This window comes from Protopterus annectens, chromosome 1.part0 (genome assembly GCF_019279795.1).
Source record: "Protopterus annectens isolate FY-2018-M chromosome 1.part0, PAN1.0, whole genome shotgun sequence".
Lineage (NCBI taxonomy): Eukaryota > Metazoa > Chordata > Ceratodontiformes > Protopteridae > Protopterus > Protopterus annectens.
In genome coordinates, this window is record NC_056725.1 from 570723800 (window position 1) to 570795888 (window position 72089).

Below are 72089 nucleotides of genomic sequence, written 5' to 3' on the forward strand. Positions count from 1 at the left end.
CTATTATACAATGGTGTTTGTTTTGTGTTATGTTATGTTTGTGTTCCTGTTATTTAGGTTTTTGTTTGCGTTAGTTTGTATTCTTGCACTTTGTCTAAGATAAAATAGTCCACACTTTTAGTTCATGTTTGTTTATTTTATTAAAGGTTTAGAGAGCAGTATCGAGAAGTGCAGTGCTTGCATTTTTGTGCATTTTTTTTCTGTTGTGGCATTTTTACAATTGTTAAATGTAGTTTAGTACATCGTATGTTATGCATACACTTTTGAAAGAAGAGGTTGACGGAGTGTGGATCTGGCTTTACCAAGTAGATTGGTGTGTATGAGCTGAGGGATGGAGGACTGTATCAAGAAGCAAGACAGTGCTGGGTGCTTGAAGTATGATATCGGAGACTTGATTATGGTTTTGCTGCTTTTTCTCCGTTTACATAGGGACTTCTGTAATGGTATGGTCTCCGTTTACATAGGGACTTCTGTAATGGTATGGTCTCCGTTTACATAGGGACTTCTGTAATGATATGTAAAGTGTATACTTTAAAGAAATAGAGTTACAAGTCACGAGTGAGGGTGGATCTGCTTTTTACGAAGTTAATTGCTGATTGAGCTGAGGGATTGAGTTGTGTATTAACAATAATGGGTTTTGGGTGATTTCAGCGGCAATTTATTACGGTTTTGGCTCTTGCTATTGTATACTTTATTGTGTTTTGTCTGTTTAATGTTTTGCCATCATCGCTGCATGGTACATTACCGGCCTGACTTTTTCGTTAATCCTTTTGATTTACCATGTGCATGCTGGTTGAATTAGCCAATCACCAAACATGTTTATCGGCTTTGCCGAGTTTGCATTGTATAATAGATTTTAACACATTGCTAAAGCCATAAGGGCCATATTAAAACCAAAGAAAAGGAGTGTGACACAATGTAAAATGCATCATATACAAGTAATAAAGCATGTGCTGTAGCCCAGAAATATTAAAGGCAACTATAGTGAATAAATATTGAAGGAAGTGGAATGGGAAAATTGTACACAAATAATAATGGTTTGCACTGCATAACTAATTCATATGGAGGAGGAAATGAATAAAGTTACTCATATACTGCAGGCAAATGTGCGGAAGTGTGAAAGAAACAGTTCGAACATAAATTCTGCAAAATTGGTGTAATAATAATTAATGTCAATGACAATACCAAAGTTATACACATAAATAGAAATGGACATGCTAACAAATAATGTGATAGGGCTGCAGTGTAATATACATGTTAATAAAATGCTGAGTTGAGCTAACAGTTATCATGGATAGAAGATAGCTTTATGGGATGAATGCACAGACTGCAGTTAATGTGTATGAGATGTAAAAACAGAATTTATGAATGCAAGCCAACACCACTGCCATATTCTCCACCTCAGTATGGATACACAAGAACAAATGAGCCCTACAGCTGTAATATCAGATACATCAGAAAAGTCTGTGTTTTTACAAAGAAATGTCAGTGGCACCCACAGTAAAGGGGTTTATCACCTATGAACATGTAATAGACAAGCAAGTGTTGTACTGTCACATAAATGCTAAACGGTAATAACACACAGAATATGTAAGTAACAAAAGACAAAACAGTTCAGATGACCTGTCACGATTTCAAGTTTTCCACTGCTGATTTGCAAATATCTCAGACATAGGTATTCTGGGCATGCTCACATGGAATTACATGGAAGAGTAACACAGCAACGATTTAACAGCGCCAACACACAAGAAAGTGTTGCAACAGAGGACCAATCATTGATTCTGTTGGACCTGGCAGCATGCCATTCAGTAAGAAATGTTTATAAAAGCCTTCATCTGCCATTACACTATATAGTGTGATGAAAACAATTGCAGCAATAAAGAAATGTCCAGATGAAGACATGCAATACAGAGCATAATTGTTTTGGGAATAGGTAATGTCTGCGAGTAATGAATGACATAATAAACATTCACATCATATCATTTTCAAACACATGCCAGGACAGATATCAGAGAGGTGCATACCAATCATGAACTCTACAGAAGTACACTTAGCGGTGATGTCATGAAGAACCCTTGAAGGGCTTGTAGTACTTTCCTATCATAAGGGATATGGATGCCCTACCTTGTAGGACAAGGCCTGAAAAAGGTGGCCAACTAAGTGTGCCATAACTATTGCTTATGTGTAAGCCACTGTTGTCTGACAAGAGCTGTCTGACAGAAAGAGGTTACCAGAGGTCTGGTGAGACCCTATTATACTACGCTCTTACCAGACCTCTGAATTGACTCAATGTGCCATGTCAGATAGCAATGGAGGTTGTTACAAATAAATGATGTCAATGTGTCCATAATGAAAGGAGTTATGAATATAATATGAACAATCAAATTGAGTCAGAATGTTGGAAAGGAGCTACACATATTACTGTTCATACTACAGTGAGCAGTACAATAGCAGTGCTTATTTGACAAGGATTCGGTTTTCATCATGTAGGACAAACACCGTCCCAAAACTGAACCACATTCTATCTGCATAGGCATACTATACAAGCCAGTACTCAATTCACATGCCACAGGAGCACAGACAGCATCATACGCACAGAGTAACCATTAAACTGCCATGCAATCACAGCCTGTGATACTGTATTATTGTCCAGCATAAAAATGAATAACTAAATACAATGGTGCTTATGTAACAACAATGCATTCATATAATGTTGCCCTTTCAGGAAATGAACATCTAGCTATGTGACTCTATCAACTAATGAAGTGGATGAACAACAAACATCACAGCAGACATCTTAGTACAACGCTTCATCTATGCTAACTTATTACATCAAATGTATGTGTTGTAAACAATCTTCTTGTGATAAAAAGGATGGTGGATGCCTCCCCCACTGTAAATGAACACATTATAACTGTGGTGGATGTCATTCATGCATTACAGTATAAAGCTCAACAATGCTAACAGTCACTGGACGTGGATGTTGAATACATGAGCATTTGATAATAGTAAACACATGATATTGTAGAGGATGAATGTGCCATGACAAAAGTGTCAGTATAATAGTGAGTTATGTTGGTATGTCAAGACATTGCATCATGTCATTGCTGCAAGGGATATGTGTGCCTGTAACTGCAATGCTAAGGCAACAGGACACAGAACATCATATTATTCCCTCGTACCAGATAATAAACCTTCCTACAAATGTTATGTAAGGAAAATGTAATCACATGGCATCATTACTCTCAATAAAAGCATTGCTATGTGAGAATAATTATAGCTTTTTGTAAGATGAATCAACATCTATACATGTGCACAGCAGATGTGTTAGACAAGATTGTTAGTGCCATGTACAGTCACATTAAGACTGACACAACATACCCTGAGCAGTAATGTCTGCATTTGAATTACATACCTAATATCACAAGCTGCAGCTTACTGCCTGAATTGCAAGTGGCACATGAATGTTGAGATGACATCACCACTGATTAGTAGGTGAATGTTTATGCTAAGAAGTGGTCAAAGGGCACAATAACACTGTACAGTTAAACATTGTATATATATATATATATATATATATATATATATATATATATATATAAGTATGATGGTGAAAGGCACACTCACAGCCGACATCAAACATCCTACCTATGTAGTTACGCAATGTACAAAACACAATATCAAAGTCACGCAATACAGGAGAAATTGCACTCCAACTGTGAGATACTGCAGTTAGGGTAGCATTATGTAATTACTGTGAGGCCAAAAAGTTATTTTCTCTGGGGATGCTAGGATTTACTAGTATAACACTGTGTTACTGTACACCCATCTCATAAACTTAGTGTGCATAAAGGTGGTTGTGAGGTGGGCAACAGTATATGACAGAAGCCACAGTCATACTTTCTAAACAGGGATGAACTCAAACAACCTACCTATCTAGTTACACCATCTGTGCATTACATTATCAGCAGCCAATGTCACAGGGAAATATTCAGTATAAATAAGGCATGCAGCATTTACAAAGGGATGACATCAGTAGTGTATTGTCAAGAAGATGTGTCTGGTAAAATGACTTTTACAGTCATATTGGATTATAAATGTTGCTACTGCAAATGTGTGCAAACTGATCCTAAATTCATTTACAGCCACACACACCTGTAGATGTTAAGCACTGCTGTATTCAAACCTCCTACATCTCTGTGTAGACATTCTAGAAAATTGTGAAAGAAATGCAAGTGCCACAGGAGAAATGTGACATTTAAAGTATGACAGCTCACTTTAGAAATAATGATATCATCATTGTGCTGCACCAGGGATGTTGCCAGAGAATATAATTTCATTATTGTTTGCTTTTATTACTACCTCCAACCCACTTCTCATCAGTTAGAGGACAACTAACTGTAATTACTCCCACTAACACACACACACACACACACACACACACACACACACACACACACACACACACACACACACACACACACACACACACACACACACACACACACACACACACACACACACATGCACATTCCCCATATTGAGCCTTGAAGCTCCTACCTATTTTGTTACACACTGTAGAAAGCACTGTACACGTCAGAAGTACCACAGGAGAAGTCTTAGATGTCAAGATGGCCTCATAAGTATGTTTCCCAGAGGATGTTTCTGTAAAAAGTAGCATAAGGGAACTGTGTGCAGAGGGAAATGAATTCTTCTTATGGGAAGTGAATAGAAAAGCAAGTGTAACACACCTACAAGTTTCCCATGTTGAGTATTGAACCTTCTACCTATCTAGTTGCACCATTTAGGAAGTACTATATTATCAGTAAGAGCCACAGGAGATGTTTGACTGTCAAGAGGAGAGAGTGCACTTTTGTTAGGATGACCTCATCAGTGTGTTATAGAGGGGATGTGTCAGTATAAAGTAGGATAGGGGAGCTGTGTGAAGAGTTAAATGTATTCTTTTCCAAAAGAAGTGGATATAGCACCAAGCATTACACACACTCACATACACACAAGTTTCCCATGCTGAAAATCGAACCTCCTACCTATCTAGTTACACAACTTAGAGAAGACTATAAGTCAGAAGCACCACAAGAGAAGACTGCCTTTAAAGATGTGAAATAGCATTTTGGTACCTTTGGAAAATCAACTATTTGTAACAGACATACTGTGCATCACAGGTTGTACAACAAAAGCACATGTGTGCACAGGACAATGTAACATCACTATGAGTGCTGCAAGTAACTACATGTCTCTAGTAACATTTAGGTACTATCCATCATATACATTGGGTTACTGTGAGAGTCATTGATGCTTTTCATATTGTGTGAAGCCATATAAATTCACCGTTGTAAACTAATGGATTATCAATCAGACTTTTCTGCAACTTCATGGCAGGCTGATTGCACCCTTGTATTGTCTAATTGAAGTGTCTCATACTTGCACTCTGTCCATTGACAAGTGAAAAATGCACGTCATACATAAGACAGTGCACAGCAGAATAACAGAGATGGATTATGTGAGAATAGGTTAAGCAAACATTTAACATAGTTGCAAGTGTAAATACTGCAAAGCAGACATACATTAAATGATTGAACTGAGTCAACATCATTCTGAAATCAAGATAACCTGTTGACAAAATTAATACAGACATACAAACATTGTGCAACCTAAAACAATAATTATTTGATTTTCCTTTTACTATTTGAGCACAGCTCTGCCAAGCTGAATTGTGCTGCTGACGGCAAAGTGTTGAATGTAGAATAGAAATTAGCAGTACTCTATATTACTCTGTGCAAACTTATGTGCAAAGATCAATACAAGACAGGCTTCACTCTAGGGAGCAGCACATTAATACAGCAGCAGGATAATGATGTGTTAAGGTAATGTGTATCCAACATTTACAGCCACAGGAGTCATACAAAACATTCAAAAACATTGTTTCATCCACCTGGATTCAAACTTTTAAAGGATTACAAGAAAAACATTAATATCTGAGTATTATCTAAGCACATGATGTAGGAAGTCAGTTCACTTTTGACAGCAGATTTCAGCAAATGTAAATGTATGTATTCATTTTCATTAGCTATTGACCACTGTCATCTGTACATCCCACTCTTCAGCTTGTTAAAAAGTACATTAAGCTGAATAAACATAGCTAAGCACATTTGTGCAAAGCACGATAGAGTAATTCGGCTGAAGGCAACAAAATCACAAGCTATTGCTATAAACTGTGTACTTCCATGCAGCCTTAGTTACATTTGTTGCCCAGCGCCAGGCATCACGCAAATGCAGAGGTGGAAGAATAATGATACAGAAGGGGAAGAGACATTGTCATGGTGAAATGGAGGCAGGGACAAAGTAGCTTATGACAGAACAAAGATACTGTTGGATCATAACAATACATAGCTGACAGGTATACATAAAACAGCATACCAAAAACAGTCAGTAACAGTTAATAGCTGAATTAGAACACTTGAAATTAGTCTAAAATCTATCCACATGAGCATTATTTCATCACACAACAAAGGAATTATTACTTCACAACATTCAAATAACACAACTGAAGCACAGTGACAACATAAGCAGAAGGGGTGAACAGAGATGAGACAGAAAGACAGATGCGGAGAGGAATAGCAAGAATATGTTGTATGGACATGTAGGAACATCTGTATGGTGTTTTAGTCTTACTTATTAAACCATTAATCTGACCTTCTCTGTACAATAAAGTGCTTTCTACAGGAAGAACTAAGAGGTAGGAGAGTACAACAGACATGAAGACATAAGCAGGATAAGGTTGGCTTAATTAATCTCCCTTTTAGGGCTCCAATGGTTTTGCAAACAATGTCTTGCTGCACTATTCTGGTGCTATGTTAATGAAATTCTGTATATGGAGAGAAATAGACATTTGCAGTTAAACGTATGATAGGAGTATGAAATGTCATGAATTAATAAATTAACCTACAGTTGTAATCGAACCCATGACACTATGCAAAAACACCTGTTTACAAACAAGATAATTATTTCAACATGCCACAGAGGACCTCATACTTTCTTTCATCCAGCAGCCTGAGAACTGTTAGATTAACAGTTTTACAATAGTGCTTTTATTCTGCTTTTACTCTGTATGTCCATAGCGCATTGCATTTAAGCACATGTGCATGAAAGTAACTTGTACACTGTGGATTAAAATGAGCTGGGGTATGTTACATACTTCATAAGATATAACTGTTCTAAACATATAGGATATGTGATGAGTCATGATGATTATAACGAAATATTGTTAAAATTATACAAATGCAATTGAATTTTAAATTAAATATCATCATTGCCATGTTTAAGAAATTGGACACAATTTGTATTGAGGTTATGTGTGAAGTATTAATGATATATGTTAAATAGAACAGTTTAAAAGCAGTACACACTGTGAGGTATCAGTAATCTATTCCCAGGAATGTTAAATGCAGAATCCTTTATTGTCCAGAAATACTTACTAAATGCTAAAAGCAATGGTGTTCTGATCCCAACCTTGGAACTTCATCAGATGCTGAACCAATCTTTCACTCTAATTTTGTAATCAAATGATAGTGACATCATAACCTTCAATTCAACAATTAAAGTGCTGACCATCAAATTTAAAAATACAGTCACTAAAAAATTCTAAAACAGCATTCTATTGTCCATACAGTTCCTATCAAAAATACATGCTGTAAAAATACGTGCTATAAAAATACTGTAAAAATGAACTAATAAAACCCTAGATGTAAAAACTGCGCCTTATATAAAAAATGCATCTATCTAATTTTTATCAGCCTGTTCCACTTATATCAAAAGCTGCTTAAATAGAAGGATAACAACACAATGTCCTTGTAAAAAATGCCTTAAAAACATAAATATCTATACAAGAACATATGCGTTTATATGCAAACCCATAAATATAAAAGGACTCATAAATATCAGTAAACATTATTAATAAATAGCATGCATAGTAACAATAAAAACAATAAAAAAATCATCCACGTAGTCCCTAAAAAAACATCCAGTGGGAAACTATCATGAAGCCAAATATATTATACTTTAACAGTATAAATCATCAGCAGTCTTTGCAATTTAGTATTCCAAGTGTATTTTCTATGCACACAGAGGGTTGGAATGCACCCAGGGATGAAATTAGAGTGGTTGATAGTTCAGAACCAAAGGAATAGCAGCATCCATGTAAAGGTAACTGTAATGCAAACTCTTGTAATGACCAGAGTTGTAAAACAAACTCATTTGACTTTAATAGAAACCATGGGGCTTGGCTTTCAGATAAATTTTCTTTTTCTTAGCTTGTATATTTGTTTAATGATGAGTCCTTTACACATATTTATGAAATTAATTTGAGCAAGCTACCTGGCTTAATGCTTAAGTATAAATCACTCAGTTTAGACAACAGCTATTTAAAGGAATGCATTTGTCGAGGCATTGTACCCAAAGGATGGAGGGTATATAAATACCCTAACAATGTGGTTGAGGGTTCGGAGTTTCATCAAGAACTAGTTAAGATTTTTGATAATTGTGGTTTTGATATCATGAAAGCCATTATCAAATGACATGGGCAATCTATTTAAACACATTGATGTGATTAATAATAAAATTGTTAATGACTTATTATTTACCATGGATGAGGAAAAGAAAAAGTATCAGAATTTAATGGTAAAGTAAGTGATAAATGTGCCTTATTGTTAAAGACAAAATGCAAGAAACTAGAAAGAGATAATATAGAATATGAAGAAAATAGAAGTTATCCTAAACCAAAACATTTTAAATAGAACAATATAGTTTATCAGAATTCACATGAAGATTTTCAGGGGGGAAGGGGTAGAAGTAGAGAAGAAGGATGTCAACAAAATAGACACAAGATGTTAGAAATTATAATTTTGATTTGAATGACCCTTTGGATTTCACACTCTAAGAAGGTCAGAAAGACTAAAAAACAAAAACAAAAAAAAGAAACATCGTATTACAAGTACTTGAGAAGGAGAAAGGCAGAAAGGAGATAGGTTTTCAGAAACACCCCACTGCTGGGCAAGAACAGACTAGAGATGGATACGTAATAAAATTTAATGGTTAGGAAGAATGTATTAGGCAAGAAGGACATATATATATATATATATATATATATATATATATATATATATATATATATATATATATATGTGTGTGTGTGTGTGTGTGTATGTACGTATATGAAAAACTTTAAGATTTTCAATTGCAGTGGATTGGAGGTTAACAAAACCTATTTTCAATTGTTTATGAAACATTTCAAATTTATCCCTAGCAAAAATGGTGATATTAGGACGGCGCAGTGGTGCAACGGTAGCATTGTTGCCTCACAGCAAGAGGTTTTCTGGTTCGATTCTCAGCTGGGGTGCCTTCTGTTTGGAGTCTGCATGTCCTCCCTGCATTCATGTGGGTTTCTTCCAGGTGTCCCGGTTTCCTCCCATGTTACAAAAACATGCATCTCGAGCATTTCTCCCTGGGCCTCTGCTAAAAATTGTCTTTGTTCCAAGTCAGACTTTCTCAGTTAACAAATGTTAAATAAATAAATAGTAAAGTATTCATTGCCTTAAATTATTTATTAGAAAGAAGAACCTTAAATTGTTTTTTCCAAATGGGGAGGAGGAGGAATAGAATAGGTTAACAAATTAAAGAAGAAACCTACATTTAATCCCACTCTACACCCACAACTTAAAAATTTTGAATCAGTAGATGAAAAAGAACTCAGAGAGGAAATTAAGTACAACAAACTACATGCCAACCTCCCTTATGAAGGAGGAGTATTACTAGAGGAATTAAGGAAGATCAAAACCATGCTATATATGAGCAAAATTATGAATCTTTTAAGTGATGAGGAAAAACATTCTCGGGTGTCCAGAAATGAAACCAATGTAGCATATTTGAAAATAAATTACTTGAATGATCTTCTTATGGAAGGAATTATTGTTTTGTTCACATATAATTTCCTATGTATTGAAAGGCCTATCATACCCTCCATCTTTGGCATGCCAAAAAGTCCATAAAAATGTGTTTGGCCCCCCCAAGACTAATAGTGCCTGCTAATGGGTCCAAAACACATTCATTAGCTAAGTTTATAGATCAAAAATGAAAAATGCTGTGAAATGAGAATGTTTACATATTGAGGGACACTTGAACAGCGTGGACTAAGTTTTAAGAAGTTCAGGTTGCTTTTAGAACTTATGGAAATGGTATTGTGAAATATTAATGTGCCCCCTTTTATGCAAACCTAATTCATCACATTTGGGAACAAAAATATATTTTTAATTCCCCCCCTATGTTAAGTACTGGATCTAATAAAAGTGATAACTTGATGCCATCTGTATCTTTTGGATAGGTACTGAGGAAATTCTTAAGGAATTCATTCAATACATTGGGACAACAACAGAATGTTTAAAAAATTACTTATAATATTACCTACAATTTTGTAAACTATTTGGATGTCACTATACACAAGCTAGATGACAATAAAACCTTTATATCATCTGTTTATCAAAAGGAAACATTTTCCAACTCATATTTGTATTACACCAGTGTACCCTCTTAAACAGGAAAAAAGAGTATTGTCAAAGGCCAGTTTATAAGAATTTCTAGAATGGTATTTGATGATACAAATTTTAATGATGAATGTGTTAAGGTGAAAAATATGTTTTACAAATAAAATATCCTATCCAATTAATAGATGACATCATTGGAGAAGTTAGGAAAGGGATTGAAAATATATATTCATGATTATAGGAAGAAATGGCATTATTATTATTATTATTATTATTATTATTATTATTATTATTATTAATCAAACTAACAGGTCACACAGGCTAGAGGATAACTTGTTGGAAGGAGTCAAAGAGGCAAATTATTCACCTTATCAAGAGGCCTTTGTAATGAATTATAACTGTGATGTGAACTAAATTAAAAACATTAAGTTTACCTATAAGAAAGGTTACAACATAAAAGATAAATTAGAAAATAACTTGAGCACTACTGTTTTTTTATAATAGAAGAAAATTGGGAACATACAAATGTGGGGCGTGTGCTTAATGTTCTTTTATAGCTAACACCAAGCACATATATAGTCTAAGTAGGGATAGCCCTATTAACTCTAGGAAATATCCAAATTGTAGCAGCAAAGGAGTAATATACCTAGCGCTGATTAAGTTATGTAACACCTTCTATGTGGGAAAGACAGAGGGAATGTTTAAAAAAAAGAATTTACAAACATCTTCATAATATAAAGAGAAAATATGAGACAACTGCTCTCTTTAAATACAATTTATTATGTAGGAATGCATTCTTCATATTTTTTGTTCTAGAAGAGGTTCCCCATGACCCTAAGGGTGGTCCTTGAGGAAACCAGAATAGAATTCAGGGAAGTCTAATGGCAGTTGGTGCTGGAAGCAAACAAACCTCCTGGATAGAATGAGAATATTTCTTTAGTTTCAGTGCTTAAGTTAAGAGCAGCAAGATTGTGACCTCCCTGCTTTATACTGTTAAATGATACTTGGCTTCTTGATGGTTTCCCACTGGGTGTTTTTTAGGGACTATATAGATGGTTTTTATTGTTTTATTGTTTCTAACTATGTTTGTATATTGTTTATTAATAATGTTTATTGATATTTATGTGTCCTTGTATATTTATGGGTTTGCATATACACTTATGTTTCTAAGGCAACTTTTTCAAGGACATTGTGTTGTTAGCCTTCTATTTAAGCAGCTTTTGATATAAGCCACAATTTTTACATCCACAGTTTCATTAGTTCATTTTTATTGTATTTTTATATCATGTATTTTTAGAGCACATATTTCGTTAGGAAGTTTATGGACAATAGAATGCTGTTTTAGAATTTTTTAGTGATTGTATTTTTAAATTAGATGGTCAGCATGCTAATTGCTTAATTGAAGGATATGATGTCACTATCATTTGGTTATAAAATTAGTGTGAAAGATTGGTTCAGCATCTGATGATTTTCTAAGTTTGGGATGAAAATGCTGTTGTTTTTGCAATTTATGAAGTATTTCTGGACAATAAAGGATTCTGTATTTAATATTCCTCGAAGTGGATTACTGGTACCTCACAGCATGTACTGCTTTTAGTTTGTGGATTCTGGTTGAAGTTTCATGCTGGTTTACCTCCATTATTTGCTTTTTTTTAAATACAACAGTTTACTTATGTAAGCATTACTGATACCTTGTTCGCAATAAATGTTTGACATTATCATTTCTCTTTATTTTTATAGTCCTAATCAAAATGTGAGAATGAGATTCTGACACCCTTTGAAAAGTACTTTTAGCTAGATTCAAACTCTACACCACTTGTGTTCTGTGTCTGAACTCACTAATCTTGCACCTTATGCCACCAACACAGGTATGTGACAGGTGAAATTTCAGTGCTCAGAAAGTCCAACTTTGCCAAGAGTGTTTGTGCTACTTAAGGTAGCCTAAATTAATTTTTTTCACTTTTTTCCTTAGGTACTGAATCATGTTTGTACACTGCCATAAGGAGAGCAAATGGAAGTTAAAATGAAATAAATAAATCACATATTGAGAATGACTGCAATGTGATCTCTAAACAGGATTCAAACAATGCAACATGTGCCTTATTTCTCTCAATTCAGTTCAGTTGTACCTTGCGCCACAGAAAAAGTTACTGGACAGGTGCTTTTTTCCACATTGATACCAGATCAGTGCTATCAGGCTTGTTTGATCTACATAAGGCAGCTAAACTAATTTTTTTATGTTTTTCCTTAGACATTAAACTGTGTTTGCAAGCTGCTGAGTGAGCTCAAATGAAAAAAGCATTAGAAAAAAATAAAGCTTACTTCAAGTATAGGGTATACCTTTCAATGGCCAGAGCAAGAAGTGCATTACAGTGATACATTTATCCTTCTCACATCTCTTTGACACATCAGAACATTAATATCTGGCACACACTATCAGGACTGTAGGTACTGCCTAATAGTGGGAAAGGGAGCAGACAACAGCTCACATGCTGGGAATAGTTGATTTTCAAACAGCAACACAATGATATCACAAAATGCAGGTAATTGTGAATTCAGATTCCCCTTTTTAAAATTATTACTTCACTGTATTAAAACCCTGCATCATCTGTATTGTTTCTCTAAGATCACTGTACTTGTACCTTGTGCCACATAGAAAGTTACATGACAGGTGCATTTTCTTCACCGAGTACTATCCAGACTGCTGATGGCCTCACATCTCTGCCAGGTTTGTTTGAGCTGTATAATTCAGCCTAAACTAAATTTATCACTTTTTTTCCTTAGGCAGAGATCTGTAGAGGAAACATTATGCAAAAGTAGTTAAAATCTACACTTTTGATATTTTCTCAATTTAGTTTTGCTTCTACATCAACATATGCTTCATAAGCAGCATTATGTTCACACAGACATAGCCATGTCTGGATTAGAACCCCACGACACAAAGATATTCCCATGACACAATTCAGATTGTTATCAATATGTGCCACACACATTATACTGTGAAGACACAAATGAGGTTACCTTTACTCAGTATGTGAGCTGCCATCAATTTACATTACAGGCGCGACAGACACAATTATGGTCCTATATCCTGTGATATTTGCAGTTAGATGTGTGAATGGCTGTAATACTGGCAGCAGGGCAGATAATCCTTTATCACAAAATATAAAATTAAGCATTTGAGCACTGCACCTCTTTGTTTCTCTTTATTTTGTAAACATCATTCAAAGATCTATTCTTCTCTAACAAGACTGCCATGAGCTTCACCTTGCAGTTGATATACATTTCAATAAATAATCTACTTCCTTAGAATTGGAGACACAAATATATGTTGAGAGGTAGAAACTGTTGTCATAAACAATTCATATCAGTGTTTGGAATATTCCTCTCATAAATCAGTCAAAAGTGGTCACAACATTTCTTGCCAGTCCCTTCTCCCTGACACACCCTGTTTGATGCTGCAGTCAGAGTAATCTTCCATACTTGCAAGCACTTAACAGGTGCTCACTTCTCAGTGCTTGTCCTTGCAGAGGTAGGGCATGTGCATGCAATCATGTTGGGACTTGCACCATGTTTACATTCCCTGCATTTACTGCAGGTTTTCTAATCATGAATGCTAAAGAGTCCATAACTCATTTGCATATTCACTACACTCACAGAGCTGGATCTGTACTATAGCAAAGTAATCATGTATGCAAAAAAATGTATATTATAGTAGAGTCAGTGTTTATCCAAAGAGCTAAATGCTGCTAATTGTTTGTAAAATATGTTTTGAGTGCCACAACTAACTTGTTGCAAAGGTAATTTGCTGTTGTTTACAAAATGCTGTTTTCAAACTTACTGATAAATTTTACTTCACAGTGTACCTACAGCTTAGTGTATGCATAGTTTGCTACTTTCTGGTGGCATAGGCATGTATATCCATTATTTGTTACTTTACTGAAGTTTGTGAAAAATGTAACCCATCTGTCAAGTTATTGCTGAAGAGTATTGCATCACTTTCTATCAAGGTCAGGGGGTTGACATTTGTTGCCCACAAATGCGTTAAGTCTGTGATATATAACTGACCATCCTTGACACAAATGGACATCCAAGAACACTTTACCCATTTGTACTGGAAAAGTGTACATTCTTTGGGTTACTGCTGCCATATATACTACTCAGTTACTCAGCTGTTTTTCTCCTTACATGACTTGTACATTTTCTTCTCATATCCTTTCAATTAATTTCCTTTTGTGGGGGGGTGTCTTTACTTTTTTGCTTATTTTATACATTGATGTTGGTTATGGCATGGAAGACAATACCAGTGTGGATAATGCAGAACTTTCAAGTAGGCAATACAATTCATTAACTTGCAATCATTTCATTGGTGTTAAGCTTGAACTCATGTACTCTCCCCCACCACCACCCTCTGTGCCTGTGATGGATAACTATGTCCTAGCCTTTGCACACTTTTAATGTAGTTATGGCTACATATATGTGCGGGAAAGTAAAATTCTTAATGGACATTAATGCGTAAAGTCCATAGGTGGATATTGCAGAGATCACAGTCAAAGAGTATTACTGAAGTTACTGTTCACAAGACATATGTCTCATCTTAGGGACATATAACTGCTTTAATATGAAACTAAGAAGTTGTGTTTTTTTTTCTCAAACAGGTGTCAGTCTTATCTTTGGCATCAGATGTGGGGGGATAGATTGCTTATTTACTATACCATTTCCATGTCTACTTGGTTTTGCTATATAATTTTTTTGTGTCATGCAGTCCATGGTAAGTCAAACAGGGTCTAAACACCCTTCGTCTTCTTCTTGCCCAAGGTTTGGCAGCAGCAGCACATTGAATTAAAACCTGTTGCACATACAGCATATCAATACTAGCAACAACCACTAACATGTTTGTTTTCCCTAAGTGTAATCATGCCTATATACCAAGAAACGTTTTGGTGTACAGGGTGAAAACCAACATTGCATGTACACGATTCCTTTAAAGCTTCCTGAATAGCTGCACCACATTGGATTGGTTTATTAGCATGTACTTCAGCCCTTTATGCTGTCATCAGAACATGCCACCATTTATCTGCTTGGCAGAGCTATACATCGAGTAGAGCAATTTAATGCGTACCTAATAGCACCCAAACATTTTGACAGTGTGCTGCACCATGAACACAATAACTGCACTTCATGCAGCTGTTAATGAACCTGGCCCTACAACAGGAAATATTACCGGTTTGCTAATTATTATGTTTTGTTCAGTTTTTGTTCTGCTATAAATGTTGTCAATCTTTTTGTTACTGTGGATGACATTTTTTATCACAAAATTAGTCTTTTTTTTGCACATCACTGTTACTTGATAAAGAAAACTGAAGTCTTTCACTAAAAGCTAGAGCTGGTATTTCTTTTTCTGTTCTGTGTTACAAAGTAGACTTTATGTAACTTTGATTATCTAGGTCCTGTTGCTTAATGTAAAATCTTCTAACCCTACTCAGTTGTTTTGCTACATTTAAATGTTTTCTTCCCAAAGGTAAGAGCATCTGTATATCAGCAGCTGACAAACAGATAATATTGCAATTTCAAAAAGGTCCACCTGCAAAACATAATTGTGCTACATTGAGATAATTTAAAAGAAATATTTTAATTGCTTATTAGATATGGAAATGTGTAAATGATGAATGTATGTTTGATGTTTCTGTATTTGTTTTCTTGCTACCATGCAAAATGAATTTGCTCATTGCTACAAGCTTGAAATGAATAAATGAAATGAAATATTAAAGACAATTGTTACATCATGGTAAATGTTATTTCATCCTCACACACATATTAAAAAACAGCTGTAATGGAATGGATCATAAAATTAAACCAAGACATGGCCAGCTGATCCCATATTTGTCCTTGTTTTTCAAAATTGTCCCCCAGCCCAGCTGTTTTGTGACATCTAACCAAGAAGATCATGGAGATGTTCCTGCTGTATTTTTTGAGGCAGACTGGAGATAAGACTGTATATTTTAACAGTATTTTGAATAAATAAATACTAAAATGTAATTAGCAAAGAGCTTCCCATTTTACATAAACAGGTTTACCTCTCCCAAAATAAAGCTACAATGGGATAACTGAATAGAACATTTAAACTGCATTTTTTATAATCACTTGCATTATTAAGAAAACAGAAACACTAAAGGTAAATTTTCCAAATTTAAATGAATGTCTACAAAGACAGAAGTCTAGGAAGCTATCAGACCAAAATCTGAGGTTATTTTTTTCCATAACATAGTGGAAATAAGATGCACGCCAGAAGAACACGCGCAACACAATTAATGTTCGAAGCTATGTAAAGTCAAATAAAGGACTTTATATTATCCATTAAAAATATGGGAACATTACAAATGGTCAAAAATTCATGATATCAAATATTTGTAAGGTTAACAGACATGATCAAATAGTGATATGACTGCATGGTGGCAATAAATCATCAGATGCCATAGTACAGCTAGGAGTGGGAATTTACCCTTTACCCTCTTACCCTCTATCATGCAGTCTCAGAGTTGGTATAAATAAGTAGCACAGGGTGTGGGGGCAAGCTCCACCATAAAAAAAAAAAATATTTTTTCAATATTTTGAATTTCATTCTATTCAGATCGATCAGTTGTGGTACCTGTTTTTCTGTCTTTCATATTTCGAAGTTTGATATACATATATATATATATATATATATATATATATATATATATATATATGAGATAGATATGTATGTATGTATTTATATAGTTTGATATCTATCTACATAGATATTGATAGATAGATATAGAATATGGGTCTACATTATTATGTTGGCATGCCATATCATCAAAACCCATTTTGTCATCTCCATAATATTGAAATCTGACTTAGTCAAACTCCCAGAACAGCAAAAATAGCTTCCAGGAATGTAACCACTTGGCCACAATGGAGAACTTTGCCCTTTTCCCCACATTAGTGGGATCTTGGAGTTGGTACATTTAGCTGAGGGTGTGTTGGGGGCATGTTCAACCAAATCAGGGGTGGGGGTGTGAAGCCCCCCACTTTGGTGGGTTTTGTGTACTTTGTTTTGTTGCTTTTCAATGGTGGTCAAGTGGTTACATTCCCGGAGACTGTTTTCACTGTTCCAGGAGTTCAACTAAGTCAGCTTTCGATATTATGGAGTCGACAAAATGGATTTTAATAATATGACACATTGACATAATGTTGTAAATCCATAGAATATAGATATACACAGGCACCATTTCTGAGATTGCACTACAGTGGGGAAAACAGCAATTTCCCCAATCCCTACTATGCCGTGATCTGACTACAAACAAGATTCATGCACTGCTCCAGATTTAGCATTTCAGAATGTCATATAGTCTCACTCATGTAATGTTTGACATTCTGAAACACTGACCAAACAAATGAAGCCCATATGGGTATATGCTTTATGTATATATGTATGGTACTATGACTTCTCATATTCCTGCCACTCATACTGCACCTGATTTAACCTCATTGCAGGAAATTCCCTCTTGTAGCTAAATATCACTACTTAAAAGGGAACACAGTCTCATGCAAATACCTACCACACATATATACAATCAAGGACCTTTGTAGTGAGCAAGGCCCTATGCCCTTAATACTACTCTTATTTTATTACTGTCATCCCATGATCACTACAAATCAAAGAAGTGGTAAACACTAAAACAAAACACTTTTTGCACTTTTTTGAGACATCACAGTCTATCTCAGAGTAAGCATCAAATGACAAAATGTAATATTAGATATATCACTTTGGCTTGCAGCAAACATAACTGCACGCATGACAGAGCACAGAACAACATCAATATCAAGTACCCAAAGAGAAATATGTAAACACACACACACACACACACACACACACACACACACACACACACACACACCCACATACACACACACACACACACACACACACACACACACACACACACACACACACACACACACACACACACACACACACACACACACACACACACACACATGCACCTAGGTGCACACTGGCATGTGCACACACACACACACACACACACACACACACACACACACACACACACACACACACATGCACACCTAGGTGCACACCGGCATGTTCACACACACACACACACACACACACACACACACACACACACACACACACACACACACACACACACACACACACAAGCATATATACACACAAAAAATGATGATACAGTTTCCTTGGTAAGTCATGCAAAAATATATCTGTGCCATAATAAACAAGATTGAGTGTCTTTAGCCTATAGGATTTATTTCTAATACAACAATCATTCTATGTTAGGAGTGATAGATTTTTTTTCCTACTAGCCCTGTTTCCTAGTCAACAACTAAAATGTATTCTGTTCTTTTAAAGATGATAGCAGCTTCTTTAGTTTAATCAATTTAGTATATGAAAATATGGTGTTATTAAGATAAACAAAATTAATTCAGATTGCTAGTAGACACTTCAGTAATTCAATATGTGTGATTTTGAACACATTCTCCCTGGGATTCAAAAATGGCTACCACCATCAGTAGGCCCTAACATAGCCATCTTCCACTGATGTTAGCTCTTTCTGATTAAGTGACAAGCTGCCCAGAGTCCATATTATGTCTGTGAAGGCCATCCTCTCAGCTGGGCTACATATTAGTGAGACATTCCGGGGGAATGACCTGTGCTAATTAGATATGTGCTCTCACCCAGAAATAATTGTAGGCATGCGACTCTGAGAATCTCTTGGCTATGTAAATCACCACTGCTGGCTGAGATAATTAACTCAATCAAAAGTCTGCATTCAACAATCACTTCAAATAGATGAGATCACATTAGAGGTAAGTGGTGGGGAGTTTAGCAGACATACAGTGGTGGGTATGTGCATGTGAGTGGCTTAATGTGTGAGTGCATGCAAAGGGATGGTGTCAAGTGCATGTGTGTGTGTGTTTTTGTTTGATTGACTGGTAGCCTGGGTGGTATGGGTAATTAGGTAAGTGATAGGAACTGTAGATGCATGTGTATGTGTATGGGTGAGTATCTGTGAGTGTGACTTAGTCAGAAGGGTGCTCTATGATGTGTGCCTCTGTGTGCATGTGTGTGGGAGTGTATGTATACATGTTTCCATTTACACACATATATATAGATAAATATATAGATATAAATATATATAGATATAGATATAGATAGTTATACACGAATGAGTGAATATGTGAATTTTCTTGTGTGTGGGGAGCTGCCATAACTCTAAATTCCCCTGGAAACATGAACAAATCCTGCAATACTAGTGAGCGGGAGGGGACACTAGATACTGGAAATTTTACTATTACTTTTAAGTCACATAAAAAGTTAATAAATTAGCAGGAGGTTTTGCAGCATTAAAGATGAATGGGGCACCAGACATCTGGGAATTTAAAATATTACTATTACTCACTTTAAAAAATAATAGAACAAGGTTTGACAGCATGGAATAGATATGGCAGTGGACACTAGATACCAGGGACAGTATTTACTATTACTGTTCCCATTTAAAAAGTTAATAGAAAAGCAGGCTTTGCAACACAAAAGATGTAAGATATATGGGTGGGGAACACTAGACTCCAGTGACAATGTTTAATATTACCACACACAGAAAGGAATCAAACCATAGGCATATGAAGCAACTCAGTAAGATGACAGGGCTTTGTTCCTCTGCACTAACTGAAAATTTAATAGACAAACTGGTCATGCATAAGAATGGTGGTCTTGCATAAGAATGTGCTTTGTGAAAAACAGAAACTTATGAAGCTTTCATGTCCGCTGTTATTGACTGACTAAAACAGTCAGTGAGTAACAAGGGACAGGGTAGAAATAAGAGCCAAAATCAGGGATATTCTGTAAAATCAGGGACAGTTAAGAGAGATGGGTGTTGTCTGTTGTGCTATCTATGTGTGTGTTGGGGTGGGGGGCTGCCATACCTCTAAATGGCTGTGCTCAAGACCTTCTCATAGCCAGGAGGAACCCAAGTCAACCCCTGAGGGCAAATTTTTAAATATTGCTCAGTCACTTAGAAAGTTAATAGAGAAATAGGTCTAACGCCACAATGTAGTTTCTGAACAGTAAGAAGAATGAACCCCTAATGTCTGGCATTATTGACTGACTGTAATAATCTGATTTACAAGGGGCGGGGAAAAAATAACAGGCTAAATCAGGAAAGTTCTGCAAACTATGAAAGAAGTAAGAGGTGTGGCTGTGTGTCCTTGTTTTTAATGTGAGGGAGGATAAATGAGGAAATAAATGGTCCAACATGGTTCATGGACCACCCGAGGTGATTAGGGTAGCGCCATATTATTCAGAGACATTCAAATTAGCCAATAATGAGGCCTTTCCTCAATGTATGGATCTCATTTCCCACAATCTCAAAAACTATTAATTTTGACCTTAGCAATTTCCAGAATTACAGAGTGATCATTTGTCATTGCATCAGAGTTATACATAGAAAATGCATGTTTAAATAAAGCACTCTTTAGTAAAAAATTTTTATGGAAAACAGAAATAGCAATGGGTTCAAAATGCACATAAAATGGGAACTCTTTTAGCATTCAGTTTTCTGAAAAAGTTTTTAGCTTTGACAAACTTTTTGTTAAATATCTGATATGAATAAACTGCCATAACAAATGGGAAAAAAAGCTCTAAAATATTTTATTTATTTATTTTTTTTAATCTCTTTTATATTTTTGAGGGAGAATGGTGCTGTATGTGCCAGACACAAACAAGAAAAAGGGCAGGCAAATTATTTATGGTACTGAAAGAAGCACATATTTAGCATTTTTGACATTTGGTGTACAGTAGCCTTCCGTCTGAAATTTTACCATAAAGTTATTGTAATTTAAATGCTTAGCTGTGAACTGGTTATCTGTTTCCAATACCTGTTTATTCTACTTCAGATGACAGAAGGTCAAATGCTATCCTGGCAAGGAAGTCAAAGAATCAGTCCTTAACAGGATATCCTTCCATATAAGTATTGCACGCATATGCACAAGCGTGCATGTGTACATACACACACACACACACACACACACACACATACACACACACACACACACACACACACACACACACACACACACACACACACACACACACACACACATACACACACACACACACACACACACACACACACACACACACTTTCTATTTCTCATCTACTCATCAAGATTTCTCATGAAGAGGGCCAGTGAGGTGTTCTGCTTGACATGTATGGGATGTCTATTCCAGAGTATGGGCAGTCTCTGGATTATGAACCTGTCCCTCTAGCATTTTCTGTTGATTGTGGTAATGATGTTGAAGTCTCTGGAGTGTGTGGTGCAGAGGGATTGGGATTTCTTTAGATGTAGCATTTCTAACAGAGGTGGGTCAGACATGGTTTTGTAAGTCAAGCAGAGATTGTCTCTTAGTAGACAATATGAGACAGAGAATAGCTGGAGTTCTTTGAGTCTGTCCATATAGGACGTGTTTAAGGCCTAGGATCCTCTTTGTAAGCTACTTTTGTGGCCTTTCCAGCGTTTGCATGTGTCTAATGAGGTACATGCCAAATGGGGCATTATACTTGATGACTGGCCTAATGAGGGAAGAGTAGAGGGAGACGATGACCTCTTTCTTCCTGGATGCAAAACCCTTAGTAATGAGATGTGCCACATAAAAGGACTTTCTGACCACAGTGGCAATGTGGTTGTCAAAGAAGAGGCTGCTGTCAACCTGTGTCCCCAGATCTCTTATAGCACCTTTGGTGTTCAGTGGGCTCCCATCGATGTGATAATTAGTGGGAAATTAGTTTTTCCCAAAGGGGATGGCAATGCATTTTTTGGCATTAAGCTTAAGGCCATGGTTTCAACACCAGTCATTGGTCTCAGTGAAGCCTCTCTGTAGGATGTCTGCATCACTTTGGGAGTTAATGGCTCCCAGCTTGCAGTCGTCTACGAACTCGGTCAGCAAGAGTCCCTCCCTGTTGACCTGGACTTCTGAGAAGTAGCTGCCAAACAGGAGAGGATCCAGGACTGATCCCTGTGGGATTCCACTCATGACTAGTCGGCAGTCTGACTTGGAGTCCCCTATTTTCACACTGTGGGTTCTATCTGTGAGCCAGTTTGCAACCCATCTAGTGACATAGGGCTTGATGCCTAGTTTGGTGAGTTTATCAATAATTCCTGAATTGGGAATGGTATCAAAGGTCTTGACTAGATCGAGGTAGGCCGTATGAACTGCCTTGCCCTCATCCTCAGCTCTGGTGACTGACTCAAAGAAATCAACCAGGTTGAGTAGGCATGATCTACCTTTCACAAAATCAAATTGTGTGGGATATAGAGTTTGGAGATTCCCTATAGCTTGTTAATTAGGTCCATGATGATGCGCTCCATAGCCTTACATATCAGACTCATCAGGCTAATGGGGCGATAATGCCCATGGTCTGTAGTTGCACCCCCTTTATGGAGAGGGATGAGTGTAGCAGTGTGCCATTCGGTAGGGGCAAAGCCTGAGGTGAGGCTGTGATTGAACAGGGCACACAGATGTGGTGCCATTTCACTTTGTAGTTCATGTAGAACACATCCAGAGAGATTGTCAGGTCCCATGGAAGCTGCATTCTTGGCTTTGAACAATGCAGATTTAACCTGTGTTGCAGTAATTCTGGGTGCCTGGCATTCCTCCAGTATTGTGACTGGTCCTTTAGGGGGGAGAGAGGGGTAAAGTTGACATTGAATCTGTTGGCCAGTATGTTGGCAATATCCTTTGTTTCAGTATAGGAGGTACCATTGTGCAGTAACTCAGATCAAACCTGGGTATTGCCATAGGGATTCTTGATATAACTATAGAAGGCTTTGTGGTTGTTTTTAGTGTCTGCCACAATTCTGCCTTCATAGCTGGCTTTAGAGGTTTTGATTAGGGATCTCAACTTTTTGTTGAAGCTAATAAGGGATTTTTTCCAGTCTTGGGACTTCACCTTTTTCTGAAACAATTTCTTCCTTCTGTTTTAGAGTTTATTAATGGCAGGGGACCACCAGATTGGTTTCCTTTTTTTGGAGGGCAGCATCTTGGTTATGTTGGGTATGGCTAGTTCCATGCATTTATGTACATGTTCGTACAGTGCATTGGTGTATGATTTGGCAGTCATGGATCTATTTTCCGTTGACATGGGTGCCATGAAGTTAGCCACCTCTGTTTTTAGGAGTCCAAAGTCAGCTTTGGAGAAGTTTTCATGGTGGTTACCTTTGCGGGGGGTGTGGGTGAGAAGTGGATTTCCATGGTGATTAGCTTGTGGTCAGATCTAACCAGGGAGGCATTGACTATTGGTGTAGAGCAACGGTTGCTCATGTTAGTAATAACCACGTTAATGTTGCTTCCTCTAGTGGGGGTAAGAGGAAGCAACATCCTTGACCTGTTATTAGTAACATGGGCAACCATTGCTCTACACCAGTAGTCAATTCCTCCCTGGTTAGATCCGACCACAAACTAATCACCATGGAAATCCACATCTCACCCACACCCCTGTGTTTTACTCACACATGCAAGCTGTGTAAGTAAAACACTGCAGCAGGCAGACAGACCAACATATCAAGCAAATGATCTGTTGATGTAAACATTATTTCTGCAGAAATGGAGATGAAAGGCTAAAACATGTTATTTTTGATGTTTGTTTTTTAAAAACCAGTAAAAAATCTTCCTATTTATTTGACAACTGGGACTATAGAACAGTACATTTTAATGCCATGTATTGTTATTCAGTGTAATATGAAAGATGTTCACAGATATTGTATGTATGCTTACTTGTGTAATCAGTTCTTTATAAGCACCTGCCCCTTCAAACACAAAAACACATGTCTCTTTATTACTTATACAAATTCAGTATTTACTTTGTCAGGTTTTAGGTTCAGCTACTTTCTTCAAGGTATGGCTAGTTTCCATAAACAATTAAATTCAAAAGATGTGTTACTTTCTGAAAGCCACCATCAGAAAGGGCTATGTGTTCCACTACCAGAACAGAATAGGAATTAATGTTACCCATAGAGCATTAATATATTAAACAAATTAGGCTGAGCCATGCTCAGCCAGGCTATGAACTGTGTAGCTCCCTAATCATCTTGCATTAATTATACATTTTCTATAAATAAATGTTTCAGGTAAGTTGTGCTCATACCTCTCAACCTGGAAACATCAAAAATCTGGACAAGGCACATGAAAAATAAGTACAAAACTGTTTGCTGATTAACGTAAAATTTGCATACATAATTGCATAACCCACCCACTGCAATGAAATTGTGGGATACCAACTTTCAAATGCAAACTGAAGAACAGACAACCAAAATATGGCACCAGTGTCCCCCTGCAGCCATTCCAATGTCCCATTACCTGGCTATTTCACCCTGTTTACCATAAACACTAATGTGCATACTGCTTTACTTTTCCAATGATTATTTGGATTTTATTTTTACATTTTACAGCACAATGCACAAAAACTAATATATATCTGCTAAACAAAGCAATACTGTCTCACAATGAAAACAGACTTGGCATTAAAACTTCTCTGCCCTTGAAACTCAGATTCACTGAAACAGCATTGAAACCTACACCACATCCAAAGAAAATGTATCTGGCCAGTGCTGGATAAAGATTACCTTTGGACTGTTTTTAAATCATAGGCCCCTTGCATACAAAACAAGAAACATACATACTTTCTTTGATACACCTTCCTGACTTTAGCATATTATATTCCTTGTATAATAATATAGCACACTTGTTAGACTTAAGTTAAAGCATATTTTAAATTTATTGTTTGAACATTTTTCCAGTAGGCAATGAAACAAAATGCATGAACCAATAATGACAAAACTGCCCAATTCAGAACATTTCCATCATAAAATTCTACTTACACACACACACACACACACACACACTCATATATATATATATATATATATATATATATATATATATATATATATATATATATATATATATATATATATATATATATATATATATATATATATATATATATATATATATAGAATGACAGTAGTGTAAGCCATAGGCATCTTGCACAGCTTCTCGCACTTATTTTCAATTTCAATTTTTTTTTTGGTGGGGGACAAAAGGCCAAAAACCAGGGACACATTTTAAACATTGTTTGTATAATTTTGGAAAGTTACAAGAATAAAATGTTATATTACCACCATGCATTTCACTGCCAAGTCTTGAACCCAGGACCCTGTGCAGTACAGTCAGAGTAACATACCACTATCCCAAATCATCAGTTTCCTGAAAGACAGGAAGACTGAAACTTAAATGGCTATCATTTACTGAATTCAGTTCTCACTTCTTACCATAGCTCTCAACATCTTAGTACAAAAAACCTGGACAATTGCAATAATAAATAGGGACAAATTTCAAATATTGATCTTATAAAATTAGAAAATTTGTAGAATAAAAGGTTTTGTGTTACCACTTATTTTCTGAAGAATATGAAGTCTAAAATGCCTGTCATTATTTGGTGAATTCAATCCTTCAGTGATTTGCCACAAAAATCCTGAAAACCACAGATTTAATGAGGAACAGAACAAAAATATGAGGCATAAATTCACAAGTGGTGGTGGCTAGGGACTTTACGCTCTTTTTACCTGTACCCAATGTGTGCCCTTGAGCCTAATTCTGACAGGCTGATGGCATTGATATCATTACCCATGGGATGACGTCAGGTCAAAAAATGAAAGAAAACATTTTTAAAAAGCTGGGAAAAAAGGGGTGCCACTCGGGTTTCATGGCACCCCATTATTTGCACTCCAAAACTCAGTAAAAATAAGTAATTCAGTACAGTTGGGAGGTATGGTTGTGCTATCAGAAATGTACTTATGTTGGGAGTGGCCAAGATGGTGAGCAGTTAACAGTACTGTTTTTAACTCTGCTTCATTTTAACATCTCTGATATGATTTTTACTAAAAAATACAAATGGAATATTTCAGAACACCCTACACCCTAGTACAAACCCATCTCAATAATAGACCCCTAAGAGCCTCTAACAAATTACTGCTAAAAGTTGCAAAATCCAACAACAGCTTTGGGGACTCTACTCAAATCACATCTCTAAAGCATGGAATTCCATACCTCAGAATATCCTTAACACCAGTAATGCTGCTCAGTTCAAAAACCTGCTTAAGGCTCATCTAAATCACAACTGGTTATGCTCCTGCTCATCAAAGGGCTAAACAGATATTTCAAATCCATTCCCCCAACACTTTTCTTTACATCCACTCTTCCTAATTTCCCTTAGCATTCCCTGTGTCCCTATAATATTCTCTAACCTCATCCACAGCTATAAAACCACAATTTTTTCTGCTTTTATTGTTCTTCCCCACTGTTCTTATTATTTCCCATGTCTACCCCTGTAAATCCACTTCTGCATTCTCTACATAAACTGCATAATGACTGTGGTACTACCTGCACCCACAATGCTTGAATACAGGGACTCCTATCTGATTTTCTTCTCTGTTTGATGTTTAGAAATGTTTACTTTAAGTATGACCTTTGACTTTTCTTAATTAATTTTATATAGTATATGTCTGTGTAATTTATCTCTGTAAAAACAAACTGATGTCTCTCTAGTCTTGATCCTTAAGCTGCTGTAAGAACAGTACCCATCTCAGATTGTTTAACATAAAGCTGTACTTTTGTTATAGGTGTATTGTCTACATATGGAGCTTTTCTCCCTGGACTTCCCCTGAAAATGGGCTACTAGTCCAGTTGGACCTTCCTGGTAAACAAATGTCAACTAAGTAAATAAATAAATAAACTTGAGGGTTTACTTCAAAAAATAACAAGTTTAAAACTCTTTTAATCGCTTTTTCCTGTCAAGAAAACTGGAAACAGCTAATCGTCTCAGAATGAGCCACACTAAGCCCAGTGTACAGGAAAGTAAAATGAAAAAAGACATACAGGCTATACTAAGTAACATCAATGAGTTATCTGTAAAGGTAGATGCATTAGAAAGCAAAAGGACAATTTTAAAGATGAATGTAAAAATAAACAAGCTGAAGTGCTGAGAGAATCTCTTAAACAACAATCATTACAAATCTTGAGTATAGAAGAGACAAAGACTGATTTTTATGGAAGATTACTTGAAAATGAGAATAACGCTGAATTTCTTCTGAGACAAAACAACTTATTCTGGGAAAAAATAGAAAACTTAGAGAACAAATCTAGAAGGAATAACATCAGGATTTATGGGATTCCTGAAAAAGTAGAGGGAGTCAGTATGATTCAAGTCCTTAATACCTGGCTGCCTAAAACTTTGAAACTGCCTGAGCTTTTTCCTTTGGCATTAGATCATTTTCCAACTCATCTTTAAAAAAAAACTCCTTCACCAAGATCAGTGATTGTAAGATTGTTCTCAAGTCAAGACAATGATTTAGTCTTAAAGCCTGCATGGACTAATTATCCAGTTAAAATTAAAGAAAATACTATATGATTTGACAATGACTATTCAAGATTAATGGTGTCAAAGTGAAAGCCCATGTTCCACTTGTTAAAAGCTTAAAGAAAAACAATATTAAAACACAAATCTTATTTCCAATAAAAATAAAGATTCATCTTCCAGAAGGAAAAAAGATTTTCAACACCTTGGAAGATGCAATGGACTTTATACAGAAAAACAAAATTCTAAAAAAAAAAAAAAGAAGAAATGGACTGGAATCGATCAACTTCTTTTTGAAAAGAAATGCAACAAGAGATGGTTGGTTAATAAAAAAACAAAAACAGTAAAAACTGAAGGGCAAAAATAAAATAGTATTTCATGGTTATGAATTCTTATTAATTTAAATAAGTACTTGAATAATTATGAACAGGTGCTGAATTTTTCTTTTTGCAAGGTAAATCATTTCTTTCTTTCTTTCCTTCTACTTCAGATGGTCACTGGTTCCCTTTTTAAAATGTAAGAGTTTGATTCTTTTAGCTATATATGAAATTAAAGCCACTTATTTTCATTTAATGTTTAAAAGGTTAAACTATTAATTTCATTAAAAGATAATCATCATTATGATGAAACTTATGTTAGGTGGCAGACTTTATGATAACTTGGCATAGTTGTGTAATGTACTATTAAATATAATACAATATGCAAAAAATGGCACTAAAGAGGCATGTTAAGTTACATTCTGGGTTTTTAAAATGATCCAGTGGTATGCTACTGATAGTTTACTTCACATGCAATAGCACCCAGGAAAGATGTACTATGTTATAAATAAAATATAAAAAATACAGCTTTTTACATATATAAAAGTTAGTATTGGAATGTTATCAAATGATTAGAGTTTAGAGTAATATTTATACTTTTACAAGTTCTACCTGGATCACACATAACTGTCATTCTTTTAATGCAAGTTTATATGCTATGTCTCCTTTAAAAAAATAACAGTCTGCTTTATATTAAACATACAATCGCTTTTAGTGGTTAAAGTACTTTGAAATGATTATCTAGGTTTTGAGGGGATTGAGGGATTGATATGTGGTGTGGATTCACTTGTGAGCATTTTTATGTGAATTGTAACTGATGGACTGTTCATTTTCAAGCCCTTATCATGAAGACCAGCGTGAAACAACTTAGAATTATGAACATTTTTGTGATGCTGCAGGAGTTCTGAACATTCTAAGAACTGCCCGACGTTACTTCTTCCTGTCTAAAAGTAAATAATCATAATATTGTGAATCATAGGCTAAGATGTCAAAGAATACAAGTTAGATAATAAGCAAAAGACAATGCACCACTCTCTATTACATAGTTCTGAATGCTTGCTACTGATGGTATACTTGAAATGCAATAGCACCCAGGAAAGGTATACTATGTTATAAGCAAAGTATAAAAATATAAATTCTATATGCTATGTCTCCTTAAAAAATGATGGTCTGCTTTATATTAAATGAATCAAAAGCATGAGCTAAGTATTGTTAGTCTAATGGAGAGTTTAAAAGGCAGTTTGTTCGTCTTTTTCAGCAAACTTTATGAATACTGTGTCTAAAATACTTTGTAAAAGGGGAACAAACTTATCTATAGATAATTCTCCTATTCTTAAGTGCTGGTTTTAATGCAATTTTATCATTAAGACCAGGATAAGAGTATGCTTGCAACCTGATAATCCAGCTAGTTTCTATTTGTTTGAATAATCTGAAAAATGATAGAAACATTTTGATCAGACCTCCAGACAAGGGTGGCCCAGTTGTTGTCTTAGATAAAGATGTTTATGATCGATGTATGAAGAAAATGTTAGAATATACTAAGTTTTATAGCCCTATTATTCTCTCAGATGTTAAAGCACATATTATAAGAGTTTATAATACCTTAGATGACTTGCTTAAAATTGGTACAGTTACGACTGAAATGTATGAGTTCTTATGGGTGGAAAACCCAACAATTCCGACTATACAAGGTTTACCTAAGGTCCATAAGGACCCAATAAATCCCCCGATGAGACCAATAGTAGCAGGTCAAGGATGGGTTACCAAACCTTTATCTATTCTAATTGAAAAAACTTTGAGACCAGTAGTAGACTCTAACTTATATGTTCTTAGAGATTCTAAACAATTTCTATTAGATTTATATCACAAGTATGTTACCAGATAATTATCCCTTTCTACCAGTGACTATGGATGTAAAGTCCCTTTTTACTAATATTCCTAATGGATTAGGCTTGGAGAGTATACAACAGTATTTGACTAAGCATACAGATATGTTACCTAACAGAATAGATTTTATTTGTTTGTTATTGGAAGTAGTATTAGAAAATAATATTTTTTCTTTTAATCAGAATTTATTTTTACAGAAGGATGGCATAGCTATGGGCACATCTTGTGCCAATAGCTACGCCAACCTGGTGATGGCATTATGGGAAGAACAAAAACTTTTCCAATTGGATTTTTTTTAAAAATACGTCAGTTTTTATAGACGTTTTGTTGATGATTTATTTTTTCTTTGGACAGGGAGTGAAGTAGATTTAAAACATTTTTTGCAGCAAGTAAATTCATTATCATATTTTTTTAAATTTACAATGACAGTATCAACACATCACATTGCTTTTTTAGATATATCTTCCCAACATTTAAGCAATGGTAGACTTAATATGGGTGCCCACAGGAAATCGTGTTATAAAAATAATTTATTACACAGGCATAGCATGCACCCCAGCTATGTCTTTAGTAACATCATAAAGGGACAAGCAATCCGTGCATCCAGGCTGAACCCTGCTCAAACCAACTTTGAAACAGAATTAGGGAATTTACATGAAAGATTGGTAGATAGGAAGTATAGTACAAGTGAAATTGATTCTGGTTTTCAGTATATAGAGAGAGTCTTAGGTTAGATAGAGCATGTCCCATTTTCTCAGAACAAGGTAATGAATTCTATAGGGCTGATAGGACCAATATACCCTTAAATAAAGTGAAACAACAGAAAATATCATTATTTTATACACAAGACATTCAACAAACTAAGGAGATTTTCCATAAACATTGGAATATTTTAACAGTGGATCCAGTTATTAAGGGAATAGTTGGTGAACAACCACAGTTTTGTTTTAGAAACAAGAAGAACTTATATAGACTCTTATGTTTTCCTGGTTAGAAACCTCCTCTTGGAAGTATTGATTATACGGGTACTAAACCATGTAACAGATGTAATTTTTGCTCCCATATTTCTGATATTTCTGTCATTAACATGTTTATACACCCTATTACATCTAAAGTTTTTTATTTAAAATTAAAATTGTGATACATACAGAACATGTAGTTTATCTTGCTACTTGTACATCCTGTTCTGCCTTCTAAGTCGGTAAAACTGACAGGAGGCTAAAGGATAGAATAAGGGAGCATTTTTATCAAATCCGTATTAAGTGTAATATCAATGCACTTTCAAAACATGTTTTAGAGAATGATGATACACATACATTTAGATTTCTAGTTATGTATGTCAATGTACCCAAGATTAGAGGTGGCGAATTTAGAAATCATACTGAACAAATAGAAACTAGCTGGATTATCAGGTTGCAAGCACATTCTTATCCTGGTCTTAATGATAAAATTCCATTAAAACCAGCACTTAAGAATAGGAGAATTAGCTATAGATAAATTTGTTAGAGTTCCCCTTTTACAAAGTTTTTTATACACAGTATTCATAAATATATGTTTTTTATCTATTTTGATGGTTTATTTAGTGTTTTGATTGATTTGTTTTACTTATGCTTTTTATTCATAGTATATTCCTTTAAGTAGTTAATTGATTGTGGATTATGCTTATTAACTAATTATGTTTAAAAAATATATAAGGTGTTTTTGTAATGTTGTATTTTTAATGGTTTGAAAAAGCCGCTTGGCGAAAGCGCTTACCGGACATATGTCAATAAAGGAATTTGCTATTTCTAATATACAAGATGGCATTGAGCTCTTAATTTAAAGGTTTTATCATACACTGTCTGAAGAGACTCCTAACAACCTGACAATAGCTCAAAGGAAGCTTTTTGGAACATAAGCTTGGAGTATTTACTTCATTTTTGAAGACTTATTTGTACTTCCATATGTGTTGTATTGCCACTATTGCTGTGGTAGTTACCTTGAATGGACTGGTCTGAATAGACTTGAACTTTTACTATCATTCAAACTTGAACAGTGCTTTTTTATATGAACAAAGTGTTTGGTTTTTGACCTTGAGCAATTGTTTTATTTTATGTTTATTTCTTCATTCTCTTTGCTCAAGATCATCTGTTTGTTTGTGGTACTGGTTTTTACTTGGTTTATTTTTGAATACAAACTATGTTGAAATTGTAAATCATAAAGTTTCAATACATCTGGAAATACTTAAACTTCAGGCATATACAGTAAACCCTTTAAGCTTACATAAACTTGCTCTTAGATCAAAGAAAATGAATAAACTAAATCATATCAAAGACATTATAATAAATATAAATTATAAAAAAGAAAGAAGAACAGATATTAAAGGTATTCTTGAGGGCTTTAAATATTTTATGAAAATATAAATAATAATACAAATAACCTAGATAATTATGATACAGTTGAAACCTTTCTAAGGGAAAATATAAATAATAAAATAAATGAACAAATAAAAAATGATAGCTCATTCACTTTAACAAAAGTAAAAATCAAATAAAGAAGTTAAACAATAGTAAGGTGCCAAGATTAGATGGCCTTATACCAGAACTATATACGATACTACTGGATGATACAGTTAAAATATTAGCTAAGGTCTACAAATAAATAAAAACAACTGCTGAAGTCCCCCCATCATGGAAATATTCCCTTATATTACCTACTTTAAAACAAGATAAGGATCCTACAAAGTGCTCATCATACAGACCGTTTTCACTTTTAAATGTGGACTATAAGAAGTTCATGCCCATTTTAGCTAACAGAATTAATATACCTATACCTAAACTAATTAACAATGATCAAACGGGGTTTAGTTTGAATAGACAAATGCAGGATAATATAATAAGAATACATATATCAATAGACTATACAAATATAAATAAAAAAGAACTTTCTATCATTAGTCTTGATTTAGATAAGGCTTTGGACTTAGTTAATTGGTTGTACCTGTGTAAAACACTTAAAGTATATAATTTCTCACTTGAGATGATTGCATTAATCTCTAAATTGTACAATAACTCCTGTGCTTATGTTAAATAGGTTATTTTCTTTCTAATTCCTTTAAATTACAAAAAGGCACAAAACAAGGCTGTCTATTATTACCTTTACTTCTTGCATTAGCTATAGAACCCTTTGTTAATTGTATTAGTTCCAATAAGAACATTAATGGTATCAAAATAAATAAAGATTTCAAACTAAATATGCAGCTCTTTGCTGATGGTATTTTACCAACAATAGGAAATATAGATAATTCATTTGAGCGCATAATTAGCTCCATAAGTCAGTTTGAAGAAATCTTGAACTTAAGATTTAATCATAATAAAAAGTACATTGCTAATTAATAAAACAATTAAAAATCATGCAAAAATATTGTAACTTCAGTTGGAATACCAATCAAATGAAATACCTTGGTATAACCATTATGTGTAACAGTAAAGAAATGATACAAACAAACTTACAACAGGTTTTTTAATAAACTTTTAAGTTTAGTCACAAATTGGAACAAATTCTTCTTTGCCATGGAAGAATGATTAATGCTTATTAAGATGGTAATTCTCTATAAGAAATCCCAATCAAAAACAGTAAGGTGGGGCGAGACAAGGTATATATATATATATATATATATATATATATATATATATATATATATATATATATATATATATATATATAATATTGTTTGTCTTACAATCTTTAGTACTATCTCCACCAAAAAATTTGATGAGGAAGATAAATAATATTCTACTTAATTTTTGACATCCTAATAAACCAAGAGTTTCCTTTGATTGGCATGGCACAGAAAAGGTTGGATAATAGTGGAACAGGATTCCCTGATATTCAGTTGTATGCTTGTAAAAGTGATAGCATTGTGGATGAATTCATTTTATGATTCAAAATGCAAACAAATGCGTCAAGAAATATTATTAATAAATACTAAATATATCACAACCAGTCATAAACAAATAACCCTAATAATTTTATCTGGTTATTAAATGATTTTTGTGTAAATGGAATTACACCCTCTTCTCAAATTGCTTATTTAAAAAACAGCATTTCCTCTTTCCAAAAGTTCACATATTCTAGCCATTGTATTAATGATATATTTCTATGTTTCTAATTGCATATACAAATGACTGCTTAGAAACTCATAACTTCAACACACTGCTAAAATTGAAACAATAAAGTACATGCTGTTGAAAATTTAAGGTCCAAAGACAATAAAGCTTCTAGAAATTGATTAATTTTACAAATATTTAAAGACTTTGTGAACACAGTAATTAATAAAATATATACTTAGATAAGAAATATTCCCCACATTATTGGAATTCTTAATAAATATCAGTAATAATGCAATGGAAATAAATCATATTTGTGACAAATTTATAAAATTCTTAAGTTAGATTTCAAATATTTATACAATTTCTATTGGAACTACTCTTCAAAAATTAATAATGAAGACTTCTCTGAGGAATACAAGAAACAAGTATTAAAATCTATGGCTAAAACTACACTGTCATATTGGAAAATTTTCACTTGGAAATTTTTGCACACAGCTTTTGTCACAATTATGCATAAATCAATTAGAATTAAATCCTGGAGATGTGATTATGAAATAATAGCTGATTAGATACATGTGGTATATGAATGTGAAGTCATCTCGCCTTTTTGGAAAGAAATTAACAACTTCAAAACAAAAACACCTTTGCACCAAGGCTACAATCACTGGAAAGGAGCCACATACTCATTTAGTGCTTTCATTCCTTTTTAATAGAATGGAATTTCATTCAAACTATGTGATCAGATAAATGTAATATTTTTAAATCTTTAGTTGTATTTAATGCTCTGATTCCTGAGATAATTCCAAAAACCCTAGTGCCTCTTCTTTGGTCTATTCCTGCTATAGCCAGAAAAGTAATTACTAAACATTGGAAAAGTAAAGTTCTGCCCACTAGTGTTGAATTTGTTAGTATGGTAAAAATTGTTTGCACTAGTGAATTGCATACTATAAAGATGAGAACTTCTAATATTACACACTCATAAAAATCTTGGCTCATACTTAAAAACCTGCTTGAAAAATATTAATTGTTGTTGAGATGTATAACTTTGATGTATTGAGCAGCTGTGGACTTATGCAAATAGTAATTTGTTTTATAATTGATTTGTTGATTTATTGTTTTAAAACCAAATAAAAAAGAAATGTATTTATGATGAAGTTAAACTATTTTGACCTACTTTCCTGGTAAAAGTGAAATATTACAGAAGCATATTAATGTTTTTACTTTAGTTGTCTTTTCAGCATTCTTTATACCCATAGCTAGTCAACCATCAGGTCCTTCTAACCAACTGTCCAATCCTCATGTTTATGGTTTAAAGTTTATTTCTTCAAAAGGTATTTAAATGTGTAGGTCATATGATGTAACAGTTTGTTTTATAAGTGTACTTTGGGTGGGATTAAAATTCTGAGGAAGTCTTTTTCTAAAGACAAAAGTACTAAATCTAATTTATTTGTGTTACTAAAAATGATCCACAGACTGCATCTTGTATTGGTTTAACTCACATTAGGAGAATCTTGTGAATTACTTGTCATCTTTGCAATTTCTTTTTCATTGTAGACTTATTTTCTAGAAATTAAATAAGTTAACATTTTCCCATTCACACATCTTGAAGGACTCTTGGCATTTTTTAAACCTTTTAAAGAGATGTGCTTTTTTTTCAAGAAACTATTTTTTATCACTGTTGACATAAAGGATTTGTTTTTGGTAAAACTGCATGAAATTGGGCTCTTTTGGTTTGGAAAGCTGATTAGGATTTTTTCTGATTTAACAAATGGTGAAGTTAGCCTTTTGAATGAGGTAATGACATATGTGCTGTACCGCAACTTTATTAGTTTTGAAGGGGAATTTTGCTAACAGGTCATGGAGGTTGCCATGGGGGCAGCCTGTGCTCCTATAACTGCTAACTTGGTATTGTTATATTGGGAAATAAACTAGCTATTTCCATCTAAATGCTAAATATGTGGGGAACATATTTGAGATATCTGGATGATATTTTTTTCATCTGTAATGGATCTACTGAAAAGCTGACTGAACTGCTTGATTTTATGAATAATAGCACGTATTTATTTTTTTTATTTCACCTACAGTAGGGCTATTACTGAAATTAATCATTTGGATGTTCTGGTATAGAATAATTCTGAGTTGAACAGTTATGCATCCACTGTGCATAGGAAAGAAATGAATTTCAATGCTTATTTACATTATCAAAGTTGCCATCCATTTAAATAAAAAGCTACCAGTATTAAGGGTCAGATGATACATATACAACAATTAGTTTCAGAAGATAAAACATTTTTGAAAGAGACAGAGTTTCTTGTTGAACTGTTTAACAAAAGGGAGTACCCTGAACAACTACTACAAGATAAAAAGTAACATGATCCAAAGAAGAGATGATGGGTTTGCTCCAATTTTGAGAAAAAGAGTTAGTGTTAATGAAATGTGGGGGGTAACAATAAAATACATATGAAAGGAGTCTGGAAAAGGCTCTGATGCTCCTTGCCTGTGGTATATGGAAGGTGAGGGATGTTGTAAAAAACCTGAATATTTTAACCCACATTGATGACACTAACACGGTTGATGAAAAATGCCATTTGTTCATTTGTAAAACAGGGTTTAACATTAAGAATAGTTTTGAGAAAAAAATATGAGGGACTGATTTGGAAAAACACCTTTAAGTGTGGATATAGAAATCAATGAATGAATAATAATGTCAAGAATGAAGGCACTGTGTTGAGATTTATTATTAAATTTATTGGTGCCCACATGTTATAGTGTCACATGTTAATTGTGCAACAAGGGGTGTAGTATACATTGTATTATGCTCACAGTGTGGGACATTTTATGTTTGAAAGACTGAGCAGTCTCTCTGGGAAAGAATATACAAACACAATTATAGTATTAGAAAGGAAAATAATAAGAACACCCTTCATAAGCATTCTGTAAATTGTACTAGATTTCAAAAATTCTTATTTTCAGTTCTGAAGAAAGTAGAAACTGTTCCCCTTATAGGTGATTGGGAGTATTTTCTCAAATTGCAAGAATTATGTTGGTAAATTAGACTAAATGCTCATATATATATATATATATATATATATATATATATATATATATATATATATATATCCAGGTTTAAATGACAAGTTAAGTATACACAGCTTTTTTAGAAATGAGAGCATTGAAATTTTGAATGGGCATATTCATGTATATAATTATTTAGGACAATAATGTGTATGGAAGTGTGTTATTCAAAATATATGGACAAGCAATGGTTCAGATTATTGCTAGTATCGTTCAGTAGCAAGTTATATTTTAGAATAAAGTATTTTTATATGGTTTAGAGTTTATCTCTTAAAGAATGTTTTAAATGTGTAGGTCACTTGACCTAATGGTATGTTTTATAAGCATACTTAGGGGTTGGATGAAATTAGATTCTAAGGAAGTCTTTTTGTAAAGATGCAAGTGCTAAATCTAATTTAATTGTATCATTAAAAATGATCCTGAGACCATGGTGCTTTCTTTTTATATTAGAGACATATATAATTTTTTTAGCACGCTTTTTATCCACTGCTTGTTAGCCATCAGCCTTCTCTTAGCCAACTGGCTGATTTATTTCACATCACTAGTGTGAGGATCAGCTGGGAGGGATCATCATTTAGACAGCCATTAGAAGTGGTTTGGATATTTTCTTCTTTGTTGTATGGTCCTGTGAATGTTCCCCACCCAAGTACACACACATAAGCTATCAATCCGGTCCATTGATATATCTGCAGGCATGTGCACCCACTGCCCTACACTTCCTCACACTCACCTCCCCACTACTACCTATCTGTTGAATTTCATTAAACTTATATGGCCTCTCCCACTGAAATGAATAGGGGACTGCAGCACTTTTGGCCATGGTAATTATTATGACTAGCAGTGCTATTTTGTGCAGTATAAGGCACTTATTGCAGGCTTTTCCAAGGGAGAACACATGGCTAATTAGCATGAGTCACTCCCACAGCATGTTATATAAGATTACAGTGCAGCACACCATGGCAATTCTTTCTGGTTGACAAAGCAAAAACAAATGAAAACTTAAATTAAAAACTAGTATCCAACTTACTTTAACTGGTAATTAGAAAAAAATAAAAGCCTTTTTCTCAGAAGGGTGTAGCATTACAGTCACAAACTCAGTCAAAAGGCAGAACACTGTTTATGTATACAGCAGTATTTTCAGTAATATATTTATCATCATTTGCAACAATTCATTTCATATTAGTTCAGCAAGAACAGTAACTTCTGGATTTTTCATTTCAGTTGCTATGGCATATGTAACAAAATACTGCTTAAAAGTTAGAAACTCCAGAGTTCTCCAGTCACACCAATTACCCTTCAAAAAATTTTTTTGCTATATGCAACAGTTCAATGTTTATAAAGTTTATAGCTTTACAATCATTAAAGGAAGTCACTACAGCTGAAAACAATAATATATCTAGGGAGAGTAAATGAATAAATCCCAAAAAGCTCTCGGATAGCCGTTTCCACCACAAACCACAGTGTTTATTCACATAGACACAGCACCAGCAACCACAATGTAAGATTTAACTCTGACATACAACCAGTATGTTTTTGTCAAAAACTTCATCAGTTACTATGAATGTTGCACTGCTACCCTTATATAACCTTGCCAATAACCTAATTCGTGCAATTAAACCTTTATTGATTGACCTAATTTAAAGTTAAAATACACATTCTGCTGTCTTAAACGCACACTGAACATGTTCTAAAATCATTCTTATTTAAAGTTTAGGAAAAAGTACTGGTGGTATGTCAGCATTAAATCTTACATTGTGGTTAATGGTGCTGTGTCTATGTGAATAAACATTGTGGTTTGCAGTGGAAACAGCTATTTGAGTGCTTTTTGGGATTTATTGGTTACTGTTTGGGCACTTTTCCTCCTTTGAACTGGTTTTAGAGTAAAATGAACGTTAAAATATGAGTGCTGATACAAAAGTAGATCGGGAAGTTAATAACAAGGTATATAAATTATAAGACTAATAAGCTGTGTTTGGGCACAGAATATTTTAAGCCTGTTTGCATGTAAATGTCGAAAAAATCTGTGCAATAATAAATATTTGGGAGTTTGCTATTAACCAGTAGATTCATCATTCTTGCCTTTACAATTTTATTTCTGATTATAGCATTTAAATAAGTACTGGATTGATGGGCACAGATGGATATCATGTTGGGAAGGACATACATAGGAGACTGTCATTTTACCTGTATACAGCTAACCAGAAGAGGGTGACAGCTTGTGCCATCTAGTCTACACAATAGCTACAGGCAGTATTATACATCTGTTCTACTCTCTCCCCTATCCCCACTGAACCACATATCTGATTATGTCCTGATGATTCTTGTTGTTGCCTCCAATCTGCCACCCTTTCAGTGTAGATGTACTTCCTTATATCCAGGTTTAACTGAACCCCTTCAGCTTGTAATGATTTCCTCCTCCCAAGTCTAGTCTTTGTTTTTAGCTCTGTTATCTCACAGTTCCATGAGAGTATTTTGTGCATGAGTATCATATCTTATGACACTTACCTTTCCAGCAAAGTCCCTTTAGTCCTTCTTGCAAACCATGTTTAGCCACTGACCATCCTTCTGGCATTTCTCTGCACCCTTTCAATCAGTGTACCAGTTCATACTGTGCCTCTAGAATCAGACATAGTACTCCAGCTAGGAGTCTACTATATTTATCCTAATGTTGATATATTAACATTCTGAAAAATCATGAAACCACAAACCCAAATACAAGAAACAACAAAAAGAATATATAATATATATATATATATATATATATATATATATATATATATATATATATATATATAGTAGTGTGCCTTTTTATTGAATGTTCATTTCACTGAATAATAGCTCAGTGAGCAAAATTCACTGAAAGCTCATTTCACTGAATCACAATTGATTAAAAAATGGTGAAGTGTATATACAGTAACGTGATGTTGTTATCTCTGATCATAAGAGTTATTAGGGAAGTGAGTTTGCAGGAGTATATGTGCATTAGTAATGCCCACCATCATATTATACTCCTAAAGCTGTAGAACTTTGTGTTTGGGGGTCAGCATTGATTCACTGTCTATGGTGTTTTTTTCATTCAATGACATGACAAACCTGCACACACACACACACACACACACACACATACATTATATATATATGTGTGTGTGTGTGTGTGTGTGTGTGTGTGTGTGTGTGTGTGTGTGTGTGTGTGTATAAATCAATGGATCTGCGTAAATTGGTCAACTATAAAGTTGTGTGACACACAGTTAATGCAGTAATATTATTTGATGTCTATATGGATCCTTTATAAATAGACTTTTTGAATATATGTTGCAGTATTTTTTATCAGTTGACTCCAATATAACTAATTTACCATAGATAAACTGCAGGATTAAAAAAAAATCCATGTAGGCTTCATGTATAGCCTACACATACTTTATCTGTGTACACAGCTACTGCTCCTCCCTGGAAGCACACCATGCATACTAATTAAAGCTTGCTGCTGAGGGGGATGGGAAGTATACATGATTTTGATGTAGCAGTGTAGAGGCTGTCCCATACTTGTGGACTGTCCAGAAAATGGTTTGGACAGGTAGTAAGCACAGGACAGAAATTTTTCTTTGTTTTTTTTTTTATTATATTTTTTTAATTTTAATGTACATTTGCATGGTGTGGCATGGTGCTTAGTGATGCTGAGCTGTGCTTATACATATGCACCTGACATACATATGCACCTGACATCTGTTATATGTTTAAAAATAGAACCTGAATGTATTTAATTGTTGTATTTGTGCATTGCTTAGCAACGTGCAACCTCACACAGCTTTGCTGCGTACCACTAACAGTTATCATAGTAGTATATGTGAAGATATACTGCTTCCCTGTACTATCCAAGTGGCTAGACAGGTTGAGTGATGAGGTATGGTGTAGTAGGTCTCGGATTCAAGTGCTGATATGCATTACTTGTTTTGAGAATGAAAAACATCACTGTAATGTAAAATAAAAGAGCATTATATTTAGCAAAGCTGCATGGTGCTAAGACCCACCTAAACATAGGCAATGGGCTACCTTGTTTATGCGATGCTCAGCCTCACTTAAATGATTTGTTCAAGTTTACATGGTGCTCAGCTCAGCTAAAACATGGTCAATTGTCCACTCCGTTCAGAAAATGCAAAGCTTTTCTTAAATGGTTTGTATGAGTTTGCGCAATGATAAGCGACATTCTGCTTTTTTGAAAGTTGCAGTATGACGTGTAAGGGCAGGAATGCATCCAAAATAAAGGCCAACAGTTAGTAATCTGATACCATTCATTGGAGTTCTCACTTGGCTGTAGATATGCCTGGTGGTGTTGGTGAGTGACCGAGCTTTTGGTTGCAGAGGTGGGGTGTGCAGGAGTGCAGAGTGTTTGTTGGACTCCTGATCTGTAACTATAAACTCTAGCTGCTGCAGAGCAATTATCAGGGCTGAAAATATAAGTCTGAGACCTGGCAATTGGTTGCCTAGGGATCTTACCGGTGCTACTGGTATCCCCCGCACTGGTGAACAGTGTCCTTACCATTGCAACAACTTGAAGCAAAGAAAGAGGGAACCTTTGGACACCTGGGTCCAAGAAGCATAGGCTGGGTGCACCCCCAAGATATGTAAATATGTTTCCCAGTGATTTATAAGTATACAAAATGAATATGTGCAAAACTGGCATGCATAATGCTTTGTTTCTCTTACAACAGCTGCAGAAAAGAGGACTTGCAATGTGCAGTCTCATGCAGTGTGTTTGGCCAGGATGAGGTGTGAGTATGGTGAGTAGGGAAAAATCAAAGCAGTAACCTAATATATAATGTACTGTCAAGATAAAAAAGTATTTACAAAGTTTGCAGTTCTAACAGTCAGGTATAACATACTTAGGAAATGTAATATGTTTAGTAATATGGCAGTGCTTATTTGAAATGGTAAACCAAGTTAAGTAAAGTATCCCCGCATTATTGCACAGTACAGTTTACAAACATCAGTTGAGATTGCAGTCTACCCAAATTAACAGTCATTGCTCTGCTGTGCTTATTGCGTGAAATATTCTGTAGCTTGCACTCAGGTAATGATGAGTGTAAATGGCTTATTGGTTAGAGGTCTGACACAGCTAGCCATGCTGTACATTCCAGACTTGAAGCAACAGTAATAAATAGATTGTAAAGGGTGATGGTGCTGTGATATGTACTGCTTCAAACAAAAAAGTGCTCACTAGTCATGTAGTCAGTGTAGGTGTGTTCTAATCTAAAACCAGTCAACTGTACAAAGGAATTGAATAAGGACTGCTGACAAAAACTCTCTCATAAATGTAGTGCAATACCACAGTAAGGTTGAAGCCTGTGTTCTGGCCAGTTTGTGTCAAGTAATGCTGTACATTCCACACACTCGAAGAATAAGGTGTATGGGCATGATAGTTGACATTATGGCCAGATATGCATGCGCATAAATGCCAGATTATAAGGTACATTATCAATAAAAGTTTAAAGCAAGATTGCGTATTGAGAAGTAATCTGTAGAAATAACTGTGCAGTATGGCTGTATTCACTGCATGTATGTCCGAATCTGGCACCGGTCAACTGTAAAACAGATATGAATAACGACTGCAGAAGTCCACAGAAATACCTCACTAAAAGAATCACAGGCCTAAAGCAGATGCACTATGCTGACCATCTAAAAAAACTCCAGCTATACTCTGTTGCATATCATCTACTCAGAGACGATCTCTGCTTAACATACAAGGCCATGTCAAACCCAGAGCTGTTGGACATGCTACAATTAAAGAAATCCCAATCCCACAGAGCCACATGCTCCAGAGATCTAAATCTTGTCATCACAATGAACAAAACATGCTGGAGGGATAGGTTCCTGACCCAGAGACTCCCCAGACTCTGAAATAGACTGCCCATACATGTCAAGCAGAGCACCTCTTTGGCCCTTTTCAAAAGGATCCTTGACGATTGGATGGGAGATAGGAAATTCACCCCGTGGATCATGTCAGTTGTCCTGCTAGACATGGGTCCAGGGAAGTAAATATTGTGGGAAGAAATATCCAGGGAATTGTTATGGCTAGGCTTGTATAGGCCCTAGGGCCGATAGCCTAGTACAAACCTATGAACCTATGACTGCAGAAATAATTGTCTGATAAATGTAGTGCAATATCCCCAGTAAGGTTCAAGTCTGTGTTATGGCCATTTGTAGTCAAATAATGCTGTTTATTTCTCCCATTCCAGTAACAAGGTATATGGATAAGGTATCTCACATTCTGGGCAGATATCCATGTGTATAAGTGCAAGATTTTCAGGAGCAATGTCAATAAAGTGTAAAGCAAGATTGTGTCTTGATAAATACTCTTTTCCAATAAGTGTGAAGTATGCCTGTGTGCACTGCCATGTCTTTTCTAATCTGGCATCAGTCAACTGTTAAATGTAGTGCACGTTTCCTGGAGTCACAGCTTGTGGGTTCTAATCCCAGGGCAGCCAACTAAGAAATCACTGGCTGTCTACTCTAATTAGTGTACAGGAATATACCTCTCAACTATCACAATTTTTTTGGATTGTAATGACTAATGCCCCATATGTCTGGTCCTTGATTAGAAGATAAATGACATTACTTGGAATGCAATTTATTGGCAAATCCATTTACAAAATACCTTGGTAGTAATATATGCACACTATGTAAAACAGTTGCCTGTAGTTGTGTATCTGCATTTGTTAGCGCTTGGCCCATACTGTCCCATGCTAACAGGTTGAGAGCTATGTTCATGTAATATCAACTATACAAGAATTGGAGTCACTGTATACACAAGTGATACTGCACACTTGTAGAAGTATGCATTATTAGTCTGTGTAGTAATATCAACTGCGAGGTCATTAATGGTATGTTTTTTTCTCTCCCCCACCCTTATCTTCTCTAATGTATTAGTATTACATTTATTAATTTATTATTGTTATTTATTATTATGGTTTGATATTAATATATTCTTTAAACTAACTGTTATGTTGGCCTTATGGATTAAGTCATGCTGGTTTGCTGTAAACTTACTTAATGTTAAGTTATTTATTGTTGTGCTCCTCATAATATTCCTAATATGTATTTGGATTAATCAATATTATCTTCCATTATGTAAATACAAACATCGGTCTGGTTATTACTTATCTTACCTTATGTTTATACCTAACTTATTACAGTGTGACAAGGTAGGCTGTTTCCAGGTGATCCATCTATCTTGCCTCCACCACCATGGCACCAGGGCACAACACATCTGGGCCGCAGCCTGGTGATGCCACCTCTGTTGCCCTACTCTACCCACAGCATCAGGTGGTTCCACCCCATGGGATGTGCCTGGACCCTCCTCTGGCAGTGGAGGTGGAGGGAGTGATTTTGTCACCTGTCAAGAACTGACAGGTTTGGTACACAGGGAGATTCGCCAAACTGTCAGTCAACACCTGTACCAGGTAGAAGGCATGCTCGCCATCCTGATGACCCCAGACACTAGTCTCCACCACTGCCACCACAGGCAGTGAATGAGCAGTGGTGACAGTCCCATGGGTGAGATCTCGAGTCACACTGCTATAGTGTAGATATTCATGGGACTGAGATTCCACAACACCCTCCCAGTCCAAGGTGTTCATCTCCCTCATGTGTCACACACCAACCCTTTCTGCTCTCTTGTCTATCTGGAAATGCTTCCTCACCCTCCCAACTTACCTCATCCACATGTACCTATGTCCTTCCCCAACATTCCACTCTCATCTTAAAAAAAATGGCCACCTGTCCCAAAAAAAAGTTTCGTCCCATACATAGCTCTCTATTTCGCACTTGTGTTCATTGGAAACACTTAATTTAGTCCAGTTGGCTTGACAACGCAGTTAGGTTGTCATCACCCCTCTCTGGGGGTGACAGTCCAAATTCAGCTAAAAAATCTGTCACAGTGCACAGTTGTTGCTGATGAAGAAATGGATAGCTATGATTCTCTACACCCGTCCTGCACATCCCTACCTGCATTTCTCTATTTTTTCTCTCTGCTTGCATCCCTTTTCACCACTGTCTTATCTCCCCATTTTACTTTTCTTTAAAAAATTTTTGCACGATGCAGCATGGCGTGCCACATTGCTTAGCTATGCTAAATAGCGCTACATCGATATATGCTTTTGTAAAAATATTAATCATGTTCAAAATGTACACCTGAGCTCTATTTTGAACTGAGGACACCTGTAGAACAGTGGCTCAACCCAGCAAACCAAACAGCTGTTAATTAACACAAGTCTTTTAATGAAAACATAGTAATGCTCAATGTTTCGTCATTAAGCATGTTTAAGTGATGCTGTGCATCATGCCACACCAAGCAAACCAGCTAAAAGAAATACAGAAAAATGTTGCTGTATTTGGTACTCTAGTGGGAAGTACATCACTATAAAGCCATACATATAAGAATGAATGTAAGTAAGTTATCTAATAACAGGTAAACCTGCAATTATATGTACAATATGTAAAAATACACATGCTATTGCAGTGACACTGCAGTTCAGTCTGTAAAATGCATTAAAAACAATACTTTTTGGTACACGTGGTCCTGGGTTCAACTACAGCTGCATCTACCAATGGAAATACATGTATGTGGACATCAACATTATAAACTATCATGTGTATGTCTGTCTTATCACCTATTTATACACCCAAACCAGTACAAATGGAATGTCTGTATCTAAGTAATAGAGCACAAAAGCCTACAGTTAGGACCACTCTTAAATCCTCCTACTAAAACAGTAGAAAGTGCAGAGAATGTCAGGTCATGCATTAGCCTGAATTCCCACAGGATTTTGAAGTGTGTACTGAAATTGTGGCCCACTTATATTACACTGCAGCCCACATGACTTGGCACCTATCAAACTGCATGACATAATGGTTAATCTACCCCCTTACCTTTCTCTAGGACACACCAACCATTTTGCTTTGACTGTAGTACTGATACTGTTGGCTAACACACTTACCTGAAACACATGCCTTAATTTCCAGTGGAATGGGTACCCTCAATCTGGCTCTGCCTCTACAACAAGGCTGCCAAAGGTCCCACAGTTGCCCACAGTTACTATTACAGCTTGTTGTCCTCCAAAGTATTCACCCTCTCTGCCTATTGCCTGCAGCATCAGCTTTAGCCTGTAGCACACACACAATTGTATATAAAAGTAGCTGCTACAGACCTAGCCTCTGTAATGACATAGTCTCTTGACCCCAGTAATGTCCAGCACAACATATCAGAAAGGGCTTCTAATCTATATGGAGGCCTTAGTTCAGTGGTTTCATGCCATTGGCTGATTATACTGCAAATCAGCTGTGTTGGCTGCAATTAGAATTTCAAAAGCACAGATTGGTTAAGAGGCAATCACCTAGTAATGAGAACCATGTTAAAAAGGCAAACAGCTGGCTATGGGAAACCAGTCTGTATGAGACTTTCTTCACACAGTAAATGCATTGCCAACAACTTTATATATTTGCACATATCAAAAGAAGAGTATTGCACTCTATCAGGAATGTAACCTTTTTGTTTACAACATGGTGCATATGTATGAATATACGTAGGGAGAATGGGGATAACAGCATTAAGCCTTTCTTAGAACTGTGATAATGACATGTCAGTTATCCCAGATTTGTTACACCTACAGAGGATGTACAATACATCACGGGTGGAATGTTTTCTGTCAGTGTGGCACACTGGTCTCATGGGACGGTTCCTTTATAGTGGTTGTAATACCACACTGCTATTTGTTTGGCACTGTTATTTTGACATATTATCAGGGGGATTACCACTAGGGGACACACTACAATGGACTCCAGTGTTGGGTGTATGACCATACAGCAGTATCTTTCATGACTCACACGGAAATAGATGACTATCGCTAGTATCTTAGTTAAATCGACACTCTTAGTATGTATGCACACTGTGGAACATGACATGTGTGATCAAGTAGTGGATACTGCCAGCCATTAAGTTCTTGTTGTATCTGTACATTGCGTACTTCCATGTATGTGATCCTGACATGTGTTCCCATTTTGTTGTCTTTCAGGAAGCATGTATCTCTGATGCAGTGCCCCTTTCATGGATGCAGAGAATGATATAATACTGGAAGGCCTCCATCAACACCCTGAACTCCTACTGTCCAGGGGGAGAAAAAACAGGGAACATCGGGAAGAATTGTGGGCTGGCCTTGTCCATGACATGAATACCATAGGTTATCAAAGCAGGACATATAAGCAGGTTCAACACCATGCAACAGACATGGTTAATGCTACATGCAGAAGAGTATCAGATGTAGCCAGGGATCGTGATGTCACTGGTGGAGGGCCTGCAGCAGAACAACCACTCTCAGCCACTGAGGAATTCCTGATGAACCTAGGAAAACATGACAGCTAACAGGCATCCATCACACTGTACATCGTGGATGTGGGTGCCACAGTTGCCACGGTAGAGGAGCATCCAGGTAAGCTTAGTTTGATCAGCATTGGAATATTATAGTATTCAGTGTGTCAGGGTGTACATACGTTTACATGGGTGTCAGGTCTTTGTTCTTTCGGGGGGAGGGGTTTAACTGCAGTTTGAACCTCATGCTCAGATTTTGAACAACATGACAATTAACACAGTAACTTGTAAACAAACAGAACGAGGCTCGCCACAGCACAAAGTAAAATTAGAACACAATTTATTGACTGCAGTAACCAAAGTAAGCGCGTTCACGTTTTACAACGCTGTCAAATAAATGATTCAATAAGGAAAGGAAAAGGGAGACCATATTTATATAGGAATGGCGGGAATGTTAATAAAAATAGAAATCAACAAAATAATGAGAATAGAGTAGTGATTCCCTATACAAACATGAATAAAGGAATCAGAGGAATAATAGAAAAGAACTGGGGGATGCTTACTACAGATGAGAAGATAATTCAAATAGTGGGCCAGAGACCGCGTTTCTCATATAAGAATACGAAGTCGCTTAAGAGGCTGCTATGTCATGAAGATAGCAACAATAAAACACACTCGTGGAATTAAATAGACAGGGGATATTACCTTGTAGAAGTTGTAATCACTGTGCGTATATGTCCGGAAGCGATTATTTTGTACATCCAGATACGAACTACAAATATAATTTCAATTTCTACGCTGACTGTAAATCAAGGAATTTGATATATATAGCCGTCTGTCAAAATTGTTTATGTTTTTATGTAGGTAAAATGAATAGGAGTCTTAGGGAACGGGTTAGAGAGCATATCTATGCAATAAACAGAGAAGATGAACACAATGCCTTAGCCCAGCATGTTTTTGATAAAGGGATGACACACAGATTTAAGTTCAGTGTTTTAGAATTGATTGGGGGTAACAAATAGGTTGGGAGATATAAAGAACTACACTGAGGAACGTGAAAACAGATGGATAATAAGGTTACAAAGTTGTAGGGGGCATGGATTAAATGAGAAAGTAACCTTAAAACCATTCTTAGCAGCACACCACTACACTCATTAAGTTGTGAGCAATTTTATATACACATATGAGCTGCTGTTCTCTTTTTATATATTTTTTTGCATATATATATATATATATATATATATATATATATATATATATGTTTTGTTATATTGTCATATTTATATTTGTAATATGTTTTTTAATATATGTGTGGAGAGCATGTATTTGATGCTGTGATTGTGTGCCTGTTGCTTTTAGAATGAGAATGGCTTTCATGATTTGATTGATTAATTGAATAGAGGGTGTATTATGTTACTATTTAAGTGTGGTTGGAGTTGCTAGCAGTTGTAAAAGTCTGATGAAGCATTGTAAAATGTGAAAGCGCTTACTTTGGTTACTGCAGTCAATAAATTGCGTTCTAATTTTACTTTGTGCTGTGACGAGCCTCATTCTGTTTGTCTACGAATTACTATATTGAATCCGAAGAGGCTCCTAACCCACAAGCTGGTTTGGTTTGATTTTTCTTTTTTGTGTTTTCTGAACGGCTTTGGGACATGGCTACAAGGAGAGAGATGATTACTACATCGCAGAGTGGAAATGGAAGCATGACTATGATATGGGGAGCTTTGGCTATGACTGAAAACCGGCTCCTTGAATTCACTACAGATGATTTAGTGAATGATGGAAGTAACTCAGTAAATCTACAAAGGAATATTGATGTAATCCAGCTCACTTGGAAGCTGGAGAATACTTTACAAAAATTACGAACAACACAGTGGCAGAGGCTACATATGGAAGCATGTCTTTTGTTCAAAATAATACCCAGAGGTTTAAGAGTGCTAAAGATGCCCACATTTGGCACTACTTACCCTGGGTTATTAACCAAATGGCAGAAATTAAACATGGAAACCAGCTATGGATACATCAAACTATTGATAGAACAGTATCAAGAAATTGAAACTGGTTTGATGCAGGAAATAATGGTGATAGAGAATGATGTAGGGAAGTTGGTCAGTATGGAAGAAAAAGAAATGTTTGTTACAGATACTATGTTGCAAATAGCCACTCTTCATAATAAACAATTGTCAGACAAGAAAAGGAAACTAGAACGAGACCTTCGGGACTTTCAGAGAGGGCAAGTCTTTTCTTGGCCGAGAGACAATGGTATGAACTCTGTACATAACAATCAAGATGTGAATCCTATGCAGGGTAATTGTAACATTTAGAAAGTTAATAAAAGGGATTTGAGCTCTGGTTTTGTTCGCCTGAATCCCGTGAATACATGCACGCCCCCAACAATGACGTCAGTGAATACTTCTCCGCCTACGGAAACTACGTCAAATTATGTTGTCACTCAGGTAAACAACAAAGTCCTGGATACAGAAGAGGGTCCCTCTGGTGAGGCTATGAAAGTTTTGTACTCTTCAATGGCAGGTGCAGTCAGGAAGAACTTTGGTAGTGATTCTAATAATAAATTGGATACGCTAGATGCAATAATGGTGGGCAATACTCAGTTTCCTTCTTTTCCTTTACCCATTTGGCAGATGACCGAGACCAGCTGGTCGCCGCATGGGCGAGCAGGCAAGAGGAAAATGACAGAGGACAGACACGAATTTCAGAAAAAGGTACTGAAACCAATACCAAAGGCTTAGTGATAAATTTATCACAATATTGCCTGACTGATAATGAAAGGTCTTTATTAAACCATGACCTTTCTTTTATACCCTCGAAATCAGTAGATATTACTGACATCATACTAGACATGAAACTTTTTATTCGAACAGTTAGTTTAAATCTAATGTTTGGTAATATGAGTACAGGCAATAGGAATGTTTTTTCTAAACCTTCTGTTTTTACACCACAGGGACATCCTATTTTAGAGACCTTCGAAAAAGCATGTGAGCATGATTTGTTTGAATTATATAAAAGCAGTAAATCTGAATTTTACAATTTAACCTATGATGAATTTCAATCAATAAGGAAGCTACAAGATAATAAAGTGATAGTTATCAGGCAGGCTGATAAGGGTGGTGCTATTGTGGTGTTAGACACTGAAATGTATTCAACTAGTATAAGAAATATGTTGGGTGAGTTTGGGACTTATCAAACACTGAATGGAGCCATGCTAAATAAATTGATCAAGAATGTGCAATCTGAGCTATACGATATGCTTTTATGTCACACAATTGATGGTGATTTATATAAGTATTTATTAGTTGAGAATCCCTTAATTCCCACCATAAGAGAACTTCCTAAGGTGCATAAAACCTATAATAATCCACCCATGAGACCGATAGTCTCTGGTGGTGGTTGGGTGACAGAACCGGCTTCTATATTTATTGAGAAGCAACTTCGACCAGTAGTAAATGAAACTATCTCCATATTGAGAGATACACAAGATTTTTTGGAAAGTTATGGAGACTCTATTTTGAATAATAAGGAGGCATACACAGATTTATTGGTCACATTAGATGTGGCGTCTCTTTTCACCTCAATTCCAAATAATACAGGAATGGAGTTCCTGAGATTATTTTTAATTGAGAAGGGGATATCCACTAGCTCCATCATTAGGATTTTAGCTCTACTTGATGTAGTATTAAATAACAATGTATTTCTATATGAGAATATTTATTATTTACAGAAAAAAAGGTGTTGCGATGGGTACCCCATGTGCCAACTCTTATGCCAACCTGGTCTTGGCATATTGGGAAAGCACATATGTCCTGTCAAATGTCATATTTAACAAACATATAAAATTCTATAAACGTTTTGTGGATGATGTGTTTTTGACGTGGAGAGGCATAGAAATAGAGTTGAATGACTTCATTAAATATATTAATGGTACCACAGATTTTTTGAGATTTGAAAAGAAATATTCTTATGAGAAGATGGAATTCTTGGATGTGAAGGTGATAAAGATAAATGGGGAGATACATTCTGAGATATATAGGAAACCATGTTGGAAAAACAGTATGCTACATAGGAATAGTATGCATCCTCAGCATATATATCATAATATAGTGAAAGGACAGGCTTTGAGAATGTCACTCCTTACTACAAGTGATGATAGTTACAATAAGAAACAAGAGATGTTAGTGAATGATTTAATGTCAAGAGGTTATAATAAATATGAAGTTGAATCTGTCTATCAAATAAATGATTCAATAAGGAAAGGAAAAGGGAGACCATATTTATATAGGAATGGTGGGAATGTTAATAAAAATAGAAATCAACAAAATAATGAGAATAGAGTAGTGATTCCCTATACAAACATGAATAAAGGAATCAGAGGAATAATAGAAAAGAACGGGGGGATACTTACTACAGATGAGAAGATAATTCAAATAGTGGGCCAGAGACCGCGTTTCTCATATAAGAATACGAAGTCGCTTAAGAGGCTGCTATGTCATGAAGATAGCAACAATAAAACACACTCGTGGAATTAAATAGACAGGGGATATTACCTTGTAGAAGTTGTAATCACTGTGCGTATATGTCGGGAAGCGATTATTTTGTACATCCAGATACACACTACAAATATAATTTCAATTTCTACGCTGACTGTAAATCAAGGAATTTGATATATATAGCCGTCTGCCAAAGTTGTTTATGTTTTTATGTAGGTAAAATGAATAGGAGTCTTAGGGAACGGGTTAGAGAGCATATCTATGCAATAAACAGAGAAGATGAACACAATGCCTTAGCCCAGCATGTTTTAGATAACGGGATGACACACAGATTTAAGTTCAGTGTTTTAGAATTGATTGGGGGTAACAAATAGGTTGGGAGATACAAAGAACTACACTGAGGAATGTGAAAACAGATGGATAATAAGGTTACAAAGTTGTAGGGGGCATGGATTAAATGAGAACGTAACCTTAAAACCATTTTTAGCAGCACGCCACTACACTCATTAAGTTGTGAGCAATTTTATATACACATATGAGCTGCTGTTCTCTTTTTATATATTTTTTTGCATATATATATATATATATATATGTTTTGTTATATTGTCATATTTATATTTGTAATATGTTTTTTAATATATGTGTGGAGAGCATGTATTTGATGCAGTGAATATGTGCCTGTTGCTTTTAGAATGAGAATGGCTTTCATGATTTGATTGATTAATTGAATAGAGGGTGTATTATGTTACTATTTAAGTGTGGTTGGAGTTGCTAACAGTTGTAAAAGTCTGATGAAGCATTGTAAAATGTGAAAGCACTTACTTTGGTTACTGCAGTCAATAAATTGTGTTCTAATTTTACTTTCTGCTTTGGCGAGCCTCATTCTGTTTGTCTACAAATTACTACATTGAATCCAAAGAGGCTCCTAACCCAGAAGCTGGTTTGGTTTGATTTTTCTAACACAGTAACTAATGTAAATTTGAGATATATGGACGCATTACCTTGTTATAATAAAACATGCAGTGGTACTTACATTACCTCTCCCTCAACTTTTCACAGGTCCGTCAGGTATCGCACAAGACCGTGGTCCTGCTCCTGGTAAGCACAACACTGTTTTGTTACAGATGTACATTTACTGCAATGTATTCCCTAAAGTGTCTTCCCAGGCCTGCTGCCTGGATTGCTGTACTGTCAGTACGATTGCCAACTGCACAGATATTTTCTAACTGTACACACATTAGAGTTATACCTATGCCTTGTAGGTGTGACCACAATGATAGACGTGACAGTATTGTCAGGACATTACAGATTGTCATATGTGTCAGCTGTGCAGAGTCTTCACAAATGTCAACAGTGTACTTCAGTGTTGCTGATGAGATTGCTGTGTAAAGAGCTTTTATTTACAAGTAACTACAGCTGTTTGTGGTAAATGTAATGTCTTCATATCCTACTATATGAGGTTGGGTTTCAGAAGGTTTGTATTAGTGGCAACAGTGTATAGAGCTTTACATATATTGCAACATAGTACTGCAGAACATAATAGTGCAGGTATTAATATACTACTTTACTCTTTCTTATCACAGGTGACCATGGGGGGTGGTCTCTGTCCACTGCACAACCTGATGTCAGTGTCTCTTCCAACTCTGATGATGATGGTGGCCAGAATGAGGCACAGGTGGAGGTTTCAGGGGCTGAATCTATCCTACAGGTTGACACCCATCTTCTACCCTCATTGTCACCGCACACAGTCAGTATGCCTACACATACCCAGTCCCCTGGATGGCACAGATATTGGACAGTCAGAGATGGGGATATTGAACAGGAAAGTGTGGCAACTATGCCTCCAGTGAGTGTAGACACTGGCCATAGCCAGAGAGCTGGTGAGATTCCACACAGGTGGACTGATAGGGGTGTTCATAGGAGGCCTGCTGTTCTTCCACCACCTGTTGCAGGTGTCACATCACAGGTCACTCAGCATATGTGTTGGGCCATCATGGAGGCACAGGCACATTCTGAGAGGAACTCCAGATGTATGCTCAGGGTTATGGATGCAGCACAGTCTGACATCCGTGACTGACTTCACCACATTGGTGACACCCTGGATCAGTCCACTGATGCAGTGGAAGAAGGTGAGCTGAGACAGATCGCAGAGTATCTGTCTTGGAATGCATATTGTCTGTGCTGGAAAGTTTGGTTGGAGTTGAGCATCGGACTCATGGACGTAGGTCAGCAACCCCATCTGTTGAGAGTCCTCATGGCCATCCACAATCATGCTCCAGTAGTGGCAGTACATCCAGTGCTCCAGAAGGGAGTGTGCTGTCCACACCAAGACATGGCAGGCAACAGGCTTGTAGTCTTGGGAATTCCCATGGAGGGCACAGTCCCAGCAGTCAGCAGTCACCATCAGGTACTAGCACCACTTCTGACCTTGGGCATCGGACATGTTATCTACAATGTGTTTTGGTTTACCATAGAACCTGTGTGGCTGCTACAGTTGTAAGATATGCCTATGTAGTGACATAACAAAGGTGCCATTGCACTCATTGATAGGTGTGATGAGTGCCAAATTCAGTATAACAATGACAGTCTGGGATTTACATGCCATAACTTTCTGTATAGGTTGTACAAAATTGAATGGATCCCCACATCTTACTGACCAGTAAAAGTCAAAGGCTACATTACTGTCTGTGTCCATAATTCCATGAGTAATGGCTCAACTGTGTAGTTGTGCGGATAATACCATATTTTCCGGGGGTGGATGACTTCCCAAAGGATAGTATTGTGCAGTCCTTGGCATTTACTATTTGTCAGTGGCCCTGACAACAACTGAATGTGTGTCTCAGGCCACCCTGGATAACTATTGGTTCTGTGTGGGATTCAGTGACAGCTCCTGATATGCAATCACCTGCTAATGTAGTCAGTCAGAGGTCATTGACAGTGACTCTGACTACAGAGAAGGGAATGGCTACATTGAGTACTCCATTAATGATGTCTGGGGAAATCCACTAGTGACTGGCATCATTGTAGCATAGGTATCCCAATGATATCTTCCCAAAATATGACTATCAGACACTCGCCTATACACCAGCTGACATATCACTCTGTAAATAACCTACACAGTTTTCAGCAAGGCCTGTTGGCCTAATGTTGTCAAACACCTTGTCAGGCCATGGTAGGTGGAGTGAGTCATATTCCCTTCATCCATTGCATAGTTTAGCACTCGGTGAGACTACCAGTTAGGGTAGGTAGGCACGATCTGGACTTCAGCAAAACAAACAGTGTGTGGTCCAGTATCAGTAGGTGTACAAGATTGTTACTGCTCATCTTCATGCTAACCCCTTTCATGGCATTTTATATTACATGACTCAGAGATCTGGGGACACTACTTGGCACTGCATGCTAGTTGTCCTTTGTGCAAACAAGTGTTACAGTTACAGCTATCATGTTCCAAGAAGAGAGTCATCCAAAGTGTGTATACAGAGCACAGCCAAACATGTTTGGGAAGTGTAATATGTATACACTGTGAAGGTAAGGTGGGGGTTTCACATAGGTATTCTGTAGATGGACTCTAACCAAGCAGTGTTGTGAACACTATGGACAGCAGGGGAATCCATGGAATGGCTCGTACCTGGCAACTACTAATGCTGGTCTCACCATAACCACTCTCACATAGGATACCATACTCTGATACATTGCCTGTAATCACACTCAAACATTGCTACAAAGCTCATGAGGAAATGTAGGAAACAGCCTGTTTGTTCATCCACATAGTTGTCCAACATCATGAAAGGCTCTGTAGCCCTCACATACCCTTCTCAAGGTAGATGCCTTGATTAGCAATCTGGGCACTCAGTTGACTTTTGCATGTATTATGCCTTCTGTTTCAGGGTTGATGGTATGTCACTAGGGAACTGAAAAGATGGTGATTAGGAGCACTGCTGCGGTATCACAATATAATGTGCAATGCCCTTTGACATTGATGTCAAGGCTTGCTGAAACAAGCAGCACAGTGGCGGTGATCCATTGTAGGTGACAATTTCACAGCAAGTCATGCATCCTGCCCTTCAACAGATTAATGGTGGATATCTGCATGGCAAAGCTGTGAGGTCCTGCAGCAGACTGGCCACCTTTGGCCAATGTGTGTCTACCTACCACATGTCCTATGCATCTCATGATGTTCAGGTATGTACCCAAAACACATGTCTGTGTTCCCACATGTCACACAACAACCAGTGAGATGTTTGGTTGATTGACATGCATCATCCACTTGCAAGGCCAACATAATGTCAGCAAAGTTGAGCAAGTCCTCTATGCATGCATGGACATCCACACCTTCACTGCAAGGAATGCCTACAAACAGTATTTGTCAGGGTCTCATCCCCAAGTATGTGGCAGCATGAGCCTAACTTTGCAGGACCTGCTGATGAGATGTTGAAAGTGTCCCCACCCCTCTACTCCTATGACACACAAACAACATGTGACAGATGTCACTGCAGTTCAAACCTTGCTTCCATGTTGTTTCCAATAGCAGTCATTACATATGGCAATGAGCATTGCCATTACGTCATCAGAATGTATGCAGACACATGACTGAGCTTACACAGTCTGTGTCTCTCGCTGGTATGAGCATAGCTTTCAGCTGCTGTTGACCCTCACCTACGATGATGGCTCCATACACATGGAAATTGATGGAAGTCAATAACTGCCTTAGCATGTGGTGTCATTGTAATTGGATCTACTCCATATCTGCCTGGGATGCCTTGCTCAACATACATCAATGCTTCATCAGTGATGGTCTTCATCTCTCACCCCTGAGATTTGGAGTACTGGCCAAAGTTGCTGACACCCCTTAATGCATCTCATATGCACTGTCTGGAGGGAAAACTTTACGATGAGAACAACATCTTCATACAACATCATGGTTATGCTGCTACACATTGGGAATGGCAACAGTGGACCCCAGTCTGTGGAAGGTGTCCCCACCTTGGAATATGAAGACATGTATGCAGTCAAGGACATCTGGTTCAAGGCTGTGGACAGCACCAACAGCTTTACCAGAATACACGTCCTTCCACATGTTCAGACCTCAAAATGACAGTGTTCAAGGTAATGCAGGTGGTGCATACATACTCATTAAGGAGAGTTACACATCCAGACTTTGTGAAACACTGTGATTTCCCGGAGACACTGCAAGTGCTATTCACTACTGGAAGGGCACATAATCAAGCAATTGTCAGCTACAGGTGCAGCTCCATGAATCCTGACACCCGTTGTGCTTATTTGGATGTACATGTGTCTATCAAAATATATCATTACACTATGGTTTCGGGTAGCATTAAGTGACCACCAACTGTGTTGCGTAGTCGTGCTGCAACTCTCTTGCCCAAAGGTTAGTCCACATCCTTAACTACAATTCCCTGGAGCAGTGCTATGATACCCCCACAAGGGGAGCCAATGTATTACATCATGTATTTACCAATATGGGTGACCAATGCAGTCCCCCACTGTGAGGTCCTCCCGGGTGGGATCTGACCACTGATCATTCTCATTAAAACTAAAAGAATTAACCCCCCCCCTTGCAGACAATACAGACATATATTTCAACAAAGCAAGTTATTACCCCCTGTGGGATGGTATATATAGCTTGCCTGCACTTCCCCCTTCAGATGGGACAGGCAAGTATGGCTGCCAAGCTCTACACCCATACTTTATGCAAGCAACAGTACAACTGCATGGACTTGGCTGTACCTGATATGATGAACAATGGCTTTTCCTGGCACAGCAAACCTGCCTGGTGAACAACTGCCATTAGCAGGCTGTACGATAAGAGATGGACATTGCCATGTATTAGTTAGGGTGAGGGCGCAACCCTAAAATGGAGGCACAACCTCTTTAGCTACAGCAAGCATACAGCGTTGTTGTTACATTGTGTAGACACAGTAAGTGGCAAAATTAGCAACCCACACAAAGCAGAACCACAAAGCACATTGTAGTTACATGTGCAACCTCAGAGGACAGGGCCAGATTGTCAGTGAACTGTTACGTAATGATAACACATATGATGGGTCTGTACTCATAGCTAATCTGTAGTCCCACAGGTTGTGTCAACTTCACTCCCCTGTCCTCACCGCATGTGCCACATGACATTCCTACAACCTGTCCCATACCTTCCATATCTACAGAGCAGTTAGAAACTGGACTTTCTAGGGAAGATACACAGCATCTATTGGACATGCTAACATCCCAGGCTGCATCCTACATGGGATCTGACAAGGATTACTAACACCATTAGGAATACCTTGCAATCATACTGAAACCACTTGCTGCAATCTAGAAGACTGGACAATGGCAACTGTTATACCCTTGCACAGAGGTGGTGCATCCACTGACACCAGAAATATAGACCTCTTTGCCTGAGTATCCATATCTGTATGCCCAAAGACCAAATCATCATGGAACTGATCATCACACATATATGTGATCTGCACACAGTTGCCTGTACACAGTTTGGATGTCTAACAGGAAGATCATGACTGTTAAATTTGATGGATATGTCTGAGGCAGTCACCAAGGACCTGGCTGAGGGGACATCAGGGCATACAACCCCCTAGACTTAGCCAAGCCATCTGACTATATCCCCACTCAGGCATCATTTACAAAAGCACCCACTTAGGCATCCACTGTAATGTCATTGTAGGGGTCACTAAGTGGCCCATTGATGGTACATATACTCAACATAGGGACATCCATCTCCAGTAGCTGATCTGTGACCAGCAGTGTTCAACAGGGCTCAGTCCTGGGTCTTCTACTGCTTGAAATCCATTTAACCATGATACAAGAGAATATTGAATGTCTTTGGCTAACAATGGTGGCTCATGCCTATAAACTGTGAGCACTCATAGAGTCTATGAGTTATGTCAATATCGTACAAAAGGGTATTGATGAACAAATCCTTGTTGACATACTAATGGCCATAAAATCCATGCAAATATATATATATATATATATATATATATATATATATATATATATATATATATATATATATATGTGTGTGTGTGTGTGTGTGTGTGTGTGTGTGTGTTATCCTTTCCATCACTAACACCTATGTACATGGCAAGTAGCACATCAGTCACAGCATGTGATGTACATACTCTGGAGTGATACAACTGGGCACACAGGCCTGACCACACACATTTACACCTAATATTCATGAGATCACCATGTCCCCCCAGTGGTATAATGGGAATCATATGTCATAACTGAGGGCAAAGTCACCCATAATTGACATACTCATAACCTCCATGTACTCTTCCCTCAGCATGACAATATATGAGTGAAATGGCCATTTGTTAATGTACCTTTCCAAGCACTACTGCAGTTGTATACAACAGTATGATCTCTCACAAGGGAACTTTACATCTTCAGTATCTATTCAATGGAGATTGTCTGAAATCAGTGTCATTATAGTCTGTGGCATGCAAACTACTCAGATGTGATCTCTGCCTTGCATATGGGCCAACGTGTGATTGCAACTGCTACATATCTGCAGGTGGCATGGTACATGGATTAATCACTCTAAGGACATTAACCTAGTATGTGTCATTAGTAATACATGCTGGTGGGAGAGATTCATCTAGCAGACTTTAACACACTTTTGAAATAGAACCCTGCCTAATGGTAAACAGAGCACCTCAGTGCACCTCATCACATGCCATCTGTATGATTGGCTGGGCTTCTGCCTGAATCCCTCTTGGATTGGGGCAATATGTGCTGATCATGTAAATAAGGGTATAACATTGCCTAGGATTGTGAGGGCTGTATGACCATTACGCTAGTAAAGTTCAAATGTCCTGTGGTTTCATAAGCTGATGTAAAATGCTCTAACAGCCACACACACAGACCTGGCTACACTGAAGATAGCAACACTTCCAATTACTGCTTACAGGGCATGGCACAGCACACACAGTGCAAGTTGGCTATATGTAGATTAAAACACTTATCTATCTAATGGTGCAAGCTACAGATCACAGTACGTGATGCACACAACACACCTCATGTCTGCTATTGCTATTTCTTTAGTACATATTATGCTTGATAACATCAGCAGACCTAGTTGTGGTCAGGCATTTGGAGGCCTACATCAGTTGCTATAAATAAAATACTGCAAGACCTTACCTTTTTCTAAGTTCCTGAGGTGATCATATTTATACTGTACAGACATACACACACTAAGTGGCCTGGAGTGAGATTAGGACCCCTAACTATCTAGTCTTACACACTACAGATCACAGTACTTATCACATGCTCCATGGCTTAAGTCTGATATTACAACGGCAGCTAGTAGTCTTAAGGTAGATGACATCATCAGGCTTGTAGAGGAGGGTAGTTTAGAAGACAGCAGCAACTTACAGGACCAAAAAGTGCATAACCATTGCAGTTTGATAGCCAATGAGGGATTCTCAGTTGTTTTTCAGGGGACACATGCATATAAAACAACACCAAGTGGCCTGGTATGAGATTAGTACCCCTACCTATCTAGTCTTACACATTACAGATCACAGTACGTATCACACATGCCATGGTTGATGTCTGTTTTATACATAATTGCCAGCAAACTACTTGTGGATTACACAAACTAGGCTTACATTGAACAACATCTGTGGCCTGCAGACTGATATTGCTTTGTACTGTTATCTGAACCTAGTATCCTAGCAGTCAGATAACTGTTATTTATTTGAGCTATGTCTCTACAGTTACCAGTATGGCTGTATATGACTGTTTGCACTTGGATGGGCAAAACAGTGGGCAGGAACAATGTGCCCTGTCCATGCATGCAGAGACAACATTATACATTACACCACCTGTCCACCTGTTGCTGTATGTGTGGCGACATCCAGCAGGCAGAAGGGTCTTTAGGTAGGTGCATTATGTACTGTTGAGCCCTTATTTTGGATTCTTTGAGCAACATTATAGATGTGTGATAGTGCAGCTTTACTTACCATTATTAGAGTATGTAGGACAATACAGACATCCACACACATATGTATGTATATAACAGGGATGTTTATACAAATGTAGCTGTGTGTGTGTGTGTGTGTGTGTGTGTGTGTGTGTGTGTGTGTGTGTGTGTGTGTGTGTGTGTGTGTGTGTGTGTGTATGTGTGTGTGTGTGTGTGTGTGTATGATATGTATATATGTTATGGAGATATATGGGGGAGAGACTGAGATGTATGTTTTTATATATAGATAATATGTATCTATATATAGGTATATATATATATATATATATATATATATATATATATATGTAAATACATAGAGATAGATATGCAATCTATGTGAGAGACAGATAATGACAGACAGATATGTATAAATATATACATATGTTTGTATGTATACACATATCTATACATAACAGGTCATTTTGATCAAGGAGCAACATAACTGCAAGCAGTTTAAGTGTATGAGCATTCCCAGTGTGATTGTCAGTACTTATAAAGTGATTCCAGCCCAAACCTACCTGTACTCCAGTCCGGGATTTTGTGTGTTACAGACAAGGACATTTGTCCCTGTTTCTGCAGTACTGCACTTCAGTCAAAATGTCCATAGCATTCTCCAGCTGTCTGATGTAATTAATAAGTGACAGAGGGTAATAGTGTTACACCACACACAGACTGACAGTCTGTAAAGAAAAAAAACATATACTAATATCTCATATCCAAAAGATGTGGATACATCCAGATTAGAACCATCAACACCATCCCCTATGCTAACTCCCCTAGTCCACTGAACCACACAATCTGCTAGACAGAGAGGACTCATTCATGACATAATCAACAGCATACATATCTACATTGTTATTCCTGTGTTAAGTGATACATACAAATGTATGATCAATTTCTATGTTACTGCACTGAGATTGCATGGCCTGCTGATATACCATTGATGAGTTAGTGTTAAAGCAGTTATATGGGAACATTGCTGTGTTGGGGGGGGGGCAACACCATATGTTCTGCTGGGATACACAAAAGTCCAAATATCATGTGACTCCACTGTTTAACATCTCCCTTGATTGATGAAGTGAATATTCCAAGCATGAGGCCTAGTGAATATTAAGGAACACATACTAGTGGACTGGGTATCTGTAGTCCCATGTGGATGTTAATTCTGTCCAAATAGCCCACTATATTTACTTGCATTAATGCATCAAATCCATACATACAATACCATTTCAAAGTAATCCTTTCAAGTACTGTATAGGTTAGAGATTTACCTTGTGAATGCAGCAGTTGACAGAACTGTATGTCAGGGCTGACTCTGTCTGATGCAAACAGTACACAGCTGATACATGGATAGGTATAGGTTGTGTGGGTTGCCTGGCATCAATTTTAATATGTGTATTTGAGTAGGAGTAAGGTGTCAGCCCCAAAGTCCCTAGGTTGTCAGTGAATGTGCTATGTGTTGTCTTTTAGCCAAAGCTAGGGCATACTGAGCATGCCTACGTCTGCTTACAGGGACATAACAGGGGGCTCCTCCCCTGATTCCTCTTGTGACTGTGGCTGTGGTGACATACACACTGGTGGGGGGCTGAGCTTCCCTTCTCTTTGCTGATCCTACTGCAGGTGTTTCCAAAGAATCAGATTGTGTAGCATAGCACATACTGTGAACATATGTGCACACGTGGCTGGAGAGTATTGCAGGGCTCCTCAAGATATATCTAGGCACCAGAACCATTTAAAGCCCAAACACACATTCAATGATATTCCTAGTTTGTGCATGTGCCTCATTATGGCATTCTTCCATGATTTTGTGTGCTTTTCTGATGGGTGTCATCATCCACGGTTTCAGGGTGTAGGAGGCATCCCTCAAAAAATGGCCATGTGGAAAGTCCCCCCTAGCAAACATCTGGTACATCTGTGATGTGTTCCAGATGTGGGAGTCATGATAGCTGCCAGGGCTGCCAGCACACACATTAATAATCCCCTGGGCATTGCACATGACCTGGCAGTTGATGGAGTGGTACCTCTTGCAGCTGACCTAGATTCTACCCTCTTCACCAGGTGGTGCCTTGATGTGTACATGAGTGCAATCTATGGCACCCAGTACTTTAGGGTAGTGCGCTACATGGTAGAAGTGCTGCATATTGGTGGCCCTCACCTCAGTGGTGAGAGGAAAAGAAATGTGCTCACTGGCATGTGGTAGCATGGCATCCAGGAACAGGTGAAGTATCCTGGATGCAGATGCCTGTGATACCACCATCCTGTCCCCAGTTGGTCTTTGAAAAATACCTGTAGCTAGTATCTAAGGGCTACACATATCTTTGTTTCCACTGGGATGGGTTCCCCCTTGTTGGCTCTGGGTCTGAGTTGAGGGGGGTAGAGTTCAGTGAATTCTTGTTGTGTGTCCCTCTCCACCCTGTAGTGCTCTACAATCTCTAGCTCATGTATCTCTTGGAAGGTTATCCACACTCTTCTCCTTCTCTGCTTAGACATATTGTCAGAAGCAGAAGAAGCAGCAGCACTGACTTCAACATCTAGCACATACAGATGTAGCAGACCTGCAGCATCCCCTGGCATTATTTCAGTTAAAATTTCCAAGTCTGTACTCCATTGGTCCATAGTATTGAGGGAAAATCATAATGTAGGGTACATGCATACTTTAGACAGCTCTGCTGTAGGTGCAGCATGTGTGATTGGCTAACTAGGATGCATTTCACCTGCCTACAATATAATTAACATTTAATGGTCCTATTTCAGTTGCTGCACACAGTGCCACATCTCACAGCATAGCTTATGCAAAGGTCAACATTTCTAATTGAATGCATCTGGTTTTAAGAACATGCTCAACCAGGTGGCACGCTTTGCAAATATGTGCACTGAAGCTTAAAAGAGCTTAGAAGCCAATAGACACCACCCCCCCCACGATGTCAGCTACATCTTGCGTAAACATCAACATGGGTCTAAGCCTACATGAAGGAATATGTGGACATGATTACTCCTTTCTGCTATTCAGTAACTCCACCTTATTTGCATACATATCCATGCTCACAGCCTGGAAACTACATGCTTCATAGCCCTACCATGTTAGCAACAGCACCAATGCACCATTGTAGGGACCCCATACATGGCCCTGTAATTCATTTCTGTCACATAATATTAATTGTTTTCATTTTTTTTTCTATAAAGCATGTCTGCATACTGTGGCATACAGCTTAAAGATGTCAAGATTATTAAAAAAATAATAATTTAACTTATTTCCTTTAATTTTTCCAACATACAGGATAATAGTTTCACTCATATGTGTATCTGGTATTACATTTTCAGGGGATTACTGTCTATATATTACTGTCTATATATCTGTGCATGCCATGGTGGTACGGTGGTAGTGTTGTTACCTCACAGCATGAGGTTCTCCTGTTCGATTCTCAGGTTGGCTTGGCAGTGCTTTGTGTGTGGAGTCTGCATGTCCTCCCCGTGGTTTGGTAGCATTCAAAAGACATGCGTGCATAAATGGGTGTGCCTTCATTGAAGGTTGGGCGTTGAGTTGGCACCTCAGCGTTTCAATAAAAAAAAAAAATCTACTGCCAATCATTAGTGGACTGGAGTTCCACTGTGGTGACCCCTTACTGGGAAAAAGCCGAAAGACCAACAACAATAACTGTCTATATATCTGCAATTTTACACGCCCTTTTGTCTGTTGACACTCCTGTATGTGGAATTTTTCTGCATACACTACAGACACTGACACGGGGTCTGAACAGATGCCTATCTGCTTGTTGGATCACTCTACCTGCCTCATTTGCATGAGATTCACCTACTTATGAAGCAATTTGCATGCCACAGAAGTTTCTGTGTTTGCATGTGCATACACGCTGCTCAGCAGCACTTACTGAATCTCAAAATTTTGGTGCCAGTGTAAGCAGCGTGGCATGATGCCTACATGAAAAAAAACATCTAGGCTTTATTAAATTCCCCCGTGTCTAGTATTGCGTTCTCTTTCTGAGCATACTGTGCTTGAGTATCAAAGTCTCTTACTTATACACTACTGGTCAACCAACCCACAGTACTACTAAACAAAGTACTTGCTGACTAGCATCCACTTAAAGTTTAACTAGCTCTTTCACATTATAAAACTTTAGAGTTTGAACCTTAGATAGTTTTAGCATTGTAATCTCATGTAAACCCATACCTTGCTCCTGCAACAAAACAATGTTGTGTTATGCTATAGAAGCTCTATGAGTTACAATGGTATATCTAAAAGCCTGGAATTCACTTGGAAAGATATTGCACCATGCCAAAGAATTAAGATGTAGCTTATTATGGGCTTTCTCAATATTCTGTATAGCATTGACTTTAGCAGAATCCAATGTGAGTCCTTTAGAAGTCAGTATATGCCCATTACACTGATTTGGTACTTATGTCTATTTGGTGTCTTGTTTCTGCCTTAATATGTCCAAAAATCAGATAAGTCAAAAATCAGTTCCTCCCATACTAGAAAACAATAAACTATGCTGACTACTGTTTCTAGTCTTTCAGTCATTTCAGCTACTGATTTTTGAAATACTTTTGGGGCTGGTGATAACCCAAAAGACAATATCAGAAACCTGAATTTGCAAATTGTTCAATTATTATTGTCCATCCTAATTTCCCCACAAAACTTGTTTAGCATCTGGCACAGACTAAAGCTTTGCACAGGGTATAGCTGCTACAACTTCCTCAACAATTTGAAGTGGATAATTCTCCAGTCTGTTTAAATCTTGAGGGTCTGGGTATATTCCAAGATTGCCTTGCTTAACAATATCATCATTCTAGTCAACTTTTCATTTGCTTTTATTTGCATAAAAATGATATCTGCAATTTCCATTCTCTTTAATTTTTATTTATTCCTCTTTCTCAGCACTATTGGAATTCTTCTTAGTCTATGTGTAATAGGTACTGCGTCAGGTGACACCTTCTACTTAATCAGTTTTGGTGGACAACCCAGCTATTCTATATAACCATCTTTGACTTTATATCCTCTATATGTTTAATAGATCTGTTGCTAAAACAAGGTCACTGGTATAGAGGCATATTCAGATGTGACCTTTGCCGAGTGGGTCTCATTTTTCTTGACAGAATGAGCCTCTCAACCATGTCATCATAAGATTCCTTTGACTAGGGAATGGACCAGATAGGATGGAGGGCTGTCATGCTGTTGAAACCTGGCTTGAGCAGAATAGAGATGGTTGCACCACAATGACATGCTGGCTGTGCATTCAAATGCATGTAGGAGTCAATAGGAGTATTGTGAGAGGAAGGCACCCTCTTGGATATGGGAAGCCATTACTAAATCCAATCCTGGGTATTGACTAGAATATTTATGGTATTACCTTGGAATGAAACTGCTAGGGTTGAAATGACCTCTGGGTCAATAGCCTAGTAACCTCCTATGATCCTATGTAGTGATACATGCCCTTCTAACTTCAAAATGTCTTACCGAACAGTCATTGATCTCCTATACTCCTGGCCTCCACTTGGAACATGAAATGGTTCTTCTTATCCCCCCAACTCCCAACACTGAGTTCTTCAACTACAAGGTCTCTTGATAAACTCATAGTATTTGGTTCATAGTCAGGACAACATCCCCTGTACAATGGACCTGGCTCTCTTAGGTGAAATAATATAGTATACCTCTGGCTGCCAGCCTAAATTAGCAAATAAATCGGAACAACTCCACAAAAATAGATCAGGATCTTTGACGTATTTCATGACTGTCATTGGAATATTCTTGAGAGTTTCACTATTTTTATAATATGTAACATTATTAATGCCTCTGGCAGACTCTTCCAGGACTGTTTTTTCTATGAGAAATATGCATTCTGTCATTGGATATGACTCTGTTAATCTCTCTGTAATTGTAAGCCTCACTGTGACTAATGGCAATTCATGATGATGATGATGATGATGTTTTTCCAGCTATTTTGCACACTATCATTTATAACTCACATTAGTACTTTTAAGCTTACCGTTCTGATTAGATAAGCCATTACCCTTATGTTGACTGTACAGATCTGTGAATCATTCTATAACTGAACAGTATGAATCTACTTAATCATACCAAATGATTACTAAGCATTACATCCCAATATATTTGGTTGCCTGAAGTGCTTTTACAAGGATACTACTTGAAACATCTTCCTGTATAATCTACACTTGCAATCATAATCAAGCAAAAGCTGTCCCAGTGATTTCAGTTTATGCCCACAAAATCCCAGAAAAGAGCGTTGATATTTATATACAGTATTATGGAGATTCAGTTGCATAAGTTTAGTTTCTGACAGTACCATGTTAAACTTCATGTAATGTTCTTGATAGAAAGCACATTCATTTCTGATCAAAAACATTTGTACTACACACTATGCATCTCAACTATGCTCACAATCATTTCTGCTTTTTTCTATTCTTTTGTCTATACAACATGTATACCTTTCTACACATTTATTTTGGTATTTATGCATTTTTCTCAATTGGCTATAACCTCCACACAACCTACATATATGATTTACAACTCTACAGAGCACTTTCCTATGCCTGAAACCACATTACATGCACTGGCTGCCTGTAAATTTATTACCAGGTGTCATCTTCTAAACCAGGTTGCTCTGGTAAACAGTTATTTTTATTTCTTATTCTCATTGTATGCCACATTTAACAGTTATTTCACTAAAACTTTTTATTTTATACAGCTTTGATTGTCTCAATTATGTTTTAAACTGAATGCTACAAGTTTACTTGCTTAACACACATCTAATGCATTAGCAGGTGTTAGGTCTAGTTATCTCAATAGCCTGCTCCTTACTCAGTCCTTTTTTATATCATATGTAATTGTTTCTCTTATAAGTGAATTATGTAAGTCTCCAAACTCAACAAATTTTTGCTCTGCTTTAATTCAGTCACATATGAATCTACTGACTCTTGAACACTTTCATTTCTAGTTCAAAGTAAATGCAGCGTATGTGGAAGCTTCTTTTCTGGCTCACAGTGTGCTTGAAAACTTTCTTTCAGCTCTTGTGACTGGCCTATCTTCTCTCTAAGAAAAAAAGCAATAAATACTTGTTTCCTTGCTTGACACATGGAATAACACTGCACATTAGATGTTTTGTAGCTTCCCTGCAATTCTATGTGCAATAAGATGCAAATCACAATCCTGTATGCAGATTTTCTAATTTTCAGGTATCTTTCTATGCAACATCATGTATATCAGTGATGGTAGGGAAGACATATTTTGCATAAATGAAACATTTCAGTAAAGGGACTTGTGATACTCACTCTATATGACAGAGAGATAAAGCCATTACTATAATCCAGATGGCCTGCATTTGATCATTAGCCCAGGTTCTGGAGGAGTGGATGCAGTAAGAGAGAGAGAGAGCAATGTGTATTCACCTCCTCAGGGTTCAGATTTATATCTGCATGCCTAGGGCAGACAGTCTATGTTTGATTCCACTGCGTAAATAGGCTAAAAGAGGCACTTGTTACAAGTTGGTGGAACCTTTGAGGGTTACACCATTTACAGAATTAAATGACACCTCTCACACTGGTCCACTGACCCTCCCCCCATGGATGTCTGCCAGCAATGGTATGTGTTAGCGAGCTATAGGGTTGTTACTCAACCCCCCTGATCCTTCATGTAAATAATGATAATGTTCCTTGCTTAGATACTCCATACTTACCACGAGGGAACAAATGAATTGTATGGCTGTAAACCCTTAGGAAATGAATCGGTCAGAAGAGTGGTTAGGGAACAAACATAATGGCTGGGGAGTGGGGGGTTGCATGAACAATGGATTGATAATTTAGCAGTATTTGGAGCAAAAATGTAAAATCAAGTTTACTGTATGTTATTAAGATATATGACAAAAAGATAATTTTACATGGAAAAGGTGGTAATTCTTTCTATGATATTACTATGAAAGTGCTAAATGGACCTGTTTCATTAATGTTTATATTGAAAAATCAGAAACTGAATAAGATTTTCATTAGTATGTGGCAGTGAAGAATATGCAGACTGATAAAAAATGGACAAAATTCCAAAACTTAGTGCAGTATTTTAACAATATTTGGTGCCAATGTAGCTTTATATCTGACACCACTTTGTAAATGTTTACAGAATCATTGTGAAGGCATGAAAACATGTAAGACACGATGTATATTCAATAAAAAAAATACTAAACATACTGATGGAGAAATCAGATGGCACACAGACCAACTTATTGGTAACTTCCACTTTAAGGCAAAGCTACACTGCTTAATGGTAGCTTCCATTTTAAGGCACAGCTGCAGTGCCATCACTTTACATAATAGATATGCATTGATACAGAAGTACATTGTAAAAAAAGATATGTATGGCATAATACAGTACTGAGTTTCAATGTCCTTGTGCTGTTAAACAATGTATCATTCTTTGGCATTACTATGCAACAACTATTGTACGCATGGTATATCAATGTCTATTACATTAGAAGTGACATAACAAAAATACGTTTATTATAAATGTGAGAGCAAATATGAGACTTCTGTACCATGAGTGATGGATTGAGGAGTTGTCTAAAGGAATGAACAATGAAACAAAATGCATTGTTGCTCATGTTGTAAGAAGAAATCTGAAGAACAGTCTAGTGTTTACAGGCAGCACCAACTAGAAGCTAGCAGAACTGGAGAGGCATTAGCTGGCTTGGCATGTCCAAAAAAAGACAATACCATGAGTATTCCATGAACAACATTGAAATACCAAGGGAGAAACAATCTGCACTCCATAGTAACTTCTTTATATCTTTACAAGCACTACTAAACCTATATGGTGAGTCACATGTTGTTTTCAGTAAAAACAATGGAGCAGTTTGGCAAAACTTTGACGTGTAGTTATAGAGCTAAAAGCTACTTTCAGGGCTTGGGGGTGCAAATGAAGAAGTAAATGGAGAATTGTAATGTTCTCTGCACTCATTCTTAATTCAACTGTATAGTGTGTGTGTGTGTGTGTGTGTGTGTGTGTGTGTGTGTGTGTGTGTGTGTGTGTGTGTGTGTGTGTGTGTGTGCAAGACTGCTGTAATTATAGCACCCATGCCAGTGCTATGCCAGCAGCACCCTTTTTGCAATCTGCCAACCTTCTTAAAGCATGGTCAGAGATGAATGTTGGTCTTTCAGCTTTTTCCCGATAAGGGGTCGCCACAGCGGAACTTCGGTCCACTAATGATTGGCAGTAGATTTTTACAAAACACTGAGGTGCCAGCTCGATGCCCAACCTTCAACGAAGGCATGCCCATTTATGCACGCATGTCTTTCAAATGCTACCCAACCACGGGGAGGACATGCAGACTCCACACAGAAGGCACTCCCAAGCCAAACCTTGAATCGAACGGGAGAACCTCTTGCTGTGAGGTAACAACATGGTGCATAAAATAACTGTGTTTAGCTAACACCTCTCATTTATTATTAGAAAGATATGGTTCTTATTTGTACTGCACATAGTGAATACAAATCATGAATTCTTTTAATTCACTTTTTAAAGCACTAAGTAACTTAGTCTACCATTCTCTTTTCTTCTCTTCTTCTCTTTTTTCTTACAGTATTTATCAGAACCATAACACTGGGGTAAATACAATATATAAAATATATAGATATATAGATGTAGACATAGATAGACAGATAGATAGACAGATAGATAGATAGATAGATAGATAGATAGATAGATAGATAGATATAGATAGATAGATAGATTGACAGATGACAACTTGCCAAACCCAAAGAAATGCCAGCACAGCTGTTTGGAAATAAGGTAATTGAATATGCCAGCAGTGTTTCTGTGTGAAATCAAGGTAAAGTGGGGATCTGGGAATTTGCCCTTTCCTCACTGTAGTGCAATCTCAGAGTTGGTATATATATAATTAGAATTGGGTGTGGGATGTAGGGGGCTTGCCCTTTTCAAAAATATTTTGTATTTTTTTTTATTTCAGTAAGCTGCTGATTGACAAATTTGTGTTCTTTCAGCTGCCTTTCAATAAGGTGTATTTTCAATTGATCATCATAAACCCATAGAGATAGCTAGATAGATAGATAGATAGATAGATAGATAGATAGATAGATAGATAGATAGATAGATAGATAGATAGATAGATAGATAGATGTATTTGCAGTTTAGAGTAACAAATCAATCAGCATGTTTCTCAGAGTCGGAAGAAACTGAAATACATGAAGAAGTCTCACTAAAACTTGGGGATAACATGTACACCACAGAGACAGTAACCAGAGGTCAGGACTGAGCTCCCAACACTGGAATTGTGAGGCAGAGCTCTTAACCACTAAGCCACTGTGCTACCCACCATTATCAGCAATTATGTTTTTTTTTATCTGAAAGTAAATTACAAAAATATCTGCTAAGATCAAACATGCAGGAGTCATATCTCACCCAAACATAATGCAAAACGTAATGACTTCTTTTGTGACTTAAGTATTGTACAGAAGTTATTTGAGATTAGAGGTGCCTGAACAAGAAGTACTAATATGCGTATAGCCCAAGCATATTTCCAGCTGTGGTCCTACATATTAATATGAGAAGATGTATTCTTTTGCATATTCAGCGCAGCCACTGTTTAGTCTGCAACATCAGCAGTGTATGACATACATGGTTAACAGACAGTTTTCTATTAATAATAACTTGATAAGAATGTATTTTACTGCAGCAAGCAGAAAGATAACATTATTTCAGAAAAAGCTTCAGTATTTCACCCCACCCCACAGTGCAACAAATATTTGCAAATTTCTGTCATGTGAACAGC